Source organism: Musca vetustissima, unplaced genomic scaffold (genome assembly GCF_032173495.1).
Source record: "Musca vetustissima isolate MV318-11 ecotype Yass unplaced genomic scaffold, APGP_CSIRO_Mvet_v1 utg129603, whole genome shotgun sequence".
Classification (NCBI taxonomy): domain Eukaryota; kingdom Metazoa; phylum Arthropoda; class Insecta; order Diptera; family Muscidae; genus Musca; species Musca vetustissima.
Genome location: NW_026883591.1, coordinates 1 through 51716, shown reverse-complemented (window position 1 = coordinate 51716; position 51716 = coordinate 1). Strand labels below are relative to the sequence as shown.

The window sequence follows — 51716 nt, the reverse complement described above, 5'->3', positions numbered from 1 at the left end:
CCCATGGTCAGGGATGACGATTTTTTAAGTTTTCGACTGTCAAAAAGGTGTAAACGTCGAAAACGTCATATACCTGTATAAAATGTAATAAATGTAGAAAACGTCATTTATTCGAATATTATTACCATACACCGTTATTTTCAAGAATATATTATTTTTACATATGTCTGTCTATTCCTTACTAGAACTAATACAAAATTCTAAACTTTTTGAAGAAAAATTTTTTGAAATTTGATATGGATTTTAGTAAAGCATACGTAATTTCCAAATTCATTAATGGAAATAGGTATTTTGTCAAAAACCTAATGGTTTTGGGTGGGTTTCCTACGTTTCTGACGTATGTATTATACGTCGAAAATGTATGTCATTTACGTCACAGTTTCTGACGGACCATCTCTGCCCATGGTTCCTTTTGAGAATATGCATAGAATCACTTTCTGAGTCGATTTACGCATGTCCGTCTGTCCATGTTAAATTGTAAACAAAGTACAGGTCGCATTTATTATCCGAATTGGATGAAATTTGGCATAGGTCACTTATTTGGCCCAAGGACGAACCCAATTGAAATTGAGAAAAATCGGTTCAGATTTAGATATAGCTCCCATATATATATATATATATATATATTTAACCGATTTAATGTAAACGGTCCCTATATATCTTTCAATTTGCACGAAAATTGGTACAGCCTAATCATTTAGGTCTAGAATGATGTCTGCCAAGTTTCGTGAAAATCGGTCCAGATTTAGATATAGCTCCCATATATAGTTTCGTCCGATTTAAGGTAAATGGTGCTCCAAAGTTCCTAAATATCTTTCGATTTGCACGAAATTTGTCACAGCGTACTGAATTAAGCCTAGAATGATGTGTGCTAAGTTTCGTGAAAATCTGTTTAGATTTTGATATAGCTCCCGCATATATTTTTGTCCGATTTAAGGTAAACTATGCACCAAAGTCCCTAGATATATTTCTATTTGCTCGAAATTTCGCACAGTGTATTGAATTAGGCCTAGAATGATGTGTGCTAAGTTTCGTGAAAATCGGTTCAGATTAAGATATAGCTCTTAAATATAGTTTCGTCCGATTTTATGTAAATGGTGCACCGAAATCTCTATATATCTTTTGATTTACACGAGATTTTGCATAGTGTACTGAATTGAGTCTTGAATGACGTGTGTTAAGTTTCGAGTAAATCGGCTCAGATTTAAATATAGCTCTATATATAGTTTCGTCCGATTTTATATAAATGGTCCACTAAAGTCCCTATATATCTTTCGGTTTGCACGAAATTTGGCACAGGGTTATGAATTAGGTGGTATATGTTTCGTGAAATCGTTGAAATCGGTTCAGATTTAGATATAGCTTCTATTTAGTATAGGTTGCAGAATGACATGTTTATGGATCCAATTTCATTTTACTGGTCCATTAAAAATGTGACGTCTGTTAGGATTCATCTGTTGAATATACCCAAAGTGGTGAAGGGTATCATATAGTCGGCCCCGTCCGATTTTACTACTTTCCTTACTAGTTGGAAGATAAAAAATATTTTTCCAGAAAATGTTTGATATATGAGGCCAAGTATTGACATACTTAATATTAATACATGTTTTTATACCCTCAGTCTTATGGCTAATGAGGGTATATAAACTTTGATACGGTGAAAATGTGCCTCATCGAAATATTGATTGTAGACCCCATTTTCTTTGGGCCAAATCCTTTCAAGAAATTTTGGAGTCGATTTATACATGTCAGTCCGTCCGTTGTCCGGCTGTCTGGCTGGCTGGTGCTCACGATAACTCTCGAAGCGAAAAATCGAGTTCGTCTAAACTTTACACATCTTAATATTCCGCCAAACAAAATGGTCAAAATTGTGTGATTCTTATTACTTGTGATTCTAACTACGTGTTCTTTGAACGTGAACCTACGAAATTGTTCTCCACGAAGTTGTCGAATATTTAACGTTACCCCTCAAGCTTCCCTTCCTAAAGTTAACTGTATAGTGCCATCAAATTATAGACGTCCTGAGAAAACTGTGTTATTAGAGAAACTTTAAAACTCAGTTTATGTATACGGAACCTATAAAGGGTACTTCTGAATTCCATTATAAAAGTGTAATTTTTATACCCTTCACCACACTGTGGTGACATATGGTCTTTGTACATATGTTCCTTTTGAGGCAAGTTTCGTTGAAATCTGTTCAAATAAATTTATAGCATAGCTTCCATACATAATTTCGACCTATTCATGTTAATTGTACACCAAGTAATCAATGGATGTCTGATTAAACCGTGCAGCATACCAAATAGCTTGTGTCAAGTTTGCTTTATATCGACTTACAAAATATAGCATAGGTTGCAGTGGTCAAGGGTATCATATAGTTGGTCAACGCCAACTTTACTACTTTCCTTACTTATTAATGGTGATTCATACACGAAAATAGTTATATTCCATGTACTACTATATAAGTGCCAATCCGCTCCTTTACTTCCGCAATCATCAGAGAAAAGACTTTTTGTATCAGCTTCTTAAAAATATAATATTGAATAATGTTATCATTACTTACGTTGCACAGTGTCACGACCGCGGCCAAAAATGGTAAAAACCAAGTACATTCGAGCACAAATTTATTGATGAGAATTGATAGAAAACATTCCAGTTAGGAAAAATATGAATTTTGGTATTGATACGCCAAGTAGTTTTGCCTATACGAGGGTTCAAATCTGACAGTTTTTGGCAATCGGCATTTTCCCCATTTTTTTCGGAAAATTGACACTTTTTTCATATGCTCAAAAATTTTAATACTAAAAGTAAAGGTTATAAAAAAGTGTTTATTTTAGTTGCTTGGGATGTCAAAAACTTGGCTTCACCTTTGTTTGGGTGTAAATAGTGATCGTATGGTGTTTACAGTTACAAACACCAGTTGTACTTAGTTCATCTATTTTGTAAAGCAATTCTTGAAATTAGGGGAGTAGAAAAAAAAAGGTTAAAAAAGTTTAATCTCCATTTTTGTTTATTTTAGTTGTGAAAAGTATGTACTTTTAACCTATATAAAATTTAGCTGCGGAGACCTGCGGTCCTAAGAGTTATTTAACATTTTTGGTGAACACCTTATAAAAAAATATGGCATATTAAATTAAATGGTTGGGAGCGAATGGTCCAATATGTTATGTATACAATTAAATAAGTTATTGAGGGTAACATAGGAAGGAGAAAATGAATTCCGAACATAGGAATCATACAATATTTTACATAAAATTTGCAATTAAGTGGTAAAAACGTTATTCGAAGCGGAGATATGGAAGAATTGGTATAAAAATATAGCTTTTAAACACATTTTCAGTCAATTTGAAGATTATACTTATTTATCAGATTATTTGAGACATTAAATTTCATACAGAAAAATATTAGTTCATGGCATGGGATATGCAAAGTGCAGTACAATACCTTTTGAGCGATTTCACAAGATGCTAACAAGTCATGCCACAAAATAATTAGTAGCAGCCCCAACTTTTATTAAAGCCGAGTCAAATAAGGATTTTATTTAGTATTTTATATTACAATCCGACCTTGTAATATCCTTAAACAGCCATAAAGTTAAGGCCCGAAATTATAACATGGATGATACTAAATCGTACATTTGGGAAGACAATATTTTTTATATATCTCTGATTTGCGTTTTGAAAAATTTGTTAATGATAACAAAGTAATTTATACGAACTAAAGTATATCAAATATTTTATTATAATAAAAATAAAAAATAAATAAAACTACTATACTTAATTTAGCTGCATATAACGATTTTATAGTACAGAAAGAAACTTTTATAGGGACGTTTGGTATGGTAGGTACATGAAACATGGACCAATAACGAAATTGCAACACCTATTACTGTATTCGCCCAAATTTGAAGTAATTTGGACGAAGACATGAACATTTTCATGGAATTTGGATTAATATAAGCAATTTTATAGGTCCAAAAATCGGATTTTCAAGACCCTTTGTATGGGAGGTATGTCAAATCTTGGCCCGATCTAACCAGTTTTTGGACCGTTGCTTTATAGGCATAAGCAAATATAAATTGTCAATTTTCATTGAATTTTGTTGAATATTAAAGATTATATAGCCCAAAATAGTACAATTTTCAAGACCCTTTGTATGGGAGGTATATCAAATCTTGGTCCGATCTATCCAGTTTTTGGTCAGTTGCTTTATAGGCCTAAGTAAATGTAAATTACGAATTTTCATTGCATTTGGTTGAATATTAAAGATTTTATAGGTCAAAAAGAGCGACAGGACCCGTTATATGGGAGGTATACCAAATCTTGGTCCGATCTTTCCAATTTTTTGTCAGTTGCTCTTTAGGCCAATAATAAGGACGTGTACCAAATTTCATTAACTTACGATAACTCCTTCTATTTTTGGCCGCTGTTTATATGAACTCGCGACATAGTGCGTTGTCACCATTCCTTAGTTGTTTGTTTCGCCCTAGGGGTGAAAATGTGTACGTAATATCTCATGTACGAATTCTTGAGTATGTGTCATTGACATACATAAACAATGATTTATGACATTTATTATAAAATACCATAATCTGAAGCAATGACGATGCGAAGCAATGCCAACAACACCAAAGTAGAACTTCACATTTGGTTAAATTGTAATATGATTCATGCCGGTATAAACAGTAAAAGGAATTTAATTTCACTTTAAATAATAAGGAAAATAATACACAATTCACTATACTTATCAGTAATAAATTGTATAAACATAATGGATTTCTTTTTCCCAAACCTAATATTTTTATATCCCATTGTACACTGTTAGCTTTATCAAAGCATGGACCTATTTACTGACAGTTTACAGGTTGAATATATTTGACTCTCGACGAACCTTAAAAAAGTGGTCGATAATAAAAATTGAGGCACCAGATTTAAAATACGTATGTTCTCTCGCATTAACCTCTCTTTGACGTCATTGGTTTGTCGTTCTAAAATTTCATATTCTATCTCGATGCATATGCAATATATTGATTAAATATTTTGGAACATAATTTTTCTACGTAGCGAAATCAATTTTCAGTCATAAAGCTAGATTTTGGATATCTATATCCGATACCCTCCTGTGGTAAAAGATATTATGTTTACATGCATATGTTTGTAACACGCAAAGAGGAAACGAGATAGACCCATATTTACTTTTGAGGATATACATAAAGTCAATTAGTGCTCGCCTGTCCATGTATTATTGCTGAAAATGGGTTCATAGTCAATGTCTGGATTTCTGCATTATATGAATGCAATTCATAAAACTTTAAATACTGTTTTATTGTAAAAACCAGTAAGGAAAGTAGTAAAGTCGGACTGGGCCGACCATATGATACCCTTCACCACTTTGGGTATATTCTACATATGTATCCTACCAGACGTCGCTTTTTCGAAGGATCATTGACATGAAATTGAACGAATTTAAATCTAAATCTAACCAAACTTTGGGTCTTTAGTGCACAATTAACATCAAATCGGACGAAAATATATATGAGAGTTAAATCTAAATCTGATCCGATTTTCTCGAAATTTGGCATACGTCATTCTAAACGCAATTGATTACACCATGCAAACTTTGGTGCCCCATTTATATAAAATCGGACAAAACTATATCTAAATCTGAACCGATTTTCTCGAAACATATGTAGGGACTTTGGTGCCCCATTTACCTTATATTGGATGAAAATATATATGGGAGCTAACTAAATCTGACCCGATTTTCTCGAAACTTGACACACATCATTCTAGCCTCAATTCAGTGCGCCATGCTAAATTTTACATGGAAGGACGGACGGACATGCGTAAATCGACTCAGAAAGTGATTCTATGCTTATTCTCAAAAGGAACCATGTGTCTCGATATCGATTCCTTATGCCTGTTACCAACATATGCACAAAGACATAATACCCTGTGTGGTGTGGTGAGGGGTATAAAAAATGTGTTTCTCGTTTCTTTTTATTTACTTTACATGTTTATATAAAATTTGGCTCAGCCCATTTTTTTGGCCGAAGGACCAACCCTATTTGTAGAGAAGGTGAATTGTGAAAAATCATTTCAGATTTACATATAGCTCCCATATATAGTTTCGCCCGATATTAAGTAAATGGTGCACCAAACTCCTCATGTTTGTCAGATTGACACGGAATTTTCCACAACGTACAAAATTGAGCATCGAATGACGTAATTGCGTTTTGTAGAAATGCAGTCATATCCCTCATATATATTTTTGACCGACTTCATGTTAATTAGGCTCCAAATAATCAATGGATGTCCGATTGAGATTTGCTTTAAATTGATTTACATAATTTTGTCCCATTGTAAACAAACAACTCTATATCTTTCCAAATTAAAAATTTGGTATAGGCTGCATAATGGGATTGGTAAAGCTCACATATTTTAGTTCAACCAATTACTTGTTAATGGTCCTTCAAAAATTCGACGTTTGTTGGATGCATCTGTTGAATATTGAAAATACCTGAAATTGGATGGGATATGAATATGGGCATTATGTCATGTTCTCAAACCATTTTTCAGATTTCTATGTTTATTCCGATCAAAACACCTCTTTTCGACAACTTCAATAAACTCTACTGGGGACGAAAGAAATCGGAAGAAAATATATATGGAAGCTATATCTAACTCTGAACCGATTGTCATGTAACTTAGCACACATCATTCTAGCCTTAATTCAGTACGCTACGCAAAATTTCCTGCAAATAAAAAAAATGGGGCTTTAGTGTGCCATTTACATACAATCGGACAAAAATATATCTATATCTAAATCTGAACCGATTTTCACGAAACTCATTCAAGACTCAATGCAGTACGCTATGCCAAATTTCGTGCAAATTGAAAGGCTTTGGTGAACCATTTGCATAAAATCGGACGAAAATATATGTGGGAGCTATATCTAAATCTGAACCGAAATATCTAAATCTTCACGAAATTTGGTATAGCGTACGGAATAAAGTCTAGAATGAAGTGTGTTAAGTTTCGTTAAAATCGGTTTAGATTTAGATATAGCTCTCATATATATTTTCGTCCGATTTAATGTAAATCGTGTACCAAAGTCCCTATATAGCTTTCGACTTGCACGAAATTTAGCGTGGGGTACTGAGTTTAGTTTAGAGTGATGTGTGTTAAGTTTCTTGAAAATCGGTTCAGATTTAGATATAGCTCTCATATACATTTTCGTCCGATTTAAGGTAACTGTTATACTAAAGTCCCTATATATCTTTCGATTTGCACGAAATTTGGCATAGTGTACTCAATTAGATCTAGAATGATGTTTGTTAGGTTTCCTGAAAATCGGTCCAGATTTAGATACAGGTCCCATATATATTTTCGTCCGATTTAATGCAAATGGTGCACCAACCTAGAAGTTAGATATAAATGCTGCACCAAACTCCCCAGGTGGTTCCGATTGGCACAACATTTTGCACAACTTATTGAAGTTATTATAAGATAACGTGTGGCAAGTTTGGTTGATATCGGTTCCAATATAGATTTTAGTTCCTATATAGTTTCTTCCGATTTTAAGTAAAAGGTGCACCAAAGACTCAAAGTTAGGCCGATTGATACAAAATTTTGCACAACGTCCTGAAGTTTATATAACCTAGCATGTGGAAAGTTTTATTGGAATCGGTTCAAATTTGGATAGAGCTACCATTATTTATCTCCCGAATTTAAGTAAATGATGCACCAAGATATTCTGTGACAAATTTCAATGAAATCAGCTTAGATTTCGATATAGCTTTTATAAATATTTTCGTCCGATTTTATGTAAAAATGCGACGTCTTTAGGACTCATCGGTTGAATATATCCAAAGTGGTGAAGGGTATCATATAGTCGCCCCCATCCAACTTTACTACTTTCCTTATTGGTTTGCAATTAACATTAACAGACGGAAAAACGGAAGGACGGATATGCATAAATGGACTCAGAAAGTATTTCTAGACATATTCTCAAAAGGAGCTACGGGTCCATCTTGTTTCCATTTGCCAGTTACAAACATATGCACATAGACATAATACCATGTACCACAGTGTGGTTATGGTTCTTGGATCGAAAAAAACAACGACCCTTTGTATGTATATAGCCAAACTACTTCATGAATGACTGCTTACCATCTTGCAAAGCAGTTGTATTATAATGTTATACAGTTGCTTTTGACGCTAACTGTATCTTCACTACGGAAGATCCAGTATATTAAATGGTGCTTCTGATTTTTACATCTAAATAAATTATATGATATGAGTCTATTCCTCATTTGTCGTGGTGTAAGGTATAAAAAAATTCAATAAGGCCGAATAAAAATTGTAATAGCCACCCTTAAATTAGTTCATTTAGACAATTCACTGAAACGAGCATCGGAACTAGTCCCAAACACACAGTTATTCGAATTTTTTGACTATGGCTAAAATACAATACATTACACAGCTTGTAATCTACCCGAACAGATCTGTGTAGGGTGCTATAGAAAGTAATACCAAATTCCAGAGAAATTGTCTCATCTAATTAAGACAAAAAAGCTTATCTCTAAAAGTCTGGACAATAGAAAAAAGCCCCAGTGTGGGTCACAAACACAGCGACACACCGACACACGTCCAATGATAATCTCAACTCAAAAAAAAAAAATAGCCTCAGCAGGCAAGTAAACAAATAAATAAAATACGTCTTTCTGTCTGTCTATTGTGGCTTCGAAATTCGGACAAATAGTTAGTTGTTCCAATACACTTGTCAAACAATGTCAAAATAAAGTGAGAGAACGTATTTCAATTTTTTTTTCTCGACTCGATGGTGCAACCTTGCAAAAAAAAAACAACTAACCGGCAAAAGTTTTGACCAAACAAAAATGAAATATTTGCAAATAATTGTAATTGTTTTGATATTGATGGTGCAGGTACGGAACACACCTATAGAAATGTATGTTTACAAAAATTTAATCAATTTTTCGTTAATTTTTTAAGGTAGCTTATGGCACCGGAAGAGTGAAACGCAGTGAACAGTCGGTACGTGATATTATAGATAAGGCAACACTAGGAAGGCGTTTGGTACCGTTGACAGAAATTTTGGTGAAATCAACAATACCCAAAATTCCAAAGCGAAGACCATTTAAAAAATATCGCAAAGAATTGAAAAACTATTTGAATGATGTGAAGGAATATAAAACGATAAGGGGTGGCTGTTATGCCAAAACATTTGATTTGCTCGAAAAATTTGGCGCTATTTTAGAGAAGTACGATGAAGAAAATGCTCCACAGGAAGCCAAGGAAATGCGGAATTTAATACAACAATCTGGTGGTAATGATCTGTCAGAGGATTGGTTGCGATATAAGACTTTACATTTTGGTAATACTTATGATAATATGAGTGCGGCAGATATAAAAGAGTTAACACCACATCTTCAGGAGATATGCTGACATCGTGTTTTTAATTTTGTATGTATGTAAAGTTTATTGTGTGTGTGCGCGCATTTATTTATAGACTGGGAATAAACGAAAATGTACCTACAAATGGTGTAATTAATTTCTTTAAAGAATATTTTGAAAAGCGAGGATTTTATAAAGAATTTTTTTGTGGCAGATACGGATTAAGGTAGCCTCAGAGCCATAAGCGTAGATTTTTTAATGCATATCTTTGAATTCCCCACAGAGCCTGCCCGGCCGCCCCCCTGCTTACGTCCATGCCCCCCACCATAGTATGGAGGGTATATTAATTTTGTTTTTCCGTTTGTAACTCATCGAAATAATCATTTCCGACCCTATAAAGTATACATATTCTTGATCAGCGTAAAATTCTATGACGATATAGCCATGTCCGTATGTCCGTCCATCTGTCCGTTGTAATCACTCTAGCGTCTAAACGAATTGAGATAGACCGCCAAAATTTTGCATAGAGTCATCTTTTGTCTGCAGGCAGGTCAAGTTCAGAATTAACTGAAATTTGGTAAAATGGGTTCTTTTTGGATACCAAATTTCTCCACCAAAAATTATAAATATAGGTCCACTTTTTCTGATAGCCCCCATATAACGGTATCTCCCAATTTTCAGTTTTTGGGGTTCTTGAGCCCGTTTTTCAACCGATTTGGCTGTAATTTAGTACTTTGAGTTCTTATTTGGTATCAAATCTCTCCACAAAAAATTATAAATATAGGTCCATTTTTTCGGGTAGCCCCCATATAAGGGTACCCTCCAATTTTCGGTATTTTGGGGTTCTTGAGCACGGTTTTTAACCGAATTCGCTGTAATTTTGTATTTTGTAGTCGTATATGGTAACAAATCTCCCTACCAAAAATTGTTAGTATTCATCCCCTTTTATGGGTAGTCCCCTTATAACCCCCTTTTTATACCTTTCATGTATGTAACAGGCAAAAAGAATCGAGATAGACCCATGGTTCCTTTTGAGAATGTGCATAGAATCACTTTCTGAGTCGATTTATGCATGTCCCTCTGTCCGTCCATCCGTCCATGTATTTTTGTTAACAAATTACAGGTCGAATTTATGATCCGATTTGGATGAAATTTAGCACAGTTCACTTAATTGGTCCAAGGACGAACCCTATTGAAATTGGAGAAAATCGGTCCGCGTTTAGGCATAGCTCCCATATAAGGGTACCCCCAATTTTCGGTACCTTAAGGGTATTTAGCGCGTTTTTTGACTGAATTCACTGAAATTTTGTACTTTGAGTTCTTATTGGGTAGCAAATCTCCCTACTAATAATTATAAATATAGGTCAATTTTTCGGATAGTCCCCATATAAGGGTACCCCCAATTTTCAGTATTTTGGGGGTTTTGAGCTCGTTATATTACTCCACTAAAAATTATAAATATAGGTCCAGTTTTTCTGGTAGTCCCCATATAACGGTACACCCAAATTTTTGGTATTTTGGGGGTTCTGATCGTATTTTTCGACCGAATTGACTGTAATTTAGTACGTCGAGTTCTTATTAGGTAGCAAATCTCTCCACTATAAATTATAAATATTGGTCCATTTTTCCCTACCTCCCTCCCTCCCAAAAATTATTAATATTCGCCCCCTTTTAGGGGTAGACCCCATATAACCCCCTTTTTATACCCTTCACCACACTGTGGTACAGGGCATTGTGTCTTTGTGCATATGTTTGTAACAGGCAAACAAATCGAGATAGACCCATGGTTTCTTTTGAGAATATGCACAGAATCACTTTCTGAGTCGATTTATGCATGTCCGTCCGTTCATGTATTTTGTTGCCAAAGTACAGGTCCCATTTATGATCCGATTTGGATGAAATTTGGCACAGGTCACTTAATAGGCCCAAGGACGAACCCTATTGAAATTGGAGAAAATCGGTTCAGATTTAGATATAGCTCCCATATATATTTTCGTCCGATTTTAGTTTATTGATGCACCAAACTCCCAATAGTGATCTGATTGAGACAAAATTTTGCATAGAGTATTGAATTAGGTCTAGATAGTTATATGCCAAGTTTTGTTGAAATTGGTTCAGATTTAGATATAGCTCCCATATATAGTTTCGCCCGATTTAAAGTAAATTGTGCACCAAACTCCCAGTATTGTTCCGATTGAAGCAAAATTTTGCACAAAGTACCGAATTAGGTCCCGACTAATGTATGCGAAATTTCTATATCAACAGGATATTGTAGATATTAACATGTCTTGCATGTACCCATAGTGGTGAAGGGTATCATATAGTCGGCCCCGTCCGACTTTTGAACTTTCCTTACTGGTTTGTTATTGCCCCACATATACTTAGGTAGCATGTAAATACATTAAATCCGCCAGGCTACCTTCGAGTATAATATGATTGGTCAAATAATGCTCTTATGGATCCAGTGTATCATCTTTGGATTAAACTCCTATTCTGCAGATTCTGTTTCTGTGGGTTTTATCTATCCGTTCCAGTATGTGGTCTTTCAATATAAGTTTCCTGTCTACGGTGACCCCCAGATATTTAACCTGATTTGGTATATTATTACTTTGTTTTGAAAGATGGCTTCTTCATACTGTCCTATTTTTGTCTTTCTACTGAAGATACATATCTCCGTCTTGTCCGGAGTCTTATTGTTTCTTCTGTTGTTTTATTATTTATTTGGAGACGTCATTTACGTTATCTACCTGTTCTCAGAACATTTTCAGCAGTTGCGTTTAACGGTTCTCATCATTTTGTTGTACTCATTCCTTTTAGGGTGGAAGTTGTCCCAGTGTTCTACGGATTTCTTGCGGCGGGCTCTGTTGTAAAATCGTCGGACCTCTTTACCTTTGCTCCGAATCTCCCTAGCCATCAAGGATGTCAGATTTCCTTTCTCGAAGTGGACAACTTTCATCGAAATACTTTTCAATTATGTTCGTTAAATCGTTGACATTCCTGCTTATGTCTTAAGTGTGAAGGTTGTCATAGTTGGGCTGTCCCAACCAATTAGTCTCCCGAATTTTACACAGTTAGTCCTGGACTTGTTACGGAAGAATATTGGTTTCGGCGGCTGCCGTATGATTTTGAACGTAATATATTTATGGACAGAGAAGGAGAACACCTGTGAACTCTCCATTCTTGAACCTCGTCTATTAAGATTGCTGAACATATCTAATAATATCTAATACCTTCTCTCTATTCTGTTAACGAAGGTTGGATTATTACTTATGCCAAGTTTTATTAGATCGTTAGTGTTAATGAAATCCAAGAGTCACCTTAATAAAGAATAATAAAAGTCCGAATTAACCAGAAATTGTTAGAATTACTAGATATTAATAAATAGTCCTTATAATAAGTAAGTATTTGGTTTGAGTCGATGTGTGAGAGTTTTCATTATCTTGTTCGTTTTTCGAATTTCTCCGAAGACTGCTGGTATACAAAGTATGTTTTAGCTCTCAGACTTGTCAGGGACCATTTGTTTCGAAATGTTCTTTCCACAAGACGGCCGATAATTGTTTTGTTCCAGTCTCGTTCCCATAAATCCAACATTTTTTAACTATGATATTCAGTGGCACAACGACCCTTTAGATATACACAAAGCTTCGCCTTTAAGTGAGCATCGCCCCCATTGAGTTCGTTACCGGATATTGACGGCGCTATATGATGGCTTTTTATCGTTATACAAATAATTCATATCATCGATTCACTCAGTTGTAATAATCCACGTCAGAAGTTCCGATATATGGTTGCATTAAACATTAACGAGTCAACTCGATTATTTGTCAAATTGATTTTTCAAGACACAAAAATTCGCTCGCGAATGAATTAAAATACATTCTTTTCGTTTTGTGCTCATTTTACGAATGAATTTATGGCGTTAATTCTTTACCAAACGAGCATTCGCCAAAGAATGTTCGCACATACATAAATAATGAATGCGAGCACACAACAACGACCTTCGTTTCGTTTGGTGGTTGAAATTCTTTCTGACATTTTCTCGCGAATGAAAACAAACATTCCCGAATTCTCGCGAATGCTCAAAACAGCAACAAGAATAACAACAAACGTTCGTGAACTCAATAGTTGTTGGACATGTGTTTTGTTATTCCACACACTTTCTGCTACACACACACATTCATTCGTTATGTGTGTGTTTACTTTTTTATGATATTATTGTTTGTTGTTGTTTATAACAGTGGTCGCGAGCATTCGCGAACATTTGTTTTTTGAGTTTTTCAAAAGAATGTTCTTCAGTAATAAATGCTCGCGACAAACGAATCGACGACGCTTGTAGCGAAATTTTATCGTTCGTGAATTCTTCGAACATTCGCGAGAGATTGCAAATGTATGTTCATTCATTGTAACTTTATCATTCGCTATAAAAAAATATTGGAATTCTCGCGGTGAACATTCGTGAGAAAGAGTGTATTTTAATCATTCTTCGCACCCTGGTAAAAAATGAAATAAATTGGGATAAAAAAAATATATAATAAAACCAGTGAGCGGAGCAGTATAGTCGGACGGGGACGACCATACGATACCCTACATAACTACCACGAAACTCTAACATTCTGCGGATGTTTTTTCCGAGCCTGAGCAATATTTCGTGATATCTTGCCCGATTAGAGGTCAACAGCACCTCGTCCATAGACTGAAATATTTTCCGAATATAACTAATATTCAGTACAGCACTTCTAATTACTTTTCCAGATTCCCTTCGCAGTGGCTTGTTATGTTCGGCTTATAATAAATCGAAAAAAAAACACAAAAATTTAAGATTTTTGTCCACTTTATCCCAAAACTACTATCTGACCATCACCGAAAATGATAGATGTTCTTCTTGACCTTAAGTGGACCCTCATGGAAAATTTCAAACCGTTCAGGGCTAAATTTCCGCCCTCTAATGTGGTAACGGGTTACTGAATATTATCTGAATACGTAATCACCTGTAAATATTTAAGTGTAACTCCCACATCCGAGTACCTACGACAATATAATTAGTACCAATTTGAAGGTCAACCACTCCTCTTAGATGTACTATCAACTATTCGGGTCTATGTTCTTCAGGGGTAAATATATACGCTATAGAATACAAATGTTGTAATTTTTCACACAAAAATCAGGGTCCATTTACCCGCTAAATATTGGCATATCTTTATCAAAACAGGCATGCTTATTCTTAGGCCCAATCTCCTTCTCCATGTAAACTTTCGCGACGTTTGGGTCATAATTGCGACCTCTGGAGCGATCAGAAAATCAGACAAAAATAAAGTTTTTGGTCTATTTCATCCCCTAAATATTAACGGATCTTTACCAAAAACAATAGGGGTCTTCATTGGCTAGAAACCATCCTACATGCAAAATTTCGTGAAGATTGGTCCATAACTGTGGCCTGTATCGTATTTACAAATTATAATGGACGGACACACATGTCTAGATTGAATCACCTAGTCGAGATATGACGACCGGTATGCTCAAAGGTGGGTCTAGGACCAATATTTCGCGTCGTTACAAATTCTTGGGGCTGCACAAAGCTTTAATATCCGGACAACATAGTTGTGTAGGGTATAAAAAGGTGCTAGATCGCTTTTTGGTGCTAAACGAGCTTAGAAGTGCTAAATCTAGCACTAAAAGTGTTAAATTGGCAACACTGCTTCTAAGTGACAGGACATAATTTGCTTCGAAGTGATTCTTCCGCGAATAACTTTCGTTGAAATTCACACATTCGATCCATCAGTCGTCGTATAAATGTCCCGTCCCATTTTTTATCGGTATTTTCCTAACGAAGTATACAATTTACAATGCTATTATCCCAAAATAAAACTCCAGACCGATTTAATGATTTTTTTAAGCATGGAGTGAGACAGAACGGCCCGTCGGAACTTAACGATTTTTTTTCTTACCACTTACATTTAAATCTCTTGCGGTTTTCCTTGTATACTTCTTTATTACTGTATACCCGAAATATAAATAGCAGCCCAAATATTTATTCTAGAACCATTAAGGTCAACATCTTATCAATTTTTTTGCAATGTCGACTCTGAGAGGAATTTCTACGGTATGTTTATACAAATAATCGGGATGAGAGAACTTTTTGTTCATGGGATTGATTTTAAATCATTTCAAAGAAATTTAAATTTCTGATAAGAATATTCAGCTGTTTGCTACGGTTTCGTAGATTAGCAATACGGAATTACAACAGTAATTGCGGATTAACTGAAGACTACGGACTACAAAATGAAAGTGTTAATTGCGTTGTTGGCGATTACAGTGGTGATTCAGGTGAGTAGCCGAAATTCAGGTACCTCGGCCCGATCCCCGGAATCTATAATTTTTATTTGGTACTTACTTCCAACAATTATAATTCCAATACACCTCTTCAACATTTCAGCTATGCCACTCCACCCCACTGAACCGCCCAAAACGCAGTGATCAATTTGTTCAACGTTTTGAAAAAATGGGCAGTCTAGCGAAAAGTTTAATACCCCGCACCGAAGTAGTGATCATAACTACCATACAAAAATTACCCAAAGCTAATTCATACAACAAATATCGTCAAGATCTGCAATCCTATTTGAATTATGTCAATGTATACAAAACGAAACGCGGAAAATGTTACGAAAAGTCATTCGATCTTATTGGTAAATATGCTGAGACTATGGAACGTTATGATAAACCAAATGCAACCGAAGAGGCGAGACAAGTACGCACCTTGCTCAAGGAATGTGGAAGTGAAACTCTTACCCGTGATTTAGATGAATGGATTGATGCCTATGAGAAATCCAATTTTGATGTAGAATCTCAAAAGCTAACCACAGAGGATACTAGGAAAATTATGGCACTACTACAGGAAGTTTGTTAGAGGTGCGATTGTTAAAAGAGGTATTGCGCGTAAAAAATGTGATTGTGATAGTATTAGAAATATAATGAAAATCTGGAAATATCAATAAATAAATTAAATTTTTAAAATTTTAAACACATTTGTTAAAAGTTTTATTTATGAATTTTGCAGGGTATTTTGATCGATTTTTATATACATCACCTTGAAGGATAAAATAAAAATGTCGGCATTAAAATTACATTCGAATTATGTTTAAGAGTGGCATAGATGTATGTATATTTTTTGGGTGGACCTATGAATCTTATGAGAAACAGAAATCAAAACTGTAGCTACATGGGGTAAATCATCAAATAACATAAAATCGAAATTGGAGACATTTTTCACAACATAACCCATTGAGACATTTGTGTCAGCAGCTTGTTTGTCTTTCGAGAAACCGAAATGCTAAGACTTTCAGAATACCTAAAATTGGAAGGGACCTATTCATAGAGAACACATAGTCAAAAAGCCTCTACATATGGATATTAAATAGAGATCGGAATATTTAAAATATTGCTGAACTAGGAAAATTTCAAAGGAAAATTGCGGCAATACTCAATATTACTCGACCTTTTGTCCAAAAACTTACATTGAAGGATAAAACCGACAATCAAAAACAAGCCCAAAACCAGCATGAAACCAGTAAGGAAAGTAGTAAGGTCGGACCGGGCCGACTATATGATAGTCTTCACCACTTTGGGTATATACAACAGATGTCGCGTTTTTAAAGGACCAGTAAAATGAAATTGGATCAATAAACATATCATTTTACAACCCATACTAAATTTTTCATTTGGTCAGATATAGAAGCTATATCTAAATCTGAACCGATTTCAGGAAACTTAACACACATCATTCTAGACCTAATTCATTACGCTGTGCCAAATATCGTGCAAACCGAAAGATATTAAGGGACTTTGGTACACCATTTACCTTAAATCGGACGAAACTATATATGGGAGCTATATCTAAATCTGAGCCGATTTTCACGAAACTTAACACACATCATTCTAGACCTAATTCATTTCGCTGTGCCAAACGCGAACGAAAGATATATAGGAACATTGGTGCACCAAATTCATTAAATCGGACGAAAATATATATATGGGAGCTATATCTAAATCTGAACCGATTTTCACGAAACTTGGCACAAATCATTCTAGACTTTATTTAGTAGGCAATACCAAATTTCGTGCAAATCGAAAGATATATAGGTACTGTGGTACACCATTTACCTAAAATCGGGCGAAACTATATATGGAAGATATATCTAAATCTGAACCGATTTTCACAAAACTTAGCACACATCATTCTAGACCGAATTCAGTAGGCTATACCAAATTTCGTGTAAATCGAAAGATATATAGGGACTTTGGTACCTCATTTACATTAAATCGGTCAAAACTATATACGGGAGATATATCTAAATCTGAACCGATTTTCTCCAATTTCAATAGGTTTCGTCCTTGGGCCAAATAAGTGACTTGTGCCGAATTTCATCCAAATCGGATCATAAATGCGACCTGTACTTTGTTCACAAAAATACGGACATGCATAAATCGACTCAGAAAGTGATTCTATGCATATTCTTAAAAGTAACCATGGGTCAATCTCGATTCATTTTGCCTGTTACAAACATATGCACAAAGACATAATACCCTGGATTGAAATCGGAGGCCTACGAATATTTTGTTTCAATCAATGAAATCGGACAGATTTAGATATTTGAGCCATATCATAATCTAAACAAATTTTAGGCAGTCTTGACTCACGCAATTATAGACACAATTCAGTGCGCAACTCAATATTTCATATCAATCGGACAAACTTTAAGTCTTTGGTGCATAATTTACATGAAATCGAACGAAATATATCTAAATCTGAATCGATTCTCAACAATTTCCTGGGTTCGACACTATGTAACAAAATCATCATCTGGGGGTGGAAAATTCCTTTCGGGATGACCTCCAAATATTCTAAAAAAATAAGATCTGAGATCCTCAAAGACAAGAAATAGAAATGCGGATGTTTTCATAGTTTTTAATACCCGCCACAATAGTATGGAGGGTATATTAAGTTTTTTTTTTCATCTGTAACTCATAAAATAATCATTTCCGACCATATAAAGTATATATTTATGATATATGACAATTTATGCATTTCCGTCTGTCTGTTGTAATCACCCTAGCCTCCAAAAGAATTTCGAAGATGAGCCATAGAAAATCCTTATATGGAAATAGTTAACTGATTTGTTCCGTGTTTTGTGGATTTTCTCCTTAATATGGGGCTATTCTATACCCGAAATTGTCAGTTTATACCCTAGAAAGAATATAATTCTAAGACGATTTAGACCATTTAGTCATATTCTACATACTTCTACATTCGGAGGATATCGATCAATATTATCAATATTATTCTTAAATCAATATTATTCTTTATCCTTTAGGTATAGCCCCACATAAATTGCAGTATTTTGAGGATTTTTACATATGCACCCTACTATACTTTATCAATCCATTACAAATTGCTCAGATTTGTATTTAGTGTACATTATGGCTTATTGATAGAATTGCCGAGGATAGTTCCTCGTGGGGTGCGAAACGTTAATACTCTATGGTGACATTTTAGGAATTTAATATAAATAAGTTTTCACTTGTTTTATACCCTCCACCATAGTATGTAGGGTATACACCTAAGTCTGTTTTTACACGGTCTTTTTGTACGCGGTTTTGATATAACACGGTTTGAAAATTGAATATTTTTAATTTTTTACACGATTTTATTCCATTTAGCACGATTTGAAATTTTATGTACTTAATTTTTTTTTGTCAAATTTAATTTTTTCGAAGTATGTTCATATCACAAAAAAGTATTTATGAGAGAAAAAAGTCTGAAACCATCGATAGTATCGATAGTTTGCGATCACTAGCTTAAAGATTTAAGTGAATTCCCCTTTATCGCGTACAAAAAAATTTTTACTGGTCAAAGCAAATGTGAATAGCACTAATTTAGGGGAATTCCCTTCTTTACACGGCTTCTTTTGGAACCAATCTACCGTCTAAAAACAGACTTAGGTGTATTAGTTTTGTTTTTCCGTTTGTAACGCATCGAAATAATCATTTCCGACCATATAAAGTATATATATATATTCTTGATCAGCGTAAAATTCTAAGACAATCTAAGAACGTCCGTCTGTCCATCAGTTGTAATCACTCTAGCGTCTAAACGAGTTGAGAGAGATCGCTAAAATTTTGCACAGATTTTACACAGTCTTCTGTCTGCAGGCAGGTCAAGTTCGAAGATGAGATATATCGGTCCACGTTTAGGCATAGCTCTCATATAAGGGAACCAATAATATAATTTGGTTTTTTGTAGTCGTGTATGGTAACAAACCTCCCTCCCAAAAATTATTAATATTCGCCTCCTTTTAGGGGTAGTCCCCATATAACATCCTTTTTATACCCTCCACCATAGTATGGAGGGTATATTAGTTTTGTTTTTCCGTTTGTAACGCATCGACCATATAAAGTGTATATCTTCTTGATCAGCGTAAAATTCTATGACGATTTAAGCATGTCTTTTGTCTGCTGGCAGGTCAAGTTCGAAGATGGGATATATTGGTCCACGTTTAGGCATAGCTCCCCAATTTTCGGTATTTTGCGGTTCTTGATCTCGTTTTTCAACCGAATTCGCTAACATTTGGCGCTTTGAGTTCTCATTGGGTAGCAAATCTCCCAACCAAAAATTATAAATATAAGATAATTTTTTCGGATAGCACCCATATAAGGGTATCCCCCAATTTTCGGTATTTTCGAGTTCTTGAACGCGTTTTTAAACCGAATTCGCAGAAATTTGGTACATTGGGTTCTTATTTGCCAAATGTCTAAACCAAAAATTATAAACACTTTTACTGATAGCCCCCATATAAGGGAACCCCCAATTTTCGGTATTTTGGGGTTCTTGAGGGCGTTTTTCAACCTGCTGTAATTTGGTATTTTGTAGTCGTATATGGTATCAAATCTCCCTACAAAATCTTATTAGTATTCGCCACATTTTAGGGGTTGTCCCCATATAACCCCATTTTTATACCCTAAACAACTATGTTGTCAGGGTATTTTAGCTTTGTGCAGCCCAAAGAGTATATATCTCGACTAGCTGAGTTGATCTAGACATGTGTGTCCGTCAGTCCGTCTGTCCATTATAATTTGTAAACACGATACAGGCCACAGTTATGAACCAATCTTCACGAAATTTTGCATGTAGGATGGGTTCTGGCCAATGAAGACCCCTATACATAATTTTTGTCCGTTTTTCTGGTCGCTCCAGAGGCCGCAATTATGGCCCATACATCGCGAAATTTTACATGGAGAAGGGGATCGGACCAAAGAATAAGCATGCCTGTTTTGATAAGGATTGCTCAATATTTAGCGGGCCAAATGGACCCTGACTTTTGTGTGAAAAATTACAAAATTTGTGTTCTATTCGCTTTGAAATTTTCCATGAGATCCCAGTTATGCTCAAGGACAACGCCTATAATTTTCGGTGATGATCACATAATAATTTTGGGATGAAGTGGACCGAAAACTTAATTTGTTTGTGTAGTTAGCTAATTTGTTCTGTGTGTTGGGGTTATCCCCATATAGCTGTATTCCACCATAGAATGGGGGATATTCTGTAGACCATAGAATGGGGGTATTCTGTAAAACGATTTAGTCGATTTAGCCATATGTTGTTATCATTATTCTATCGGAGGATATCGACATAAAAACTAGAACGTAAGGTTTGAGAATGAACTATATCGACCCGCATTTAGGCCCAGGTCCTATAAAAAACATCCTACATATTTAATATTTAGCGTGATGCACGGTATTGGGATTCAAAACGTAATTATTAGCTTTGAACTTGAGCTATATCGGCCCTTAATTAGGCATAACCTCTTATATAATGAAAACACCAAGTATTCGCTAATTCCTACACAATATTGTCAATATGTTTCAATTTTTCACTTGTTTATATTAAAATAGTTAGCCGATTTGTTCCGCGTTTTGGATCGGGTTCTAAAACTTTGTTGTAAATTGAAATTTTAAATTTGTATTTCATGTATATCGACAGGATTCAGGCATCTCCTTCATATAATGATAATTCCTGACGAGAAGAATTGAGATACATAACTAAAATGTTTTGTTCCAAATTAATATATATATGTCGGTCATTAATTAGGCATAGCCCTAATATAATGATAACCCCAAAAATTCACTACGTAATCAATATTGGTCTCCCTTTAGCCATAGCCTCATATAACTTTGCAAGCTAAATTTCAGCAGTGTGAGGATTTTATACTCTACCATGCGTTATTGGTATCAGTCCATGCTTTGGGGTTTTCAGATTTTAAGAAAAATCCCCATTAAAAATTGCCAAAACGTTTATTTGGTGTACATAATGGTTTACATAAATTCGTTTGTAGAATTATCGGTTTATGTTCACTTTTTGGTATTTTACCTATATTTTTATTTCAAGTATCTGTCAGTATACCTATGGTGGAGGGTATCCAAAGTTCGGCCCGACCGAACTTATCGCTTCTTCACTTGTTCACTTTTACCCAATCTGAAAGACAGATATATCCGGATTTTAAGCGGATTTCATCTGCAATAACCGCAAACAAAATCTTGTTGTTTAATGTTACATGAGTCGTTTTCTTTATCATTAAATCTCATTTTTTTAATCATCCTAAAAGTATGCAATAGCTTACAATCAATCTCCACAATAAAATATCATTTAGCTTCTCCAATAAGAATTATTTAATTTAAATAGTTATCGAAGTCTGACATTAACACCTTTAATATTACATAATTTATTACACACAATTTATTTCCATCACAAAAAACAAATGCAAAGACAAATAACAAACCCCCAACATGAAGGGAAAAAAACGAAAATTCGTCCATATTTTATGGTCAGTTTTTTACCCACACTCACACCCCCCATCCACATTTCAAACGTCCTTGGGGCTGTTAAATGACCAATGATGCCATAAAATGTTTTACTAACTGTCGATTGGTAGTTCAATGTTTTTTCTTATTTTTACACTCCCACTTGGAGTTCGATTGTCCTTTTGCCAAAAATTCAAAAGAAAAACTTTTCTCATACACAGTTTTTTTTTTTTTGCAAAAATAGGAAAAAAACTTCTCATGCCCTTTGGGTATTAAAAAAAATATATCGTCATAAAACCATTGACTGTAAGTTGTGGGAAACTTAGATTGTGTTTTTTCGTTGTTGTTGTTGTTGTTGTCTTTGGTAACACATAAAGTTTTCTTTTGATTTTTGTTTAAGCAGATTATGGGATTTAAATGATGTTTTAATACAAAATTGACTTTAAGAACTTTGTTAAAGAAACAAAAGTGTCAATTTGATTATTATCAGTGAATGTCATCAATGCCAAAATTTATTGGCATTATTAGTTTGGATGCATGATATCAAAATAAATTTGCTTATTTACGATGTAGGATAACTAACATATCTTTATGGAAATATGAAGAAAATATTACCAATAGCGAGATATATACTGCACTAGTAATATGTTTATGTTTAAATGTATGTACGTAAATATGGCGAAGAAGCCTTAGATTTTAATTTATAAAGCATATAAAAAATTAGCTGAAAAGAATGAGAGGGCTAATCAGCACCAACAGATGGACAAACACAAGGAATTCTGTGTCCTTTTTCATTGAGTTAATGTCTGCAATGTTCGAATGTTTGCAATTGCTGGTAGTGACTGGTAATGTTCCACCACATTCTGTTTCCAACGAATCCAATCATGTGCAAATTTGATAGGCGGAGCGAGAATACCTGTTAGTCTGCAAATTTCCCTATGTGCGACAATGAGATTTTTTCTCCAGTTACTCCTCTTGGAAGCATAGGATCTGCTGTAGCTTGTCCTAGGAGATGGGGCTGCCATCTATTGACTTTTAAAAGCAGTGGTTGATCTGTTTACTTATTTAGTGTTTCCATTTTCCTCAGGTTGCACTATTTCATGTCATTCCTATATATACTCCACACAACTATGTTGTTAGAGTATTATAGCGTTGCGTGGCCCCAAGAGTGTGTAACGCGAAATATTGGTCCCAGACCCAGTTTTTATATGTTATTCCGAGTATACCGATCGTCATATCTCGACTAGCTGCGTCGATCTAGACATGTGTGTCCGTCAGTCTATGCATTATAATTTGTTAACACGATAAAGGCAAGCCGAACATCACAAATTTCCCACAATAATGAAAGCAATCTAACGGAGTAATGTTTTACTTCAGAAAAACATGGACCGGAAAAGATGCCATAGAGGAGTAGGAATAGATACGCAGAAACTTAGAAATCAGTGTTAGTTGCGTAGGGTATCTTAAGGTCGGCCCCGTCTAACTATACTGCTCCGCTCACTGGTTTTATATTTAAGTTGTTTCTGTTACCTCCACCACAAAGCGTCCTATATTCAGAAAAAAAAGATCTGAAATGGAGCGAACGGAATATCCTAATACATACAAACATTGCATATGGAGAGGAAGACTGGAGCCGTATATCTACTCCTTCCGGTACCTTTCCCTCAATGTGTCAACATTTTGAAAATTTTGTGATTCAATATCAAGATAATGGAATGGTCTAATTTGATCTAAATTTTGAAAATTAGTATTATTTAACAAAACCTACATTAAATCCAAAGATAGGTTCTATAGAGGAACCTTTTTTGATAACTCTCCGAAGAGGTTAAACTCTTTGATAAAAACATATAAACCTGTATTTATTTCCTGTATTTTATTCCATATACCTCCGCAAACCATAAGCTGAGGGTATATGGGAAATTACAAAAATCTTTTAAATTCTTTTTAAACTGAGGACTCGCATCCAGATAATGGACTTAACTGATTATAGTATTGTAGAACTCGTGATTTTGCTTCGTTTAGTGTATATTTAACGAATGCTTCGTTGCAATCGGGTTCCAAAGACAAAAATTTGGTGCGTAAATTTTTATAAAAAACATATTTTTTGAGCCTAAAATCAAGAAAGTCCATTCTAATGTCGCGGAAACCCGCGTGATTTTAGTTTTAGTTCTAATGAGCCCAGCCATGTTCAATTCCGCCCAATAAAACGACGGATATGGTACCTTGGATGTGGGAAAAATGGCAAAAACTTATTTTGACAAATTCGCATATATAATCGCGTTTTTCTTCGAATTGTTTTTACATACATTCATGTTTGTATTGTCATATACGCGAATCTGTGTGAAAATAGGTCAAAAATACATCGATACGGGAATAATATGCGCATTTTATCCAAAATTGATTTTGTCGGCATATCCGCGGTTCTTAACCATCCTTTTTAATGTTGATCATTTTCATATACTGTAACTGCATTATATTTGGTCATTTTTAAAGTCAAAACTCTTAACAGAGGAATCTACAAAGCGTCGCATATTTTAGAAGATTTAGACAAAGCCGTATTCCCTTAACCGTACTAAAAAATCGAAAATTCAAAAAAGTTTTGTTTTAATAAAAAATTAATTTATTTTATTTTCAGATATCTTTATGCTTCAATTTGCTTTTCGCGACTTTTATAACAAATAGAAATTCATTTAATTTATGTTTAAAATACAAGAGTTAAAGCCGCTATAACTTTTGTGCGCAGCATCCGAATTTGTGAACGCGAACTAATTTCGAATCAGCATATTTTCCTTAATCTATGTACCAAAAATCATGAATGTGCTCGCAAAAAAATTTTTCAAATTTTTTTTATGGAATTTTAAAAGAATTTTCTAATTTTCCATTATCCATATATCTGTCGGCAACACCGACTGTCACTTGTGTACTTTCAATTGCACCAGAGACATATTAACAAATCATTTATAAAATTATTTATATTTTTTTATTCGATAATTTTTCAAAACCCTCACACCTCGGATCATCCAAATGGAAATGATCAATAGAACTGACACGTACCGTCACACCATCGATACCGAAAATCTTGACACCAGATATCTGAGGCAAAACATTTGGTGTACGCAGGGCATAGTCAAACAGGAATACACCATCCTTAGCCATACGAAAATGCGACTCAGTGAATGCCACCGCTACTTTAAACGGCGTTGAAAAATCCTCAAATGGAAACTGACCATCCTTTTCTTCGCTACCAAAACTGAAAAGAAAAAAAATTAAATATTCAAATATAAGAAAATTTAAAATATGTTTTATAAACTTCACCATTAGGCAACGACTTGAAATATTCAATAAATTTTATGTCGATGTCTGTCTGTTGAAATCATGATAGTGCTCGTAAATATTTAAGATAGAGCTTTGAAATTTTACACATGCATTGCTAATAATCCCAGGATATTCTGGTGTTGTAAATGGTATATATCGGCCCACGTTTTGGGCATATAACGGTATCCCTCAATAGTCTGTATTTTGTGGTTTCTGGGAAACTGATTTGGCTACAATTTGGTATTTTTATTGAGTAGTAAATCTTTAGACAAAAAATTATCGATATTCATCCTTATTTCGGGGTAGCCCCCATACAACGTATTCGGTATTATAGGGCTTCTGGGCATATTGTTCAAACGAATTTCCTGTAATATAGGCAATTCGGTTGGGGTTCTCATTCAATAGCAAATCGTTTTATTAAAAATTTTAATTATAGATTCACTTTTCCGTGTAGCCCATATATAACGGTGCCCCCCAAAATTCGGTATTTTGGAATCATCGGCACGTTTTCACCCTCATATTACGGTTCCGCTCACTATTTAGTATTTTGGGGGACGTAGTGCACGACTTTCAAGCGAATTTTATCTAATTTGATATTTTGTGTTCTCATTGGATGTCAAAACTCTCCACAAAAATTATCAATATCGGTTCTATAGCTCCAATGCCGCTATATTTTGAATGTTTTAGGCGCATTTTCCCATCGGAGTAGCTCTAATTTCATATTTTGTGTTTACATAAGGAAAAAATAATAATATCGATCTACAACAGTTCCCGGAACTTTAGGTGTTTTTTGAGAGTGCACCATATTTGTTCTGAACAATTTCGATATATTTAGGTCCATGTTTCGGCATCAAACATTAGCAACATTTTCCTACCAAAGTGGTTGTAATTTTACATTAGGGGTTTTTGGAGGGAGAAAATCATTTTTAGAGAAAATATTCACTATAGGTCCATGCTTGAACATAGCCTCCATATTAACATTTCGCTATATTTTCGGTATTCTGAAGATTTTCAAAACATTTTACCGCCGGAGTGGCTGTAATTTAGCATTTCGGGTTCTTTAAGGATAGCCCAGTCTTCGACAAATACCCACATAAGGACCCGATCCATTTTCGGTATTTTAAGGATTCAGTCAAATGTTCATATTAACGTGGCTGCAATTTGACATTCCGCCATTATGAAGGGTAAAGGGTATTAGAACATTGACATAGCCCTCACATAGAGGTACCATCCCATTTTCCGGAATTCCTAGGCTTAAGCTGCATTTTCCTCCAAAGTGGCAGTAGTTTGACATTTGCAGTTCTTGGAAGATGAAAATCATCTTTGCAGAAAATGTTCTATAAAGGTCCAAGTTTTGACATAGGCCCTACATAGAGATCCCGTCCCATTTTAGGTATTATTAAGGTCATAGCAGCATTTTCCCATCGAAGTGGCTGTAATTTGCATTAGGGGATTTAAAGGTCCATATTTGGACATAGCCCCCGAAAAATACAAACATATTTTCTATATAGGTACATGTTTGGAAATAGCTCCCAAAAAATGTTCCGCTACATTTTCGGCATTTTTAAAATTTTAGCCACAATTCCGAATTCTTGCAGAGAGAAAAATATCTTTGTAAACGATTTTTATTTTAGGTTTATGTTTTCACATAGCCCCAATATAAAGATGGACCCGCCATGTTTTCGATATTATAGTTTTATTTTGCTCTCACCGAAGGGTCTATAATCTGGCAGTCCAGACTCCTTATGAATAAAAAACATCCCCCCAGAAAATTTTCAATACAGGTCCCTATTTTTTAATAGCCCTTATTCAATGGTACCGCTTTTTTGGTATGTTCAAGTTCCTAGCCCAGTTTTCAACCCAAACGTTCTAAAATTTTCTCAGAGCATCAATAACTACTAATCGAATCGATAACTTCTTAACGGAACTTTTTCAATACAAGTCTATACTTCTACCAGTACATAGTCCCCATACAAAGATCAGTGTCATATTTTTACGTTCAAGGTCCTAGTCCAATTTTCCGAACCAAGTGTCTGTATTTATATTTTTTGTATTTTTTTTCTCTTGTCAGTAATATACTATGGGGTAGCCCCACGTAAAGATCCCGACCCGGTTCGGCCCGACGGAACAAAAATACGTTTTAACCTGTTTTTACTTACACCATTTTCTCCGGCGGATCCTTTTTACTCTGTGTCGGTAATTTCGAATTGCGTATTACCTTCTTCTTATCAAAACGCATGCTAATGTGTACCTCTTGCCGTTTAATATTCTCGGCATTACGAAAATGCATAATGAATCGACCCTTCATATCACCCCTCAATTTCACCATTATGACCATAACATGGCCAGGACGAAAAGCCAACGGTATATCATGACTAAAATGTACACGATCTTCGGACAATTGTATTGGTGGCCAGGGACGTGGAAAATATTTACGATGATCGATTTGATAGATCTGTGATAAATGTCCGGAAATTTTCAACGTATTCAATGACTCAATTGGCACGCGATAGGGTACAAACATGAAGGGGTTGCGATTAATGCTAATATGGAATTTTTCTCCATCCATAATTAGATTGATTTGAAAACGTGTGAAAAACTCTTCGGTATTAAATTCTTTGGTGGCCACTTCCACCCATTCTTCTTGAACCTGTTGTTTGACAATAATTTTTTCATGTTGCGTATTCACTATCATGTGTAGGCCAATATCAATGTGATCACGTTCTTGAAAGCGTCCCGTGGTCAATGATATCCAGAACCTAAAAAATGTAGATTTTTAATTAATTTATTTTTTACATTGTATTGAAAACTTACCACGACCCCTCCGCTTCAACCTGGGCTCCAATTTGTAAAATATGGCCAAAATTTAAATGTTCTGCCAGTTTACCTTGGAATACCGCCGACATTGTTTATTTTTGATGTTTTTGTTTGTTCAAACTAAGCCTCCGATCGTTTGCTGGTTGTGTTGAACTGAAATTGTGTATTAATAATATTCACTCAAGAGAATATAAATATCTCTTCATTATTTTGTCGTTGCATGCCCAACAACTGTAATTGGCGTACATGGGTTTCTCAAAGACTAGTTGTATTTCCCTCTTACTATTCTCATTCATGATGTATAAATATTTTAACAGAAGAATTTAAAGCTTTGAATGATAAACAGGTCCAACTACGCCACTGTTTATTGAAGATAAAAAGCGAGAAAATCCCCGAACCAATAAAAAAATTGAGACTTCTCCTCAATGGACTTTTGTTTATTTTTGTCGCCTCTTATTGGAAATTCCCTTTAGCAAATAATGGAACTTGTGTATGGCATGTGTGCTTTAAATTTGCCAGGCCTAAATCTGGAACGAAATGGCCAAAGTCGGACGAAGCCGACTATACGATACCCAGCTTACTGATTGAGTATTAAGTCTACCTACTAAAAATTATGACTTTCGTCATGTTTTAGGGTAGTCCCCATATAACTGTGACCCCAATGTACGGTATTTTAAACCTGTGGGACACGTTGTTCAACCTAATCAACTTTAATTTGATATTTTGAGTTCTTTCACTGGGTAGAAAAGCCTTCAAAAAGTATACAGTCGAAATCACTTAAAACGAATGACCAAGGGTCCGGCGAAATTGATCATTAGACACGATAAGAATAATGGACAGAATTTTTTGCGGGATTAATGTATTTAAAAATGCAGGCTTCGACCGGCCTTCAAAAATTCTTTACAAAAATTCCAGCTTTGTTGGACATTCAAAAAGACCCCAGTAAAAACCTTCACAAATTATACACTCAAAATCCAATGTTTGAGTAGGCTTCAAAATATAGCTTCTTTCAAAATTCCTTGGCAAAAAATCCAGGCTTCGAAGTCCTTGACAAATTCTTTATACAAAATCCCAGATTTCAAAAATGTTCGTGAAATCCGCTAGGGCCAGGGTTGTTGCAACCTTCAAAAAATCTACAGCCGATTTATGATGTCAGGGCATAGCGAAATTGGTCACATGACACGAAATATGAAATAATGGGTAGAACTATTTTGGATTTCGTCGTTATAAACAATATGTCTTTAAAAAATGTCGTTATAAGCGACTTGATTGCATTTCTTTAATCCAGACTTTAAGGGGTCTTCAAAAATCCTTTGCAAAAAATATAGGACTTCATTAGCCTTTAAAAATTCTTTAAAAAATCCCATATTTTGCAGGGTACTGAAAAAAATTTGAAAAATCCAAGGTATTTTAAAATTTTTAAAAAATCCAATGTTTGAGTAAGCTGCACAAAATATTGTTAACCGATACATCGTTATAAGCGATGTCTGTATAAGCGATTTCTACGGTTTTTGTTAACAGACTTTAGTGGGCTTTCATAATTCCTTTGCAAAGGCTTTGATTGGCTTCCAAAAATGCATAAAAAATATCCCAGATTTGCTGGGTATTGAAATTTTTTTTTAATACAGAGCCCTCTATATTTTTTTTAAAAATCCAATGCTTGAGTAGGCATAAATTTTTTTTAATCCAAGCATTGATGGACCTTCAAAAATCCTTTGCTAACAAATCTGGCTTTGATTGCTTCTAAAAAAAACTTTAAAAATTCCAGCATTGCCGGACATTGGAAAAATACTGGATGTGATGCGTATTTAAGATATCCACGCCTATAGCTGGATTAGAACATTAAAACCCTCGCCTATGGCGGGGATTGGGTCTTGAAAATTTACGACTAAAGTTAGTTTAGGATTTTAAAAATTATTCATTTAAAAATACCCTCCTATAAGTTTATGAAGCCACGCATAGCGATTTCTCTTGTGTTTTTTTAATCCAGCACCCACTTCGGATGGAAAATGCACATTGGACTATAAAAATACATTAAATGATGCTATGCCCTTATGTGACCCATATTATTATCTTTTTTTGTGAAGAAGGTTTTCATTCAACATGAACCCGAAATATTAAATTACAGCCACATCTTTTTGCAAATGCCCATAGGATCATCAAAAGAGTTTGAAGCGAGACTTTTATATTTGGAACTATGTCAACCTATATTGAACAACTTCCGCGTACATATTTTTGTTTAATCTCCATGAACTTAAAATGTCATATTACAACTCCTACGGTTGAGTGATGCCGCTAGGACCATCAAAATATCGAAAATAAGTCGATGACCTTTATATGACAGCTATTGAAAAATATGACCTGCAGTGACAATTTTCTGACAAAAGATTTTTAATAACTTGGGGTTTCTATACTAATAATTTGAATCTGATCAAGAATATGTACAAACAAAATGGGGTCTCCGAAGACCCCATTTCAACTTCGTTGAAAAATATTTATTTTTTATAATATTGAAATATTTATCCACGGCTATAAGACTGTTGCAAAAGTATTCCATTATAAATCCACGCTGTCGAGAAAATATTATTTTTTAAAATCGAGGCTTATAACTACGTTAAACAAAAATTTTAAAAAAAATCCACGCCTTTTGCTGTGTTGGGCCTTTGAGAATATATTGATGTATTTTTTTTTTAATTCACTATTATGACTTTGTTGTCGCTTAAAAATATTATTTATATTAAATTTTCTAAATACAACAAAAAAATCACTTACACTTTTACATTACAATATTTATAATAATATTTAAATTGAACTTAAAAAAATATATATCTGAATGACTAACGTTGTATTCGTTTCTGAATGCTTTCTTTCTTTATGCCAATAAACTAAATACTGATAAAATTCTACTCGCGTCGATCGTTGGATGTATGATTTATTTTTACAATTCATTTTTTTGTTATAACCAACCATATCTATAAAATAATGATGATGAACTCTTTGTTAAGATGAGAAGAGAACAAATTAATTAGTCATATAATTCTTGAGCTTAAACAGAAATTTAATACTCTTTTAAAATGTGAATATTAAACATGGGCTTGAAATTATAAAATACGCCTAAAAGTATGCGACAAGCAAGAGTGGATTTTTAAGTAATATTTTTTATAGGCGGCTATAGGCTTATATTTTGTAAATAATAGTTTTTATGGACGGCTAGTCGGCTAGTCGTGGACTTTTGAAATCATATTTTTTATGGACGGCTATAGGCGGGGATTTTTTAAATAATAGTTTTTAGATAGAAGACTATAGGCGGAGAAATTTTTATTAATACAGGCAATAGGCGTGGATTGTGGAGAGTAATGAAAGTCCTGGAAGACAAAGTGTGTGCAGCGTGGTTAAACATTAATTTGAGTAAAGATAAAATGAGGTTATCCAAATTGAATTTTTATTAAAATTTTCGGATTTCCAGGAGTTATAGGCTGCGTAGATGGAACACAAATCCGAATAGTTCATTAACACATGAAGACTCATTTTTATACTACAATAGAAAAGGATACTTCTGTATAAATGCAATGATTGTAAGGGAAACAATGTAGGTAATCGTAAAACTAATTTTTCTTTTTCAGTTAGGTGTGTTACTATAAAATGAGAATTCGAGCTGTGGATAGCTGCAGACCAGGATCCAGCCATGATGCTTTTATTTGGCTTATGGGTGCAGCTAGGCAGCATTAACAAAAGAGAAAATGGTATGCAAAATAGTTGGGTTCTAAGAGACAGTGTTTACGCTTTAGACACATTTTTTGATGACGCCCTATAAACAAATGGAGCATGGATCTTGTCAACATCGATATAATAAAGTGCACACATCTGCAAGAAAAATTATTGAAAGGACTATTGGAAATCTTAAAAGTAGATTTTTTTAGATTATATTTTTATTTTGATCATATGGTGGTTGAGTTGCCAGATTGATCTCAACAATTTTACGTGCAGTTTTTGATAAAAGGAGTCCTTTTTTATTTTCTTTAATTTTACTGTAAAAACTAATGTAAATACTGTATTTTTTAAATAAATATTTTAAAAACACGTTAAATATAACTTTAGCGTTCTTTTTCAACTTGTACGTGCTCAGAAAAACACGTACGATATTATTTCGTTTTCAATCCACAAGGCTATATGTATATGTGCTCGAATTATGTTCCCAATATTTTTTGGGAATTCGGAATGGGGCACACCAAATTTGGGAAAATGTTTCACATTCGAGCAAACCCGAAATGCAGCACATGGACGAATATTTTTTATAAAGGACTAGCATAGACCCGCTACCTTGTTAGGCGGGGATTTTTTAAATAATATTCCTTTTATAGTTAACAAATAAATAAACATTCATTTAGCTAAACAATATACTTTTGGATTAAGTATAAATTTGAAACCTTTTAATTACAGGTTTTATATCATCGATTTTTTTTAGAAAAATCTCTGATCTTACCCGCATTTCTTTCGAACAGAAACGTTGATGATACAACTTACTTATTTTTTTTTAAATTCCGAAAGTGTACTATTTTCTCGATCCTCCCGATGGACCAATGCAAATACAGTAGAGTACATTTATAACGAACACCGGTTATAAGCGAACACATTTCCTAGTCCCGAAGTTTTAGGATGTATTTTTCATACAAATCTCTACTCTATAGCGAAATAAGGACATACTAAACTTTTTTTGTAACGAAATGTTTTTTCGGTCACAAATTTCAGTTTTCTTTAATTTTAATTTGGTTATAATAAACTTGCTATAAAAATACATCATAATTAACGATGGCGATCCTCACAAAACTTTTAGAGTTGGCAAAGTTTTTCAAAAAATATTAGTTTTTATACCATTTTTATGAATCTAATGTAATTAAGAATCTTTATTAAATAAATTTATTTGCTTAAATTTTGATATAAATGAATGTATTTTTCCTGCTATGCCGTTGTTTGTTTTGTCTTACCTTGGATATAACGAACTTGCTCTATAACGAACTATTATGCGTGGTCTCTACAAGTTCGCTATAACCGTACTTGACTGTAGTACCATAATACGTTTTTTAAACATTTTTTGCACAGTGCAAATCTTCCCTGCCTTTAAAGGGAAGATTTCCATTAAAATTGCAGAAATTTAGTATTTCTGGTGTGTTACGGGTTACAAAAACTTCAATGGAAAAAATTGTCGGTATTTTTAGCATATCCTCGACATAGTATATCATTACATCGGAAGTCGCTGTAGTATACAATACTAGCAAAATGCTCTCTACTTCGTATGCGGAAAGGGAATACAAAAAAGTTTTTGTTTTTGCAAAATAGTCAGCCTGACACTATTAATACAAATTAGTTAATTAAACCACAATAATTTTTTGCTCAAACGTTTGATATTTATACCCTTCACCACACTGTGGTACATGGTATTATGTCTTTGTGCATATGTTTGTAGCAGGCAAAAATAATCGAGATAGACCCATGGTTCCTTTTGAGAATATGCATAGAATCACTTTCTGAGTCGATTTATGCATGTCCGTCCGTCCGTCTGTCCGTCTGTAGATGTTAAATTGTAAACAAAGTACAGGTCGCATTTATGATCCGAATTGGATGAAATTTGGCACAGCTCATTTGTTTGGCCCAAGGACGAACCCTATTGAAATTGGGAAAAATCGGTTCAGATTTAGATATAGCTCCCATATATATTTTCGCCCGATTTAATGTAAACGGTCCCTATATATCTTTCGATTTGCACGAAAATTGGCACCGCGTAATGAATTAGGCCTAGAATGATGTGTGTAAAATTTCATAAAAATCGGTTCAGATTTAGATATAGCTCCCATATATATCTTCGTCCGATTTAAGGTAAATTGTGTAGCAAAGCCTCTATATATCTTTCGATTTGCACGAAATTTGGCACAGCGTAATGAATAAGGTCTAGAATGATGTATGCTAAGTTTCGAGAAAATCGGTCAAGATTTAGATATAGCTCCCATATATAGTTTCGTCCGATTTCATGTAAATGGTGCCCCAAAGTCCCTATATATCCTTCGATTTGCACGAAATTCGGCATAACGTACTGAATTGAGCCTAGAATAATGTCTGCCAACTTTCGCGAAAATCGGTCCAGATTTAGATATAGCTCCCATATATAGTTTCGTCCGATTTCATGTAAATGGTACACTAAAGACCCTATATATCCTTCGATTTGCACGAAATTTGGCATAACGTACTTAATTGATCCTAAAATGATGTCTGAAAAGTTTCATGAAAATCGGTCCTGATTTAGATATATCTCCCATATATAGTTTCGTCCGATTTCATGTAAATGTTGCCCCAAAGCCCCTATATATCTTTCGATTTGCACGAAATTTGGTACAGCCTAATCACTTAGGTCTAGAATGATGTCTGCCAAGTTTCGAGAAAATCGGTCCAGATTTAGATATAGCTCCCATATATAGTTTCGCCCGATTTCATGTAAATGGTGCCCCAAAGTCCCTATATATCTTTTGATTTGCACAAAATTTGGCATAACGTACTGAATTAAGCCTAGAGTGATGTCTGCCAAGTTTCGAGAAAATCGGTCCAGATTTAGATATAGCTCCCATATATAGTTTCGTCCGATTTCATGTAAATGGTGCACCAAAGTCCCTATATATCCTTCGATTTGCACGAAATTTGACATAACGTACTTAATTGAGCCTAGAATGATGTCTGCCAAGTTTCATGAAAATCGGTCCTGATTTAGATATATCTCCCATATATAGTTTCGTCCGATTTCATGTAAATGGTGCCCCAAAGTCTCTATATATCTTTCGATTTGCACGAAATTTGGTACAGTCTAATAATTCAGGTGTAGAATGATGTCTTCCAAGTTTCGTGAAAATCGGTCCAGATTTAGATAGATATAGCCCTTTTTATTATAGATTGATTTTAAGTAATTGACGCACCATATATATTTTCGCCCGATTTCAAGTAAATTGGGTATCAAACTCCTCATGTTAGTCAGATTGACATAAAAGTTTGCACATCGTACAAAATTGAGCATAAAATTATATAGTTGCGTTTTCTAGAAGTACAGACATAGCCTAACGGATGACCTATTTATATTTGTTTGAAGTCGATTTACATATTTTATGGATAGATCTAGGTAGATTCACATTTAGATAAATATCACATATTTTATTCCATCCAATTTCATGCTAATAGTCCTGTTTAATATACCCATAGTGGTGAAGGGTATCATATAGTCGGCCCCGTCCGACTTTACTACTTTCCTTACTGGTTTTTACTTATATCAGCAATGAGAGTGATTTGTTGTTTTTATAAAAAAAAACTAATTTTTATTAGTGGGAAATGTATGTGTCCGCCGAGGGGTAAGGCAGGGAAGACTATAGTTTCGAATGTCGCCACTGATCCTCATCACCACCACTAAATTCAGTACCAGTTAATAACATAAACTTCTTTCTAACTTTCCGTCAGTAAACCTCAAATTTAGTGCATTTTCTATTTAATTTACTGTAAAGTTATTACATAAATTTCGAGTTTCTAAAGTCAGAAATCTCAGGATTCAACCAAATCCAAATTGTTTTACATTTGGAACTTCTCATGCTCATAAGTAAACATTTCTAAAACTTCATCAATCCTACATTTTAACAACAATCTTAATTGCACCAATGTCCAAATTGTACCAAATTTAGTACTTTTTGTACTCATAAGTATGAATTTCCAAATGTACCTCAATACTGCTTTCAAATAGTGATCGTCCAAATTTAAACTTCCAGCTCTGTCTCTTCACTAAAATGTACCAGATTTCGTACCATTCTGTATCCATATTTCAAACCTATATCAATCATACACTCCCACAGTAACCTAAGTTGCAAATTTCAGGATTCGAGTTCTACCCGTTAACCAAAGTCTAAATTGTACCAAATATTGTGCTTTTCGTACCCATAAGTACGAATTTCCTAAACTACTAACTTAATTCCTAAACAACCTCTTTGTCTCAATCCTACACTCCAACTTTAATTCCAATTTTTTGGATTCCCGCTCAAACAAAACGAATTGTACCATATTTAGTACCATTTAGTGCTTCTCGTATTCATAAGTACGAAATTCCAATAATTTTCATTCCAAACTTAAGTTTTCCATGTCTATCCGTTCACTTAAATCTAAATTGTACCAAATTTAGTACACATAAAGACGAAATTTCAAAACAACCGACATATCTCAATCTTGTACTCCAACTGTAATTTTAATTCAAAATTTCATGATCTCAGCCCTATCCACTCACACGAAAACAGTTTCTAAACTGTTTGGTACCATTTAGTATTTTTTTCCTAAACTACGTCAATCCTACCCTCCAACAGTAATTTTAATTCCAAAATTCTAAAGTCCAGCTCAATCCGTTCACACATAATCAAGTTGTACAAAATATAGTGCCATTTAGTACACATGAGTACTATGCGTCCGTATCTTAAATCTATACTCCAACAGCAATCATTATTCCAAATTTCCGTTCACCAAATCCAAATTGTACCAAATATAGTGCCATTTAGTACTTTTCGTATACATCAATACGAATTTCCAAAGATGTCTCTATAGATCAATCTTCAACAGTAATCTGAATTCCAAATTTTATGTTTTCAGCTCTATCCGTTCAGGTAAAATCTAAAATGTACTAAATTTTGTACCATTAAGCATTTTTCGTACCAATAAGTACGAATTTACAAAACTACCTCAATCCTACACTGCACCAGTCATTTAATTCCCAATTTGAAGACTCCAGCTCTATCTGTTCACCTAAATCCAACTTGCAGCAAATTTAGTACCATTAAGTACTTTTCGTACACATAATTCCAATTTTTTAAATCTAACCCAATCCTGAACTCCAATAGTAGTGATAATTCCAATTCTCATGAGTTCATCTCTATACACTCAACAAATAGTACTAAATTTAGTACCATTTTATACTTTTTATACACATAAGTACTAATTTCATAAAACATTTCCATACATCAACACCACTTCTCCACCTTTATTCCATATAAAATTTCAAGATTCTAGCTATATATGTTCAATATACATATATACAATTAGTATTGAATTTAGTAAAGTTTAGTACTTTTCGTACACTTTTAGGTCGAATTTTCAAAAACCCTTTTGTACATCTTCCTAACTTTCCATCAGAATTCTAGCTCTTCCCGTTCGCCTAATACAAAGGGTACCATACTTGGTACATTTTAGTACTTTTCGTACACTTCTAGTTCGAATTTCCAAAAACCCAGCCTTATCTCACGCCTACACACCAACAACTTCAAGCTTCTAGCTTTAGCCGTTTCGTCTGGGCGATGATCTGTCAGTCACTCACTCACTCACTTAACACTAAGCTCTTTTATATATTAAGATTATAGGCGTGGGTTTTTAAGTGATATTTTTATAAAGGATTATAGGTGTGAATTTTTATATAGTCTTTTTTAATGAAAGCTACATGCTCAGATTTTATTAAATAATAATACTTATTTAAATAACATTTTTATATAGGGCTATAGACCGATTTCTTCTAAATGGTAGATTGAATATTGTGCTGTTTTTTTACATTGCATCACATTTTGAAATTTATTTCTGATTTTCATTTATAGTAGAAAGTGTGCATGTAAATAAAAAATATAAGCGGTTTGTGGTTTGATTTAAAAAAAATCTAGATAGGAATAAAAAATAACTAGGTGGAACAAATACTTTACAATAAGATTATTGATTTACTATTAACACAACCACTAGCAGCTCAACAACATGTCGGTGCTATTTCAGAGTAAACTTATTGAAAATCTTAGCTTTGGTCATCTGCTGCAGTTAGGTGGCAAGGCGGAAAATGACGAATCATGGTAAATACCCAAAAACCAAAAATAATTAAAAAGTCGTTTAGGGACTCAAAATATTCCCCTCCTTTCAGGTTCAGCATTTCCTTGGCTATGGGAAAATCCACAGAAACGGAAATCGTCGATGTTCCTTTTCACATCCTTGTCGATGTTGCGAAGAATAAAATTGAATTCAAACAACGTTTGGATGGCCAATGGTTGGATGTGGACTGCGAGGAGGAATATGATACACAGATATTTCGCCAACATTTTCATGTGACCATCGCTGTGGATGAACGAAAATTCTATGTCGGAATCAATGGTCATTCACTGAACATTATTCGTTGCATGAATATGTCAACGATGAAATTAAGCAATCTGACAATCGAGGGTAATTTAATCACATTAAACCAAGTAGATCATCGTAAATATTTTACGGCGACATGGCCACCGGTTCAGATATGTGAAAAGAATAGGTTACAATTCAGTCATGATATACCATGCCGTATACAGCCCGGTCATATTATGGTGGTAACCATGAAATTATTGGGCCGAATGGATGGTTGGTTTAAAATGGATTTCCGCCATGCAGAAAATATTAAACGCATCGAGGTTCACATAAGTGTACGATTTAATTTGAAGAAAATTATACGAAATTCAAAATTGCCAGCGAACAATCATAAAAAGAATCCCGATATGGTGGAGTAAGAGAACTTTTTATCGACTGATTATTCAGGTTATTGATCGGTGATTCTTTTCTTTTTCAGATGGGGTGATGAAGAAATTGATGGTAGTTTCCCCTTTGACGATGTGACAAAACCATTCCGCTTGGCATTGGCTTTCACCCCGAAATCTGTAAAAATGGCCAAAGATGGTGTCTATCTTTTTAAGTATGGCTATCGCACCCCACATGTTCTGCCCTGGCTAACGGGTTTAAAAATTAAAGGTCAACATGGTATGAATGTCCGTGTACTGGGCATCGACCATTTATTATCGGACAATCCAAGATGCAAGGGATTTGAACAATATTCAGATTATTGAAACAAAAATAAAATAAAAAACCAAATAGAGATGTATTTTTTCATTGTTGTGGTTGATTAGTTGTGGTCTTGAGTGTCATAACCGCGTGTCTCAATACAAATGCGGTAAATCCCCGTCTGTTAAATATATCCGTATAAAAATCCCCGAACGCCGGTCATAAAAAATATTGTTTTTCCTATAGGCCGCCTATAGCTATGGGTTGCTGAAAAAATATTCATTAAACAAATCAAGTCATTGACTTAGGTCTTGAAAACATACTCAATCCTAATGCTATAGCTTTCGGAAAACACCTAATGGGTCTCTGAAAGAAGTACTCTTGAAAAAATCCACACCTATTTCGGTCGTCTCTTTAATACGTCCTGGTTACCTTTGCTTAGTGTACCGGGTCCGTTCTTGTTGATCGCGTAATTGACCTCTCTATCCCCCTATTTTTTTCAAAAGATCCCGAGGCAGCACTCGTCTTGTTGAAATTCCTCGTTGAATTTTTGGCCCAGCCTCTTTAGACCTAGAACTGACGCGGCTTGCTCTTCGTATCAGGTGATAGAAAGCTCTCTTTAGTTTTTCGCAAGTTTAGCATTTCTTTGCTCTTCCGCAGACCTAATTATCTTCCGAGGAAATAAAAGGAACGCCAGGGTTATCCTTGGGAGGATCTCTCGTTTAATACTTTTCTTGACTAAGTTTAGACGCAGCGTATATGGTAGTCATGCAAACACGCAATGAGAGAGAGAATTATCGGGAGAAAAGAAGAGAGAAGAAAAAAACAAGAGAAAATCGAGATGTACAGGAGTCAGAACAAAGTTCGGACATTTTACTAAGGAGTAAAATACCAAACCGAAGGCAGGCACATCCTCCTGTAGAGATGAAGCAGGAAAGCTGGTGACAGCTACAAACAGCGTGTTGAGAATCTGGAAGGAGCATTTTGCAAAGCTTCTGGTAATAATGGCGGTGAGGAAGATACCCCAGAACCAAAAAGAGATGACGATATAGATTGTATATCACCTAGCCAATATAAGGTGAGAGTAGCAATTATTCGGCTGAAGAATAATAAAGCAGCTGGTGCCGATGGGTTACCAGCTGAACGTTTCAAGACCGGTGGTCAGGCGCTGATCAGAATCATGCACCAACTAATTAGTACAATGTGGCTAGAGGAATGCATACCCAATGATTGTAACCTCATCATCCTGTGTCCCGACCACAAAAAAGGAGACAAGCCGATATGTGCCAACTATAAAGGAATAAGTCTCCTTCCCATCGCATAAAAAATGCTATCCAGCGTGCTGTATTAATGACGGAAGCCAATGGTTAATGATATTAGTGGATCGTATAAATGCGGCTTCAGACCTGGCAAATCCAGTATAGACCGGGTTTTCACACTGCAAAGCCGATTTCGACAGCCACATCCGCTCAGAGTTGTTTAAAGCCATGTCTGCGTTCTTACTTACATACTTAGCTGGCTTGTTAAAGAACGGTTGTTCCATAAGCCGAGCTTAAAAAAGATTTCCAAGCGCGTCGGTCTTGTGCGGAAGTCCACCAATTTGGAAGACCACGTTCCAAGATGTTGTTTACTACTTGGTCTTTCCATCTAATTCGTGGCCTTCCCCTTCTACGGGAACCATCAGTAGGCTCATTTTTATATGCCTTTTGAGCTGGAGCATTTTCATTCATCCGCACAACATGGCCTAGCCACCGTAGTCGCTGCAGCTCAATACGACTGACTATGTCGATGTCCTTGTGTAAATTGTAAAGCTCGTGGTTCATTCGACGCCGATATTCACCGTCGACGCAGATCGGCTCTTAGATCTTGCGGAGAATTTTTCTCTCAAACACCCCAAGAGCTGCCTCATCTGCCATGCCTCTGATCCATATAATAGCACGGCTAGTATCAACATCTTGTAAAGTGTGAGTTTGGTCTGGCGGGAGGTGGCCTTTTTTCTAAACTGCTTACTTAGACCATAGTAGCATCTGTTGGCCATCACAATCCTTCTCCGAATTTCAAAACTGATGTCATTCGTTTTATTTATGGCGGTACCAAGGTATATAAAGTCTTTAACTACCTCGAAGCTGCAGTTCTTAAGTTCCACAGTTGGTCCGAGTCTACTGGACGTCTTGGTATGTGTCGATGTGTTTTTCGTGAGTATTTTCCAGGATTTGGCGCAGAGTGAAAATCTGGTCAATGGTGGATTTGCCAGGTCTGAAGCCACATTGGTATGGTCCGATGATGTCATTGACCATTGGCTTCAATCGTCCACACAGCACACTGGATAGCACTTTATATGCGATGGGAAGGAGACTTATTCCTCTATAGTTGGCACATATCGTCTTGTCTCCTTTTTGTGCACGGGACACAGGATGCTGAGGTTCCAATCATTGGGCATGCATTCATCTAGCCAAATTGTGCTAATCAGCTGGTGGATGCTCCTGACCAGCATCTGGCCAACAGTCTTGAATAGTTCGGCTGGTAACCCATCGGCTCCTGCTGCTTTGTTGTTCTTGAGCCTATTAATTGCTTTTATGACTTCATCTTGGCTTGGCTTCATCTTGGTTCTGGGGTATCTTCTTCATCGCCACTATTTGATACTAGAAGCTTTTCGAAATGCTCCTTCCAGATCCTCAACACGCTCTCTGTATCTGTCACCAGGTTTCCTTCTTCATCTCTACAGGAGGATGTGCCTCCACCAAAACCTTCGGTTTGGTGTTTTACTCGTTGGTAAAATTTCCGGACTTCATGACTCCTGTACATCTCGATTTGCTCACGTTCACCTCTCTATTTTTCTCCCGAAAATTCTCCATCACATTACGTGTTGCTACTGTCTGCAGGGTTGCCCTATACGCTGCGTTTTTCACATCAGTAGCATTACGACACTCCTGATCGTACCATTTGTTTCTTGGTGGTGGTTTTTGGTACCCAATTGTTCTTTTTGCTGCAGTTTGTAGGGAGTGACAATTCTTTGCCATTGTGCTTCTATACTATTATCGGGACAAGAAGTGCTTTCTTCAAGCAGATGGGTAAGTTGAGCAGAGTAGGCCTCGGCTACCTGTTGTGTTTGAAGCTTTTCGACGTCGAGTTTCCGTGTTGTATTAGATCGCACCATTAAGACGGGTGCGTACCTTGGCTGCCACAAGGTAATGGTCCGAATCGATATTCGCTCCTCCGATCGATCGGACGTCTAAAACACTTAATGAATGAATTCCGTCTATCACAACATGATCCATTTGATTTCTCGTTACTTAATCAGGAGAGATCCAGATGGCCTTGTGTATATCGAGATGCTTGAATCTGGTGCTGCTAACTACCATGTTTTTTGCTGCCGCGAAGTCAATCAGCCTCATGCCGTTGTCGGATGTTTCTTCATGTAGGCTGAATTTTCCGACGGTAGGGCCAAAGATATTCTCCCTTCCGATTTTTGCATTAAAATCTCCTAGCAGAATTTTAATGTCATGGCCAGGGCAACGGTCATATGCTGTTTCTAGGTGCTCGTAAAATATGTCTTTGGTCTGTTCATCTTTATCTTCGGTCCGAGCATGGGCGCAAATTAGACTGATGTAAAAGAACTTCGCTTTTATACGAATTATAGAAATTTGCTCATCTACTGGAGTGAATCTGGAGACAAGGTCGTTTATTCTCCTTTTAACCATAAATCCGAAGCCAAATTCATGTCTCGTTTCATGGCAGCTATAATACAGGGCGTAATCGTCTGATTTACTTACGCCTGTCCCTTTCCATCGCATTTCTTGTAAGGCAATAATATCGGCTTTGTACTTCTTGAGTATATCCGCCAAAGCGAACACTGCGCCTGTTCTGTACAACGTGCACACATTCCAAGTGCAGATTCGCAGATCGTGGTCCTTTATTCGTTTACGGGGGTCGACAACATTAGGGGGGTTTGGTTTTCTTTTTCTTAGCTTTTTCATAGTAGATTGGGTTTTCCGAGAGTGGGCAACTAACCCAACGCCTCAACCCATTTTTTATAGTTCTTATGAGTGAACTCGCGGCACATATTAGCTCACTATTTCATCGGGTGATGAGAATAGCTCCCCAGATAGCACCGCGGGGAGGTCAGTGTCCACAATTGAGATGAAAGAGGGACCAAGATAAGCCTGGACTTCGCCATGTTAAAGCCAATCAGAGCCGTTGCTTGGTATCTATCATCTGCGTTCGGCATTCCTGAAAAATGAATACGGCTATCAGGATAACTTTAACTGGAACAAGGTCTCCATTTCAAGTCGAAAAGGACCTCTCGGAGCCCTTCAATACCGAACGAGGGTTCAGACAAGGTGACAATTTGTCGTGTGACGTTTTTAACATCCTGCTGGAAAAGGTCATACGAGATGCAAATGTGAACAAAAAAAGCACTCTGTACACCAAACAAATGTGTTACTCGCATACGCCGATGACATCGATTTAATTTGAACAAATTGAAAAGGAGTCTGCCAAAGTGGGACTGGCAGTAAATGGCGAGAAGACCAAGCTGATGGTATTAACGCGCATGACGTCCAGTAGACTCGGATCAAGTGTGGAACTTTAAAACTACAGCTTCGAGGTAATGAGCCATTTTATATACGTCGGTACCGCCATAAACAAAATCCGGAGAAGAATAGTGTTGGCCAACATGAGGCTACTATGGTCTGAATAAGCAACTCAAAAGCAAGGTCACCTCTCGCCAGAATCTCTACAAAACGCTGATACTTGTACAAGCAGATAAGGCAGCTCTTAGAGTGTTTGAGAGAAAAATTCTCCAGAAGATGTATGGATCGATCTGCGAATATCGCCGTCGAATAAACAATGAGCTATACCATTTATTCAAGGACATCGACATAGTCAGACGTATCGAGCTGCTGCGACTACGTTGGCATATAAAAGTGAGCCAACTGAAGGCCACGAATTCGATTTAAAGATTAAGTGGAAGACAACATCTTGGAACATGGTATTTTAAATTGGATGAGCTGCGCACAATACCGACGCGCCTTGAAATCTTGTTTAAGCTCGGCTTTTGGAACAAATATTCTGTCCATCTAAGAAGAAGTTTAGACTTTGGGCCTTAGATAGCTTCCTGCTTTAGTCAAGAGCTTGGTCACATACAAGTGGACTTCTTTTACTCTGATCGCATCACTGATCTCCTCCCTATGTAGCTTCTAGGCTATCTTTACTTATAATGGCGGCCGTTATCAGTGTTTGCTGTCATATTCCTCTTTCGTACAGGGTTACCCATATTCGACGGACCCATCTGGCAACGCCATAACTTTTGACAGAGATGTCACATAGCTTAATGACATACCGAGTCAGTCCAGGCAGATTTTTACCATGAACCAATACACGCCACGCGAGCGTTCTGAAATAGTTAAAATTTACATTCAACAGAAAAAGTCAATTGTGAAAACTCAACGTGCCTTTAAAAACATTAAAAAATGTGAGAAGAATATGCCTGCCGTACGAGCCAGTGTTGAGAGGTCCCCAAGAACATCCCAAAAACGCCGTTCTCAGCAGTTGGGCATGGCTCGGTCCACTTTACAACAGATTATTCGCATTGACTTGCATTTGTTCCCGTACAAAATTCAATTGACGTAAAGAATGTTGCCTGCGGACAAGCCTCGTCGATTGGAATGGGCCCAAAGAGTCATCGAAATGACCGAAGATGAGGAGCAATTTTGGAACAAAATTATCATGTCCGATGAAGCCCATTACATATGGGCTCATGTCGATAAATTTTCGTGATAGTCGTCTTTGATAGCAGGTTGATGGGGGTTGTTCAACCTATCAGGAAAACTATTTTTATTTTTAACAAATGTTAAACATGGGAAATCGGTTTTTGCTCTCGCTATGCGACTCGGAGTTTAAGTCTAGTCAGCCAAAAAAAGGTAGGTTCGAAATTATTCTTCCTCCGTGGTTCTTTAACTCATGTGTGTCGATTGGATGTGTGCAATGTTTGGATGGAATTGGTTACTCTCTTCCTTTCGAAAGTTATCGTACGCACCAGCCAGCCGGCCAGACAGACGGACGGACATTTGTTAATCATAATGTTGAGGGTATAAATATAAGCGTTTTGTGGCTTTAAAACTATATTTAAAAAATCTCGAAAGAAAAGAAAAAATAACTAGGTGGAGGAAATCGATTTATATTCTAACTAGAAGAATATAAATTCACCATTAACGCAACCACTAGCAGTTCAACAACATGTCGGTGTTATTTCAGAGTAAACTTATTGAAAATCTTAGCCTTGGTCATTTGCTGCAGATAGGGGGCAAGGCGGAAAATGATGAATCATGGTAAGTACCCAAAAAATTAGAAATCCTTTAGGAAACCAAAATATTTCCTTCTCCTTTCAGGTTCAGCATTTCATTGGCTATGGGAAAATCCACAGAAACGGAAGTCGTTGATGTTCCATTTCAAATCCTTGTCGATGTTGCGAAGAAAACAATTGAATTCAAACAACGTTTGGATGGTCAATGGTTGGAAGCACACTCCGAGGAGGAATATGACACGCAGATATTTCGCCAACATTTTCATGTGACCATCGCTGTGGATGAACGGAAAATTTATGCTGGAATTAATGGTCAAAATCTGAACTTTATTCGTTGTAAGAAAATGTCAACGATGAAATTAAGTCATCTGACAATCGAGGGTAATTTAATTACATTAAACCAAGTGGATCATCGTAAATATTTTACGACGACATGGCCACCGGCTCAGATATGTGAAAAGGATAATCTACAATTCAGTCATGATATACCATGCCGCCTACAGGCCGGTAATATTATGGTGGTGACCATGAAATATATGGGTCGTATGGATGGTTGGTTTAGAATGGATTTTCGGCATGCGGAAAATATTAAACGCATCGAGGTACACATAAATGTAAGATTTAATATGAGGAAAATTATACGAAATTCAAAATTGCCTGTTAAAAAACATAACATAAATCCCGATATGTTGGAGTAAGAGAACATTTTATCAACTGGATATACATATTATAGATATGCGATTCATTCCTTTTCAGATGGGGTCATGAAGAGACCAATGGCCTCTTTCCCTTTGACGATGTGACAAAACCATTTCGCTTGGCATTGACTTTCACCCCGAAATCTGTAAAAATGGCCAAAGATGGTGTGTATCTTTTTAAGTACCGCTATCGCACTTCACATGTTCTGCCCTGGCTAACGGGTTTGAAAATTAAAGGTCAATATGGTATGAATGTTCGTGTACTCGGCATCGATCATTTATTATCGGATAATCCAAAATGTAAGGGATTTGAACAATATTCAGATTATTGAAATAAAAATAAAATAAACAAGTAAAAAAGCGTTAAAATTAACTTTGCATACCCTCCACCATAGAAATACTGAAAAATTTTTGAAATGAAAATATAGAGAATATACATATAACTACAATTCTACCGATCGATTGTTGTAAACCAAATAGAAATTTCAGCAATTTCAATTGGGGCTTTCCCTAAAATCTCAAAACACCAATATGTTGACATAGTAGTGTGAAACATGAATGTAAAATCCTGAAAATACTCCAATTTAGAGGTCAAATTTATATGAGCCATTTTATAAAGCGGGACCAATATTGACAACATTGTGTAGGAATTAGCGAATACTTGGTGTTTTCATTATATAAGAGGTTATGCCTAATTAAAGACCGATATGGCTCAAGTTCCAAGCTAATAATTTAGTTTTGAATCCCAATACCGTGCATCACGCTATGCTGGTCGATATAGTTAATTCTCAAACCTCGACTAAATCGTTTTAGAATTCCATACTATGCAGGGTATGAACTGAAAATTTCGTCTACAGAATATCCCTAATTCTATGGTGGTAGACAGCTATATGGGAATAACCCCAACACACGGAACAAATTAGCTAACTTTTTTAATATAAAAAAGGGGAATACCCCTATAATAGGGTGAATATTAATAATTTTTGGTAAGGAGATTTTTTACCATATACGACTACAAAATACCAAATTACAGCAAATTCGGTTGAAAAACGCGCTCAAGAACCCCAAAATACCGAAAATTGGGGGGTACCCTTATATGGGGGCTATCAGAAAATGTGGACCGATGTTTATAATTTTTAGTTTAGATATTTGGCACCAAATAAGAACCCAAGGTACCAAATTTCAGCGAATTCGGTTGAAAAATGGATTCAAGAACTTCACAATACCGAAAATTGGTAGGTACCCTTATATGTGGGCTATGAGAAAAAGTGGACCGATGTTTATAATTTTTTGTATAGATATTTGGCACTAAATAAGAACCCAATGTACCAAATATCAGCGAATTCGGTTGAAAAAAACGCGCTCAAGATCCCCAAAACACAGAAATTTGGGGGGTACCCTTATATGGGGGCTATCTGAAAAAATTAGCCTATATTTATAATTTTTTGTGGGGAAATTTGCTACCCAATAAGAACTCAAAGTACAAAATTTCAGCGAATTCGGTTGAAAAACGAGATCAAGAACCTTAAAATACCGAAAATTTGGGGATACCCTTATATGGGAGCTATGCCTAAACGTGGACCCAGGGACGTACGCATAAACAAAACTAATATACCCTCCATACTATGGTGGAGGGTATAAAACCATATATAGTTGTTGTTGTGGTTGATTGGAGTACATGATCACGATAAATACCCATGCCTAGAGTCACTGAAAAAAATCCACGTTTATAACTTTTTTTTCAGCTCCAGAAATATGGGTCGCCCATAGGCAATAAAATCGATATTTTTATTCTATATTTTTATGGTAAGCCGGGAAATAAACCAAAATGGTGGGGGTCAGTCAATATTGCTACAGCCAGGACAACTACTCTGATGTCTGTTAGCAAACTACATATTTACCACATGGGGACCTGGGGTCCCGTATGAGAAAATTTTCCAGACTTAAAAAAAAATATATATATATATTTTCCAGAGATATAGGCCTATATAAATGATCCGAACAATTACATACTTACTTCGCTGGCTTATGGCAGAACGGTTGTTCCATAAGCCGAGCCTAAACCAGTAAGGAAAATAGTAAAGTCGGACTGGGCCGACTATATGATACCCTTCACCAATTTGGGTACATATGTATCCGAAAAGACGTCGCCTTTTTTAAGGAATTTTGACATGAAATTGAACGAACTTAAATATGTGATTTTCATGTCATTCTGGAACCTATCCTAAATTTCGTTTCATTTGGGCAAGTTTAGAGTCCTTTGCGCACAGTGGGACAGATTTGTGCAAATCGATTTAAAGCAAACTTGACACAAACTTAATTTCAATACGTTGTGTCAATCGGCCTTTAATGCACAATCGGATCTTTAATGCACAATTTACTTAAAATCGGACGAAAATATATTTAGGAGGTGTACACATCATTCTAGACTTAATTCAATACGCTATGCCAAAATTCGTACAAAACGAATGATTTTCAGAGACTTTGGTACACCATTTACCTAAAATCGGAAGAAACTATGTATAGAAGCTATATTAAATCTGAACCGATTTTCACGAAACTTAGCACACATCATTCTAGACTTAATTTAGTACACTATACCAAAATTCATGCCAATCAAAAGATTAGCAGGGACTTTGGTGCACCATTTACCTAAAATCGGGCGAAACTATATATGGAAGCAATATCTAAATCTGAACCGATTTTCACGAAACTTGGCAGACGTCATTCTAGACTTAATTCAATACGCTATGCCACAATTCAAGCAAATCGAATTATTTTCAGGGACTTTGGTGCACCATTTACCTAAAATCGGGCGAAACTATATATGGGAGCTATATCTAAATCTGAACCGATTTTCACGAAACTTAGCACACATCATTCTAGACCTAATTCAGTGGGCTATATCAAATTTGTTGCAAATCGAAAGATATATGGGACTTTGCTACCTCATTTACCCTAAATCGGACTAAACTATATATGGGAGCTATATATAAATCTGAACCGATATTCACGAAACTTAGTAAACATCATTCCAGACCTAATTCAGTAGGGAATACCAATTTTCGTGCAAGTCGAAAGATATATAGGGACTTTGGTACACCATTTACCTTAAATCGGGCGAAACTATATATGGGAGCTATATCTAAATCTGAACTGATTTTCACGAAACTTAGCAGACGTCATTCTAGACCTAATTCAGTAGGTTATATCAAATTTCGTGCAAATCGAAAGATATATGGGGACTTTGGTACCCCATTTACCTTAAATCGGACGAAAACATATATGGAACCTATATCTAAATCTGAACCAATTTTCACGAAACTTAGCACACATCATTATAGACCTAATGCAGTAGGGTATACCAAATTTCGTGCAAATCGAAAGATATATAGGGACTTTGCTACACCATTTACCTTAAATCGGGCGAAACTATATATATTTACGAAACTTAGCACACGTAATTCTAGACTTAATTCAATACGCTATGCCAAAATTCGTGTAAATCAAATGATTTTCAGGGACTTTGGTGCACCATGGACAGACGGACGAACGGACGGACATGCATAAATCGACGCAGAAAGTGATTCTATGCATATTCTCAAGAGGAACCATGGGTCTATCTCGATTATTTTTGCCTGTTACAAACATATGCACAAAGACATAATACCCTGTACCACAGTGTGTTGAAGGGTATAAAAAAGATTTCTAAGCGCGTCCGAGATATTGTCCTCTACTTGATATTTCCATCGGATTCGTGACCTTCCCCTTCTATGTGAAGCATCACTTGGCTCGCTTTTATATGCATTTGAGTGGGGGAATCCTCATACATTCTCACAACATGACCTAGCCAACGTAGTTGCTGCAGCTCGATACGTGTGAACATGTCAATGTCCGAGAATATATGATATTCGTCGATACAGATCGGCCCATAGATCCTTCGGAGAATTTTCCCCTCAAACAGTCTTATAACTGCTTCATCTGCTCGCGCAAGTTCCCATGCTTCAATTCTATACAACAGCTCGGGTAATATCAGCGTCTTGTAAAGTGTGTGTTAGGTCTGGCAAGAGGTGGCTTTGCTTTCCGAACTATTAATGGTTTTATAAATTTCCACCCTAACGATGTAAAAACGTCATTATTTTTCAATATCTCTTCCTTAGTAATTATTAGAAACATTTCCAAAATTTTAATTTTTTTCTTTTGTCTATTTAATTCGAATTATTAACAATCTCTAATTGCGAATAATTTTCGAAACCGGTACATGAAACATCCGTCATTTGAATATGATTCAATTCGGCAATTCGTATCTTCAGATCATCTAGACCAAATATTTTCAAACCGCCAATGACTGCTAAGACATCTGGAGTCCTATAGGGAAATGCGAATAAAACGGCACCATCCTTTGCCAACAGCAATTCATTTTGTCCGAAGGCCACAGCCAATTTGAATGGTTGGAAAAAATTTTCAAATGGAAAATGTTGTAATTTTTTCTCCTCGCCAAAACTAAGGGAAATGAGAAATAATATAAATGAATTAAAAAAACAAAACAGATCTAAGGGAAAGCTGGATAGGCGGATTGATTTTCAGGACAAAAATCAATATCCAAGATGATACACCTATCCCACCTTCCCTTGCTTTGCTTTTATTTGGTGATCTACTCTACCAATAATGCTCCCCATCCGGTATCGTTTTTGAATTCCAAATAAAAGTTTTTGTTTTAAATGTAACTCTCACGTGCAGCTCCTGTAGTTCGACATCATTGACATTACGTAAATGGACAATAAAAGAACCCTTCTCATTTCCACTTAGCTCAGCTTCAATCACCATTACATGACCCGCTTTAAATGGCAACGGTACATCACCACTAAATTGAAGACGTTCTTCCATTGCCTGGATCGGTGGCCATACAAATGGAAAATATTTTCGATGATCTACTTGACGTACCACCTTCAGACCACCATCTATCTCCAAATGAGTTAACAAATTCAAACGTATCCGATATGTATAGGAGACCTCTAAGCTATTATTGATACAAATGCGAAATTTTTCATCAGCCATCACGATATAGATGCGGAAATCTTTGGTAAATACTGAGGTTTTGAAGGCCTTAGCATCATCATCACACCATGCACCGTTTATGTACTTTCTGAACAGAATTATATCCTTGAGGAAATTCATATCATGACTTTGAGGTTGAAAACTTCAAGGACATTTAATTAAATCGAAAAAAAAAATATTGTATGATTTTTCGAAAAAAAGCAATGTTAAGAAAAATATTTTTAAACAATTCAAAATCCTTGAAAAACATATTCTTATACAGTTACAGCCTGTGATAGTCCTTGGAAAAATATTCTTTGGAAAATGCATTAAGGCAGCTCTTAGGAAATCCATTCCAAAAAAATCCACAAAGTGAAAAATTATTCTTCACATTATGGCGGTTCCTGACAACGAAATTCTACAAAACATCCACAC

At 35.6% G+C, this 51716-nt stretch overlaps 4 protein-coding genes across 4 annotated transcripts; 2 read left to right on the top strand and 2 right to left on the bottom strand.

Moving 5' to 3' along the window:
• Positions 1-24811: 24811 nt before the first annotated feature.
• Positions 24812-28489, bottom strand: LOC133330493 (uncharacterized). Its single transcript, XM_061538930.1, has 4 exons — positions 28398-28489; positions 27743-28342; positions 25277-25518; positions 24812-24840 (listed from the first exon to the last, which is right to left on the bottom strand). The coding sequence occupies exons 1-4, from the start codon at positions 28487-28489 to the stop codon at positions 24812-24814; spliced, it is 963 nt and encodes a 320-aa protein (XP_061394914.1).
• Positions 28490-38201: 9712 nt separating this feature from the next.
• Positions 38202-39810, top strand: LOC133330492 (uncharacterized). Its single transcript, XM_061538929.1, has 4 exons — positions 38202-38293; positions 38362-38970; positions 39034-39221; positions 39749-39810. The coding sequence occupies exons 1-4, from the start codon at positions 38202-38204 to the stop codon at positions 39808-39810; spliced, it is 951 nt and encodes a 316-aa protein (XP_061394913.1).
• A 5669-nt stretch (positions 39811-45479) lies between these two features.
• LOC133330491 (uncharacterized) lies at positions 45480-46576 on the top strand. Its single transcript, XM_061538927.1, has 3 exons — positions 45480-45571; positions 45632-46240; positions 46303-46576. Exons 1-3 carry the CDS (start codon positions 45480-45482, stop codon positions 46574-46576), a joined length of 975 nt encoding a protein of 324 aa, XP_061394911.1.
• A 3876-nt stretch (positions 46577-50452) lies between these two features.
• On the bottom strand, positions 50453-51422 carry LOC133330494 (uncharacterized). Its single transcript, XM_061538931.1, has 2 exons — positions 50983-51422; positions 50453-50747 (listed from the first exon to the last, which is right to left on the bottom strand). The coding sequence occupies exons 1-2, from the start codon at positions 51420-51422 to the stop codon at positions 50453-50455; spliced, it is 735 nt and encodes a 244-aa protein (XP_061394915.1).
• Positions 51423-51716: the final 294 nt, after the last annotated feature.

What these genes read in the sequence shown, in the direction of transcription:
- LOC133330493 (XM_061538930.1), bottom strand. Translation starts at nt 28,489, where the DNA reads ATGTCGGCGGTATTCCAAGGTAAACTGGCAGAACATTTAAATTTTGGC. An exon ending in GATCCGCCGGAGAAAATGGT is followed by an intron (nt 25,519 to 27,742) that starts GTAAGTAAAAAC and finishes TTTTCTTTTCAG; the next exon opens with TTTTGGTAGCGAAGAAAAGG. An exon ending in CCATTTGGATGATCCGAGGT is followed by an intron (nt 24,841 to 25,276) that starts GTGAGGGTTTTG and finishes TCGATTTTTTAG; the next exon opens with TACGGTTAAGGGAATACGGC.
- LOC133330492 (XM_061538929.1), top strand. Translation starts at nt 38,202, where the DNA reads ATGTCGGTGCTATTTCAGAGTAAACTTATTGAAAATCTTAGCTTTGGT. An exon ending in GCGGAAAATGACGAATCATG is followed by an intron (nt 38,294 to 38,361) that starts GTAAATACCCAA and finishes CCCTCCTTTCAG; the next exon opens with GTTCAGCATTTCCTTGGCTA. An exon ending in AAAAATTAAAGGTCAACATG is followed by an intron (nt 39,222 to 39,748) that starts GTATGAATGTCC and finishes TTTTTTCAAAAG; the next exon opens with ATCCCGAGGCAGCACTCGTC.
- LOC133330491 (XM_061538927.1), top strand. Translation starts at nt 45,480, where the DNA reads ATGTCGGTGTTATTTCAGAGTAAACTTATTGAAAATCTTAGCCTTGGT. An exon ending in GCGGAAAATGATGAATCATG is followed by an intron (nt 45,572 to 45,631) that starts GTAAGTACCCAA and finishes TTCTCCTTTCAG; the next exon opens with GTTCAGCATTTCATTGGCTA. An exon ending in ATAAATCCCGATATGTTGGA is followed by an intron (nt 46,241 to 46,302) that starts GTAAGAGAACAT and finishes ATTCCTTTTCAG; the next exon opens with ATGGGGTCATGAAGAGACCA.
- LOC133330494 (XM_061538931.1), bottom strand. Translation starts at nt 51,422, where the DNA reads ATGAATTTCCTCAAGGATATAATTCTGTTCAGAAAGTACATAAACGGT. An exon ending in GATGTCGAACTACAGGAGCT is followed by an intron (nt 50,748 to 50,982) that starts GCACGTGAGAGT and finishes CATTTCCCTTAG; the next exon opens with TTTTGGCGAGGAGAAAAAAT.